Below are 72089 nucleotides of genomic sequence, written 5' to 3' on the forward strand. Positions count from 1 at the left end.
TTAAACTTTCGTTATTTGCAGATGATATGAATGTGTACATAAGCGACCCCCAAAACTCCACCAAAGAACTTATACAGCTGATAAACAGCTTTAGTAATGTGGCAGGATACAAGATCAACTCCAAAAAATCAGTCGCCCTCTTATACACAAAAGATATGGGAGCAGAGAGGGAAATCAGAGAAGCTTCACCATTCACGATAGCCACAAACAGCATAAAATATCTTGGGGTAAATCTAACCAAGGAAGTGAAAGATCTATTTGACAAGAACTTTAAGGCATTGAAGAAAGAAATTGAAGAGGATACCAAAAAATGGATGGATCTCCCTTGCTCTTGGATTGGGAGGATCAACATAGTAAAAATGGCATTTCTACCTAAGGCAAATTATAGATTCAATGCAATCCCGATCAAGATCCCATCAAAATTCTTCACAGATCTGGAGAAGACAATAATCAACTTTATATGGAAAAACAAAAAACCCAGGATAGCCAAAACAATCCTATACAATAAAGGATCTTCTGGAGGCATTACCATCCCTGACTTCAAACTCTATTACAGAGCTACAGTAATGAAAACAGTGTGGTACTGGCATAAAAACAGAGAAGTTGACCAATGGAATCGTATAGAAGACCCGGATTTTATCCCACAAACCTATGAACACCTCATTTTCGATAAAGGAGCTAAAAGTATACAATGGAAGAAAGAAAGCATCTTCAACAAATCGTGGTGGCACAACTGGATGTCAACCTGTAGAAGAATGAAAATAGACCCATATCTCTCACCGTGCACAAAACTCAAGTCCAAATGGATTAAAGACCTCAATATCAGCCCGAACACACTGAACCTGATAGAAGAGAAAGTGGGAAATACCCTACAACAGATGGGCACAGGAGATCGCTTCCTATGTATAACCCCAGAAGCACAGACATTAAGGGCAACATTGAATAAATGGGACCTACTTAAACTGAGAAGCTTCTGTAAAGCAAAGGACATGGTCACTAAGACACAAAGGCAACCTAATGACTGGGAGAAGGTCTTCACCAACCCCGCAACATACAAAGGTCTGATCTCCAAAATATATAGAGAACTCAAGAAACTAGACTTTAAAATGCTAATTAACCCAATTAAAAAATGGGGCACTGACTGAACAGAGAATTCTCAACAGAAGAAGTTCAAATGGCCAAAAGACACTTAAGGTCGTGCTCAACTTCCTTAGCAATCAGGGAAATGCAAATCAAAACAACTTTGAGATATCATCTTACACCTGTCAGAATGGCTAAACTCAAAAACACCAAGGATAACCTTTGCTGGAGAGGCTGTGGAGGAACGGGTACCCTCATCCATTGCTGGTGGGAATGCAATCTTGTGCAACCACTGTGGAAGTCAGTGTTTCGGTTTCTCAGGAAATTCGGGATCAACTTACCCCTGGACCCAGCAATACCACTCTTGGGAATATACCCAAGAGATGCTCTATCAAATGACAAAAGCATTTGTTCAACTATGTTCATAGCAGTATTATTTGTAATAGCCAGAACCTGGAAACAACCTAGATGCCCTTCAATGGAAGAATGGATGAAGAAAGTATGGAATATATACACGCCAGAGTACTACGCTGCGGTAAAAAACAATGACTTCACGAATTTTGCATGCAAATGGATGGGAATAGAAAACACTATCCTGAGTGAGGTGTCCCAGACCCAAAAAGATGAATATGGGATATACTCACTCATAATTGGTTTCTAGCCATAAATAAGGACCACGGAGTCTACAATAGGTGAACCTAAAGAAGCTAAGTAAGAAGGTGAACCCAAGGAAAAACATATAGATGTCCTCTTGGCTAAGGGAAGTAGACCAAATTTCCGGGGAGAAAATGGGATCTTGGGGGTGGGATGGGACGGGGGTAAGGGGAGATGGGGAGAGAAAAGGGAGAAGGGAAGGAGCGGGGACCTGGGGAAACAGGAGAATTGGGATAAAGGAAAGGTGGATAGGGGAGCACGGAAACACAATTCTTAGTTAAGGGAGCCACATTAGGGTGGGCAAGGGACTTGACCCTAGAGGGGCTCCCTAGTGCCCAAGATGAGGTTCCCAGTTAGTTCCTTGGACAGCTGAGGATTGGGAACCTCAAATGACCCTATCCTAGAGCAATACTGACGAATATCTTGCATATCATCATAGAATCTTCATCTGGTGATGGATAGAGATAGAGACAGAGACCCACACAGGAGCACTGGACTGAGCTCCCAAGGTCCCAAGGAGGAGCAGAAGGAGGGAGAACATGAGCAAAGAATTCGGGACCAGGAGGCGTGCATCCACCCACTGAGACAGTGGAGCTGATCTAAGGGGAGCTCACCAAGGCCAGCTGGACTGTGACCGAAAAAAGCATGGGATAAAACCGGACTCTCTGAACATGGCGAACAATGAGGGCTGATGAGAAGCCAAGGACAATGGCAGGGGGTTTTGATCCTACTTAATGTGCTGGCTTTGTGGGAGCCTAGCCAGTTTGGATGTTCACCTTCCTAGATATGGACGTAGGGGGGAGGACCTAGGACTTAACACAGGGCAGGGAACCCGGACTGCTCTGTGGACTGGAGAGGGAGGGGGAGAGGAGTGGGGGGAGGGGGAGAAAGGTGGGAGGAGGGGGAGAAGGGTGGGAGGAGGGAGAGAAGGGTGGGAGGAGGGGAAGGGAAATGGGAGGCTGGGAGGAGGTGGAAACTTGTTTTTTGTTTATGTTTTTTTTTCTTCTTTTCACAATAAAAAAAAAAAGAAATTGCTGCTCTTGCAAATGATCTAGTTTGACTCCCCACAACTATATCATAACACTGCATTTGGCAACTCTATTTCAAGAGAATATATATTTATCTTCTATTCTTTGTGGGCGCATAAACTCATACTCATATGCCCCTATACATACACATACTGTTGGACACTAGAGTCCAATCACCGAGGAGGAGTCGCACCGCAGAGACCATCTCTTACCACTACAGCTGATGTAAAAGCATGAAGATTTTATTAATTTTGTCATGACAGAGTCTTCCAGCATTAGGGAGGATAGAAAGACCGTGAATGGCTGGTACAGACTATTTTTAAAGGGAAAAACCACAGAAAGAAGGGGTGTCTGGGGGTTGTTCATTAACTATTATGATTGGCTTATTCAAAAGGGCTGTTACCAATAATTGGCTGGAGAGTGGCTGCCAGATCAGATGAGGTAAGGGAAAACATCTGAGGGTCATTTTGCCCCTTTCCCAGGGCCTAAGTCCAAACATCAGTCACTGAGTCAACACCTAAGGGTTATCTTGCCCCTCTTCAATAACTGAGTTCTATATGGAGAACATTCACAAGGACTCAGGGAGATGACGGAAAGTTCCCAACATTTCAGTACATGTGTGGGCAATTCTTAGGTCCTTGGTTCCTAGGGGGGAAGGGGGAAGCATTACTACTGAGACCGAGAGGGCTCAGAATTGTCATAAATGGCTTCAGAATTGACTTAAAGTTTTACAATGCAAATAAAATATATAATAAAACTAAATCTTTAAGCAATTATTTACTAACTTTGTTCTATTATGGGTCTCAATCTTTATATTACTTTGAATTTAAAATGTTTTGTAAACAATAATTTATTAACTTTACAGAACACGTGAAACTTGGAAATTATTCAGTTTATCTAAACTTTGACAGTTAGAGTAAGTTATTTTGCAAACCCAAGAATATGCATTTCTATATCCTATTTTCTGTATTTTGTAAATATTTTATAATTGTGTGGTAATTTCAAAGTAAATTGTGATAAATTATAAAACATCATTTCAAAGATAAAAGATCTATTTCAGTTATTGATATTTTAGGTTATTAATCCTTTTTAGCCTAAATTTTACTCATTTATCTGTCTTCACATATTTTAGAATATCTGACGTTAAACGTCCCACTCCCTCTGATGAAAATACAATATTGTGAAGAAAATGTACACTTAAAAGAAGGAAAACTGTTTAATGACCTCCAATTTTGTGAAGATACTACAGAAATTAGGGTGATAGTAAAAATTCTTCAAGAAGTAAAAGGACCAGCTTTAGCCTTTCTCTCTTAACCTTATTAACTGAGCACATGTGGAAAATATGAGAAAAAGGAAGAGTAGAAACACTGGGCAGTGTCACAGACAGTCGAGGAGCAAGAGACCATGTTCCTTAATCTCTACATGTGGAGTAGAGATTGTAAGGGATAATAAACTCAGTTTTAGGTAGATGCTTTTGTAGAATGTAATGATCTTTAAATGTTCCCATCTGGGTAGACAGTTCAATTGGTACAGCTTGGACGTCAGGAACTATGAAATCTTATCTTTGAACTAATTATTTGGATAGCAGAAGCTACATTTTATAGTTTTAATAGTAACCTATACCTCATTAAATCTATATATGATATTATAGCCATGAGATAGCTTAATATTTTTTATTTGTTTTATCATATTATGAAATGTGTTTAGTATAACTGTATAATAGAAGCAGTTAATACACAGACACACATCCACTGCAATATTATATTTTAGATTTAATATATAGAGTAAAAGTTAAAAGAGTGTTGGGTTAAACCAAATCAAATGTCCTCTTTTTGGGAAAAGGGTGTTTAAAATTATGTGGATTTCTGATTCTCTCTTGACTATCCATGCACCACATCTGTAACCACAATACCTCTCAACCATGGTGTTCTCTGCCATATGATCTTTTAGTCAAAAAATAAATTTTATTTCTAAACTGATAAAATATATTAGAAATTGGTATATTGGTTAATGACCTCATTGTTAGTCATTTAAATTAGATTCCAGGGAACAGAAGTCTCCAAGATTCAATTTCAAGAAATTGCTTCTTCATCTAAGATTCCTTCTGAGGCATTCCATTGTGGCCCTGTGTAAGCTCTCAGGCATTTTTGCAAAACATAATTTTGGAGATGACTATCTGGGGTTTAAATCAAGAAAATATCTTATTTCTTTCCAAAACGAAAAAAAAAAAAAACATTTGTTATGCAGTCACTGGTCCTCGATATATTTTCTGTATTATTTGTATTCATAAAGAGGAGATTAATGGTCTTCCTTAGTTTGCAGATATATTTCAAACTGTAGATTTCATTCAAAATTTTATTTATGTGAAACCAAGAATAATTAGTGACAATTGTAGTTACTGAAATTTAGGTCTCTCCATGATAATGTAGAGAAAATAAAAATGTATATCTTTTGAGAAGTATATTTCTGCTCTCTTGTAATTTATTTAAAACATCCAGACTTACATTTTATTTAGCATATAGATAAAACACAGTACATTCCTTGTTATATAGTTTGTTTGTTCTGTGTGCATGAATGTCAGTGATGATAAAAACTTTATTGTTCAGGCTATAATATGTTGGCTTTCCCTCTCACATTAGGTATAAGTGACTGTTCTGTTGTCACCCTATACACTCATGCCAAGGTTGTTTGGCATTTATTCAGTTTTAATTTACCCATATAAAATATTAAAGGTTTAAAAAAAAACCTATCATATAAAATTTGGGTAATACAAAATCTCAGAAGGAAAAAAATCTAGGAAAATGTACAGGAATCAGAGACCCACTAATTAACACATTCAAGAATTCCACAAAAAAAACTAAACTGGAAGTGGTAATATCAGTACAGAAATCCTGGAATAGACTCATAAAGGTCCTGTGCACACTGCTTCAGTTTCTGTGCTCTGTGCATTCATATGAGCTTTGCGCATGTGTCTATAGAAGATCATTTTTTTATTGGTGTCATTTTTCTCCTCTGACTTTAAGGTTTTTCTGCCTCTCTCAAATGGTTCCCTGAGTCTAATAGGAAGGATTTGGTGGAAACATCCCATTTAGAACTTTTTGTTTCAAGGTAGCCCACTCTCTGTGTAATGTCTGGCTGTAGGTCTGTAGATTTGTCCTCAACTACTGCAAGACAAAGCTTCTCTGGTGATAGCTGAATGAAGAGTTATAGTTTGTTGGAGTTCTTTTTTTATATTTTTTTTATATTTTTTCTTTTTCTCTTTGGTTGTGGTGTTGTGGGATTTTCTTCTGTATGCTGCGAATATGTTTTATTATCATTGGTTAATAAAGAAGCTGCTTTGACCTATGGCAGGGAAGACTATATGTAGGCGGGAAAAACTAAACTGACTTCAGGGGGAAAAGTAGGTAGAATCAGAGAGACACAATATAGCTGCCATAGCGGAAAAATGCCAGAACCTTACTGTTAGGCCACAGCATCATGGTGATACACAGATTTTTAGAAATGAGTTAATTTAAAATGTAAGAGCTAGGTAGAATTATGCCCGAGCCATTGACCAATCAGTGTTGTAATTAATATAGTTTCTTTATGATCATTTTAGTGTGGGTGGCTAGGAAAAGAAATGTGCAGACTCCGCTTACAGTGTGTTCTTATTTTTCTTGGGGGTTTTGTTATGTTGGGTTTTTCTTTGTTATTAAAGAAAAATAGAAAGGTAGAGATGAAAGGGAGATCTGGAAGCACTGGGATTGGGGAAGAATCAGATTAAATACCTTGAAATTCATAGAATATTCTAAATAAAACAAAAAAAAATAAGAAAAACTTAGTTAAGTCAGATTTTCTTTTTCCTTTTGTACAAAATAGATTATTTTAGCAGATAATATATTCTGATTATGGTTCCAATCTCTCTACTTCTCGCATTTCTTCTCTATCTCACTCCTATCAGGATCTATTCTCTTTATGTTTCTCATTAGTAAATAACAGGTTTGTAACAGATAATAGCAAAATATAACAAAACAAATAAAATAAGATAAAGAACTATTGCACATTGTCTTATAGGGACTTGTACCCCATCATCCTAGGCTTTTATAATTTTTCTTCTCCTTCTTTCTTAGGGTTTGCTGAGTTTTTGTGGGGAGAGACTTGATGTCAACATCCTGTTTATTGATAAGTATCCCAAGGTTTCTGACTCTCTGGATAATATGTGGATATAAATCTCTGTATTTGTTACCATATGCTTCAGGAAGAAACTTCGCTGACTTCTTTGAGCCTCTTCTTGCCAGGCTTCTTGAGCTGCCATACTCCCCTAGTTGTTACTAGGCCTTCTTATTCCCCAGGGAAAGGTGAGTGTTCTGTCGGCCTATTCCCACAGCCCTATGATGCAGGAGAATCAGAAGTGATAAGGAGGCAAGTCAAGCAGGAACTCACTTTTTTACTGTGAGCGTCAGCCTATATAATTAAGTGACATCGTGTGATATAGGTGTACCTCTATCCAATGAGAGGCAGTCAAACTCACCCTCTGGCTGGAAGGGCATCTACCTAATTTTTGCTGTCTCATACTCACTCAAACTCGAAAAGGCTTTTCTCTGTCTTAGAGTCCTCAAAGTACTCTCTAGCCAGTTTTTTTTCTTTTCCTGTCCTATAGGCCTCAAAGTACAGGCCCTGAGATAATTTTGGCCCACAAGTAAGACATTATATCAGAATGTCATTAGGAGATATTTAAACACAATATCTTTTTTTTTTTTTAAATAGTACTTTGTTTTACCATAGTTTTCTGAGTCATCTAGTCCTCTGTTCTTAGTCATTGGTCAGGGTATGGTTTGGGATTCATATCACAGAGTGGACTTTAAGTCAAATTAGATATGGTTGGTTATTCCAACAGATTTGTGTCCGCATTGCTCTAGTATATCCTTCATGCAGGAGAACATTTAAATAAAAGAGTTTGTAGTTGGGTTGGTGTTTACATTTCCCTTACGGTAGATTTCAGATTACCTTCCTGTATCAAAGATGATAAATATAGGCGTGAAAGCTCTATGTAGGAATCAGTTTGAATTCTTCACCTTATGTGAGTTGTGTAGGTATTATCTCCAGCAATGGGCTTTGTTGAAAGTTTATGGAGAACAAACTAGTTGTCTTTGTAGCAGGATTCTTTGTTTGGAAATTTCCATATGACCCCTTTGATCAACACACTAATTTCATGTAACCAAATCCTGGTCCTGGAAGCATCATTTGGTGACTGGAGAAGACAATTTGGGACTATATCTTCTCAATTATTTTATGATTTTATTCAGTTTACCTTTAGATATATATTTATTAAAGCAAGAATAATACATTCTAAATGTTTTCTACTACACTATATTTCTATACTACTGTTCAATTGACCTTAATTTTAGCTGTAACCTCCCATGATATCTCATCTTCTTTAGGCCTCCCCCTATGCATCTGATCTTTATTTAATATCATTTTAATCATTCCCATTTATTCATAATTATTAATTATATTTCTTTTTCCTAACTAGTTCTATCTGTACCCTATGGCCTGTACTATATACCTATCTTCTTTGGTTGAGGAATTATAGCTTGATTATCATTGACATAATAACTAATAGACACTTACCAGGGAATACATCCATGTTTGCCTTACTGGATCTTGGATACTTCACTAAATATGATTGTTTTTTCTAATTCCATCTATTTACCTGAAAATTCATCATGCCATTTTCTAATGGCTAAGTAATACTCTATTGTGTAAATGTACTAATTTTCTATTACTCTTTTTTCTTAAGGGATATCTAGATTGTTGCCAATTTCTGGCTTTTATAGATATAGCAGTAATGAACATGGTTGAGTAAGTGACTTTTCAATAAGATGAAACATCTTTTTGGGTATATGATTAAGTGTTGCAACTGGATATGCATTAATTCCTATCTTCTTGAGCAACCACCATAATAATTTCCATGTTGACTTTACACATTTGCATTCTTCCCAGCTTTCATCAATGTTCTTCTCATTCTAAACTCTGGCCATCATGAGTTGTCACCTGTTTCATTGATCTCAGCTCTTCTTACAGGTGTAGGATGAAATCTCAAAGTATCAAAGTAGTTTTATTTTCATTTTACTGATAGCTAATTACTAATGGTGAACTCTAACTTTCACTGGACAAAGACTTTTCAGTTCATTTAATATCTGTTCAGTACACACAAACACACACACACACAAATAAACAAATAAAACAAACATAAACACAAACTCCATATAAGCTATAGATTCTCTCAAATTAAATAAATTTTTGTCCATGAATTTTTAGGCAGCCAATATGTGCACACATAGTACATTTTCCTCAGAAGTATTATATAGTGAGTTTGAATAGAAGCAAATAAATTGTATACTTATCTCCTAGTAACTCAATTGTATTCTCTCAATTTCTTCTTATATTTGCTTATATGAATGTAAATCCTGATAAGAAGCTGCTATTTAACAATTATGAGGAATTTCCCTCTTTACTTTTAAAGTAAACTTTAAACTAATTTTTAGTTAAGTTATCAGTAGTTGGGTGAGAACATTGAGCAACATATTGGAAATTAACATAATTATATCAAGAGTACCCTAGTGGTCAGAAACATTAGTATACAAATTGCTTTATGAATATGCATCTCAAGTATTTTGGTTTAGGTCATTTGTAACTAATACATGAAAATTCAAGTCAGTATAATCTTCTAAAATTTTGAAAGTTTCAGAAGACTAGTGATAAAATTAAAGAAAAACTAAGGTATGACAATTTATTACCCAAACAAACATAATCCATTTATTTTATGATTAATCATATTTTTGTAGTAACTATTTGTTTCTCTTTGTACTCTCTTTGTTTCAAATATTGTAGTTTTAAGTAATGGAAGTGTATTGTCTAAACAATCATTTTTCAACATTTTTCTGAATTAAAGCAAATATTTTGGGGTCCAGAATCAAGCTCATATTCTGTTTGTTAATCTAGTGCGTGTTTATTCTTTTACAATGAAAAGATCACTGCTTTTCAAAAGCAAATTCATATCATTACTTCATTAATTTTCAACTTGTATATCAGACATTCAGCTTGCAGCTGGGTTTTTATAGCGTGCAAGCAGTAGTCAAGTACACAACATTTGGGCAAATCCTAAGTACAGAAATGGTATTGCTAGACGCTTACTGCAGGCCAAGACAAACAGGTGCAGCTCAGGGAGTCAGTAGTATAGTCTAACTACAATAAATATCAAGCCCCTGTTTGATACATACTAAGCAATTTTATGAATTGATTCCTTTGATAAGTAACATATGAGAAATAAAAAATAATAGAGATGATATTTTAATTTAAATTTTAAAATAAAAACAGATGAAGAAAAATATTTGACCTGTATAGCATAATAATTATATTAAGTATATAGTGTTAAAATTCATTTACAGAATGGTTAAAAGGAAGTATATTTTGATGAAGTGCTTAGTGCCATTTGGCAAAGGAAAAATAGCATGAGCAACTTAAAAAAATATTCTTATTATTACAAAGAGGTCCAAATATTTTAAAACAAAGATCATTGTTCCTATTCCCAAAATTTTACCTCAGATCTAGTTTTCGAACTATTCTTTATTTTCACTAATACCCACTGTGGTGACGATGTCTTTACCCTTTAAATTTTTGGTAACTTTCTATGGAAATTTTGTTTTCAATATGTTGTCTTCTATCTTAGAAAATCTATTGGGATGTTTTCAGAATAATATCTCTTTTTGATCATTTTGTTCAAATCGACTCTCCCAACTCTTTTATGTAGTTATCTATTTTATATTCCTCTGTTTGTTTATCTTCACTCAAACTTTACAGGCTACTATTATCTTCCTTATTTGTTCAACCATCATCCTTCATTTGTTGGGTAAGTAACTCTTATAACACATTAACATGTACTTTGTAACGTGCATTTACATTTCGTCTTTCAAAATAATGACATGCACTCCATGAAAGTTTTTAAATGAGTATATACATATGTAAAATAGGTTCCAAATATTCGGAAAAGGAAAGCTACAAACACTTTATGGATTTGATGACATTTAATCCACCTTTTTAGGATGAAATTAACATTACCAGATGAAGGAAAAGGATTCAAAACTTACATAACTAGCAGCAAAACTATCATTTAGTGAAAGTTCATATGTTTTCCAATAATGTACACAGATTTTGATTATTTACTATATTAAAAATACAAATATATCATTGAAATCCAAGCAATTCATGGCTATTGGAAAAGAGAATATTATGTATCAAGTTTAATAGTTGTGATGGGATTTATCTCTGTATGCTGTGAATACCATTGGTTAATAAACTGTCTTAGGCCTGCACAGGGCAGAACTTAGAAAGGCAGGGCAAACTAAACTCAGTGCTGGGAGAGAGAAGGCAGAGTCAGTGAGATGTCATAAAGCCCCTCTGGAGACAGACACCAGAGCTTTACCTAGTAAGCCACAGCCACATGGCAATACACAAATTAATGGAGATGGGTTCATTTAAGATATGAGTTAGCCAGAAATACGCTGAAGCTATTAGCTAAATGATATTGCAAAAATATGGTTTTTATGTGATTAATTCAGAGCTGAGCAGCAAGGAACAAACAAGTGGCCACCTTCAACAAATTGCCCACCCCCCAGCATAAACTCTGGGCCTTTCAGGAAGTCAACCATTTAAATGGGGTTTGTGGGCAGCATATCGCAAATTACTTGGTGATAGCATGGGCCAACCGGTTATCAGAGTAGAGGTGGTGAACGTGGCTGCCACCCAGCAGTTGGAGAGGCAATGAATGGACTTCTGTCATGTTGCACTGGATAGAGTAAGCAGGCAAGGCGGTATTTGCCCCAGGAATGCTGTCACTTCAGTTTTAAGAAGGACTTAGCATTTTAAGAAGTCATCCTGATCAGAAAAGGGTTATAGATATGCAATTAGGACAGATTCAGACATAAAAGACCTCTAAATGAGACACAGTGTGTTTAAAAATGTACATAGGCTTGGAAGAGAGAAGAAAAGAGTAAAGAAACAGTAAATGTAATGTAAAAAGAGTATAGACAGTCATAGATAAAAGGAGTAAAGATAATAAAATATTAAACTCGTAAAAAAATAAAAGGGATAAAGAAAACCAACTGTGTAAGATGAAATATACACAGAGAGTCTGGATTATGTATGTTATTGTTGTTTCTTTGAAATTTTTGAATGTGAAGGTGCTAAGTAACCAGCATATATACTTTAAAGGTATCTTGTCTTTAAAATTTGGGTCTAAGGATATGTTGCTTTGGAAAAAGGTTCTTCTTTTGTTTCCACAGAGGAAGAGAACTTGTGGAATCCTTCCAGATTAATGTAATCTGATGGACCAACACCCCCTGAAAGGTCTCCATGAACACACCAAAAATTACTTCACCCAACAAAAAGCAGGAAGCAGATTGGAGAGAACTATGCCCAAATTCCATAGATGATTGTTTATAAATATGTTTACATTTAGAGAGGGATATGCTGTGGAGATTCGCTTTGGTATGGATTTTGCTTTATTGATATAAATTTAAGGACAATTTTGTTATATGTATATTACTGCTGTTGATTAAGATATTGTATTTGAGCATCTCATTTAAAAATGTACCGTATAATTAAGAAATACAGGTAAATAGAGAAACATGTATAATAGTCAAGCTTGTAGTCATGTTATTTAGATTTTCTAGATATACAGAGGAATATTTCAGATGGATAGTTATTCTTCAAATCTTTCAAGGATGATAGAATTTGGCATTTAAAATGTTTCTAGAAATTAGGACTTTTCAGGACAATGAGACACATCTGGTCCTGGCAGCATCAGTCTACTTCAAGAGGATGATGAACATTGAAGAGACACCTTACAGAATTGATTAGCCGTTTGGGCAAGAAACTGCTCTTAACTGGACTGTTTGATGTTATGCTGTATAAAGTGGACAAGTAGGACCCACAGAGAAATGACTGCTGAACTCACCTAAAGGAGAGACAATCTTTTGGGATTTCTGCTTCATGAAAGAGTCTGCCAAATATTCTACAGAATGCTGAAAAATGTGACTGACAAACTTTTAATATAAGTGGAAATGTCTTTGAAATTTCCTGCTTTGCAGAAAAGTCTTTTGGATAGTATGGACCTGTAGGCTGAAGATGGATGCCCCGAAGATACAGAGGAATTTTGTTTGACTGTCTAGGCAGTGAGATGTCTCTGTCATTTCTAGAGTTTTGGAAGTTGCTTACATGGCAATTCCTGTTTACTTAGGTAATATTATATCCTTCTGGATTCTTTAATGGAGTTGAAGAATAGATAGTTATAGTTTTTCTTAGTTATGATAAAAGATGAAAAAATATATTAACTGTAATTCTTGCGTGTATGTAATTTTGCTGCGTTAATGTTAAAACCTTCTTTTATATTTAAATAAAATAGGGAGGTAATGTAGGATGGCCCTCTGCGAATATCATTGGTTAATAAACTGTCTTAGGCCTGCGCAGAGCAGAACTAGGATAGGTGGGGAAACTAAACTCTATGCCAGGAGAAAGAAGGTAGTGTCAGTGAGAAGCCATGAAGTCCCTCTGGAGACAGAAGCCAGAACTTTATCCTGCAAGCCACAGCCATGTGGCAATACACAAATTAATGGAGAATAGTATTGCAAATAGTATGCTTTCTATGTGATTATTTTACAGCTGAGCATCCGGGAGCAAACAAGTGTCCTTCTACAACGTAGTTGTGTTTATTATTTAAGGTCTTTAAAAAATAAACTTCTTAAGCCGGGCGATGGTGGCGCATGCCTTTAATCCCAGCACTTGGGAGGCAGAGGCAGGCGGATCTCTGTGAGTTCGAGACCAGCCTGGTCTACAGAGCGAGTTCCAGGACAGGCTCCAAAGCCACAGAGAAACCCTGTCTCGAAAAACCAAAAAAAAAAAAAAAAAATAAATAAACTTCTTTTCCTGTGCTTTTTTTTTTCTGCCAGGATTAAATTGTCATTCTCAGGGTGATATGATGTACTGAAGCAATTTCCTTGGTGATGATTACCCCCTGTGACATTATTCTTTATGGGAAGTTAAAAACTCTTTAATGAGTGTTGCTTTTGTTCTCTTTTCTATTTTATTGTCTTCATATAGATTGGGTGGAAAATGTCATTAGGTTTTCTTCCCAAACTTAATTATTAGCAGGGAGTATAAATCAGGTTAAATAATCAACGTAACTTTTACTTGGAATGCCTAATATCTATCCTAATGAATTATAATGGTTTAGGAGAGTATTAGTATTGCTTTTAGCTCTATGAAACTTGACCTTTCTAGGGAAAAGTAACTGGCTAGATTTTTAGTGCATGCATAATTAACCTCTTGTTTAACAGGCATAATGTCAAGTTAGACGGTGGTTCTGGCTTGTTACTCCCAAAATGGGATTGTCACAAGTGCTTGTTTAGATATATCTTGACTTGTTTGTCTCTGTTGTGGTTCATAGTTGTCCCAGCAGGATAGCACTATGAACATGAACTACAGTAACCTGGCGAAGAGGGAATCCCAGTGAAGAATTGCCTAGATTAGTTTGGGCTGTGGGTGTATTTTGGGACATTGCATTGTTTTAACATGGGAGGGCACAGCTGACTCTGCATAGCAGTGCCATAAGCAGGCACACCTGAGCTGGTTAAGAAAATCATCTGAGCATGGGCCAGAAAGCAAGCCAGGAAGGTGCCAAGGATAAGTTTTCCCCTGTGTTCTAGGTCCCTGCAATGAGATCTTTATCTGACTTCCCTCAGTGGTGGCTTATCAAAATTTAAGACAAATCATTTTCTCCCTAAGTTGTTTTCAGTCAGTATTATGTGACAGCATGAGCATGCCACTATAACATACTGATTATTTCAAAAGGCATATAGGGTGTATGTGCATTGAAGCACATATCTTAAGTGGGTGCAGCTTTATAAAAACTGACATGTTAAGAAGGCTAATAGAATGAAAAAATATATTTTATTTTGTTTGAGTTAGATAAAATTCAGGTGATTTATCTCTAAGGAGATGGATAGGTAAGTAGATGAATAGATAGATAAATAGATAGATAGATATTTCTTATTTTAGGTGATTAAAAAATAAGATATAGTTTAAGTATTACAATGTCAATTTTCCTTAAAATATCCTGATATAAGTCATTCTTTTAAAAAAGTGCACACATAGGAGAGTAATGTACTTTTTTGAGTCTGTAGAATACATGGATATGTGTACTATAAAGACAATGAGAACCTGAAAAAAAAAAAAACACTTTTGAGAAGGAATAGGTTGTTAGCAGAAGTTAAGATAACATGACTGACCATTTTCATCTCTGATGATGATCACTAAAGTTCTACTAATGTTAGACGGAACAAATAAATGAGTCATGAAATATGCATTAAACCTTGAAAAATGAGCCAGAGAGCAGCACAAGAGGCCAGGTAACATTCCCCACTGCTTCCAACCACAGGGAACAATATATGTCTTTTAAGAAGCTCCTTGGGCAGCTGAGGATAGGGAACCTGAAATGACCCTATCCTATAGCCATACTGATGAATATCTTGCATATCACCATAGAACCTTCATCTGGCGATGGATGGAGATAGAGACAGAGACCCACACTGGAGCATCGGACTGAGCTCCCAAGGTCCCAATGAAGAGCAGAAGGAGAGAGAACATGAGCAAGGAAGTCGGGACCACGAGGGGTGCACCCACCCACTGAGACAGTGGGGCTGATCTATTGGGAGCTCACCAAGGCCAGCTGGACTGTGACTGAAAAAGCATGGGATAAATCCGGACTCTCTGAACATGGCGAACAATGAGGGCTGATGAGAAGCCAAGGACAATGGCACGGGGTTTTGATCCTACTTCATGTTCTGGCTTTGTGGGAGCCTAGCCAGTTTGGATGTTCACCTTCCTAGACATGGACGGAGGTGGGGAAGACCTTGGACTTTCCACAGGGCAGGGAACCCTGACTGCTCTTTGGACTGGAGAGGGAGAGGGAGAGGAGTGGGGGGAGGGGAGGAAGGGTGGGAGGAGGGGGAGGGAAATGGGAGGCTGGGAGGAGGCGGGAATTTTTTTTTTCTTTCAATAAAAAAAAACAATGGTTTTGAAATTTAAAAAAAAAAGAAATGTGTTTTAAATTTAGAAATTTCTACCACAATTGAGCAATTAGATGATCCCATAGTGAGACCCTCTTTACCCTGCATGCCTGGTTATAATTACCCCTAATTCCCTTAACTTCTTGTTTAGTTACATATGTAAAAATCAATGTCAGTTCCTTAACTGGTTATATTGTACAGAAATGTCATAAATAGTCTTTGTTAGAAAAAGTCAAAGAATAATTGCAAGGTCTGTATTTGTAAACATACTAAGAGCAAAGTATTTCAAATACATTGGGTAAAATTGAACTGATTTAAGGCTCTTGACTGTAACATAAGATGAATGATTTGGGAGTAGCTACTGAAAATGTTGTATGCATAATTTTTAGGAGAAAGACAAACAATAACATGTTTTTATTGTAATAAATCTGGAATCAATATTCATGTTTTCTTCACTTATTGATTTTTGTTTATGATGCCACAGAATAAAAGATTTGGTGCTTAAAAGAATGACCATTACAATACATTTTAATTCCCTAACAGGCTTAATAAAGTAGGAACAGATGGTAAACAAAAATCTTAATTAGAAAACTGGCATTATGAGAAATAAGTGAATAAAAATTGTGTTAAATACACTTAGAAATTAAAGTGAACATATCCCTTTTGAAATTTCAGTATAAAAGGATGCCTTTAAAATTTCTGCCTTTGCTTGAACTTTAATGGATAATTATTTTTAGAGAGAGAAGTTGGCAACTAAGAAATAAGATAAGTACAGTGTCCTAAAGATAGGGATTTAACGATAATATCCCCAACTCATTAAATTGAATTCTACTTTAAAATAATTCCTGTTGCCTAAAGGTAATAACGAAATTATTTCTTCTCACTGCCATTTATCTGACAAGATTGCAGATATCATTATGGAATTGTTTCACTGGTAAGAAACTTTTGAACACAAGAGCAAAAATTGGAACCTTCTTCCATGTCTTCAGACTTCTGCAAGTCAGACTGGCACTCTTGCCTGGTTTTGCAGACTCACCATGCTCAGCTCGAAGTGATGATGATGTATTACACAGAAAAACACAGCCTGGAGGGTGAGACACATCCTTGTATCTTATAGCACCAGGCAGATGGGCCCTATAGGAGTGATCAGAAATGACAAAGGAGCTAACTCCTTGACCAGCTGCAGCACATGGAAAAGTGAGCCCTGCCCTTTCATTTGGGCAGTACAGCAACGCTGAGCCTGTTGACAAATGTCCAGATGTGCCAACCCTGTGATCATGAGTGTGAGAAACCTAACTCCACTCCTCATCTGCTATGTGATAGCATTATCTAGGGAGAGATGCCCTTACCCAGCACCCACCTAACAACGGCTAAATCAGGTGGCTCTCTACCTTTTGCCTGTGAGCTTTTACTTTTTTCTTCTGTATATCTTATTTTCACTCGTACTCAATGGGAGGCTGTGTTATGTGGAATTCTCCTCTGTATGCTGTTAATGCCAATGAATAATAAAGAAACTGTCTTGAGCCCGTGATAGGGTAGAATAGAGCTAGTTGGGGAGAACTAAACTGAATGCAGGGAGAAAGAAGGCAGATTCAGAGAGAAGCCATGGGGCCGGAGCCAGAGACAGACACGATGAAACCTTACCAGTAAGCTACGGGCCTCGTGGTAAAATATAAAATAATGCAGATGGGTTAATTCTAGATGTTAGAGCGAGCTAGCAATACACTTAAGTATTTGGCCAAGCAGTGATTTAATTAATATAGTTTATGTGTAGTTATTTCAGGAGTCTGGGCAGTCAGGAAACGAACAGAGTGTGACCGGGAACACGCTAATAGCCTCTTACTAAGGCTGTGTTTCTGGATGGTTGGCCCCTTGCATTCATCTTTCCTTATTTTTGTTTCTTGATCTAAGATACCATATGGCATATGGCATCATGGTCATAAGAGAGATGGCTTCCCCGCGACTCCCTGAACATCAATATCTGGGACAGGTGGAAGAGCTGGGAAAGCTGTGGCCCTGACCCTCACCAGCTGCAGCACTTGGGACAGTGACCTGGTACTTTGCAGGGGTAACATAAAAGAGCTGGCCCTGATGTAACTGTGGTAGAGAAGACTCTGAGATCATAAAAGCAGGAGAACTGGCTCCATCCTTCCTTCATTCCAGTAAGAGGTGAATTAGCCAGAGCTTCCCCTGGTGGTGAAGACAAGGGAGAACTGTTGTAGGCTGTGGGAATTGCAGCAGGTAACAACTTCTATTCAGATGTCAACCCATAAGAGAAATCATCCTCTGATGGAGGACAATTCCGACCAGGAAAAGCTTATGGAACCATCAACTCTGAAAACTGTTGCTCCTCTTTGTAATTTCAAAATTATAGAGATGTAATTCTGTAATTCTGCACATGTAAATGTGTAAAAGCAGCTATAGTGACTGCAGAATACCTGCACTATAGTTTGTAATTTCATGTGATTTATATATGTATTCTCATGTTTGCATCTCAATCATGTGGGCACATTTATCAGAGGTGGTCTTGAAGATAACTGCATTAAGTTGTATAATTTTGATATATACAAAAATACTAGGATGTGATTCATAACTAAATCTATTGTCCCGTGAGGACTATAAGACACTTAAAAGCTTGCTCTATTCCTCTTCCTTAAACTAATACAAGAAAACAATTTCTCATCAGTATAAAACAGGCTACACACAACTCATTTTTACTGAAGAGCAAGTTCAAACTAGACTGAATGTGTCAGATAATGAATCATAAGTTAAAAACCTTACAGATATTGTAAGGTCAGAGTTGCCGATATCTAACCAAGGTTATTAATACAAAGCAACCAAAAAAATGCAAATTCTTCACTTGCCAATTTGGTTGATAAAACCTGTGTCTCACAGCTTGTCTTGCTGGATACTCTGCCCCTGGCCTCTGGTCACAGTTTTACACTTGAAACCTTGTGTTGCCATGGTAAATTTCTCTATCCTTATCATTTACCCGAGGAATGTGCTATGACCAATGAGGTGGAACTCTTGTAAATGTTTTTTCTTATTGTCTCAAGCTTCCTCTAAAAAGTATATTTAAGCTAGGTGAACAAAGAAGAAAAGGAGAATTTCAACTAAGAGAACTGGAATTAAGACCTTAAACAGAAGTGAACAAGAAAAACTAAAACTTAGAAGAAAATTGAAGACAGAATGTAAACAGAAAAACGATGGAACATGAAAAGAAAAGCACGTGTCTGAATTTATTCTGTACCCCTCAGATAGAAAAACCTTAAGTTCAGTTTTACTATGCTGCAGAGTTTTTCTTCAACCCTAGAGGTAGCCTTGAGAGCAGGTCTTTCAGGGATACTAATAGAGAACTGGCAGGCAGACAGCTCTGAAGCAGCCCAGGTCCAGAATCAAGGTTATGATTTCACCTGGCCCAAAATCTACCCCATCTGTGATGTGCTCGCATCCATGAAAGGGCCTGACTGCAGATTCAAAGTTGCAGGACATCCATAACACTGGGCAACAGGATTGCCAAGAAGAGTCCCAGTGAGGGTCCAGCATCGATAGAGTAATAGTAACAAGAGGCTTCACACCAGACCAATGGCTCTCTGCAATGAACACTTGAAAGTAAAAATACGTGAAAAGGGAGCTTATGATGTTACTCACTGTGTCACAGTGCAACTTTCATGATGAGATTTTACTTAATTTCCCTCTTCTCTTTCTCTTCAATTTTGCTTTATTTTACGTGGTGGATGGTGTGCAGGACTGGAAGGCAGATGCTAAGAGACAAGATTTAAAAGGCACATAGAATAAGTAAAAGCAGAAAAAGCAAATAAAAATGGCTTACTTGTACTATTTTAGTGTTCATTTTCAATTTTTTTCTGTACATCTGTGCTGATCCTCTGTGTATGTGTGTTTGCATGTTTGGGAAACGTGTGTACGTATGTGTAAGTGGTGGCTCAAGCTGATACCAGGAAGCATGCCTCATTGCTCTTTTATGTTTTTTTTTTCACTAAATTCTGAGACTTTCCAGTATTCTCATTAATCAGTTTAGTCTGAGAATTCTTCTGAGACTAAAATTACATGTGGGACACCATGTTCTTCTAGCCCTTCTGGTGTTTTCTGGGGTTCTGAATTGAGGTACTCACTCATGTGAAAGAAACATTTAGAACATTGAACTACTTTCCAAGTCAAAAATATTCCATCTCTAAATGCATAAAAGGGTTTATAAGTAGGAAGGTATTTTTGCCTTCAGAATAGAGATGTATGTCCTATTAGCATGTAGTTTGTTATTTAATAAAGAAACTCAAACTCTAAGGTCCTTATAGTTTCTAAATAATTTATATTATGACAGTTTATTTTGAAAACATAAGCAAAAATACTCATATATAGTTAGATTTTGAATTTTATTGTTTTCAGAATCTATTCTCCCCCAGCTTGATAATTCGTGTTTATTCACATTTCCCCAATGTAGATAAACTGCAAGGCTTCATCAATTGCTTTAAGTAACTTAAGCCTACCTGTAGAGTTTGCAGTGCTGTAGAGACAAGGGGGGGGGGGGGGGAGCAGGTCAAAAGGCTGTTGGATTGGTTAATTTTCAGCTATTAAATATATAAGAGTTTATAAATGAATTGGGGAATCAGAGAGATTACAATTTCAATGGAAGCTAGTCTCAGATTCCGAGCAATGTGTGCATTAAATTATGCTTGTTATTGCCAACGGTGTTGTATCTGAAGTGGAATTTTAGCAATTTCTCAGAAGTGACAGTTAACTTATAATCTCAGCATGTTCAGCATGCTTAATGAACTCCTTGGGGAGACCAGAATATCTGTAACACAATTAACTTCCCATTCTTATTTAAATGAGGAGTTTCAGAGTCCCTGATGGAAGCCTGCTTTTTGGCTACAGTTAGCAAATGTATGCTATTAAATGACACATGGAGCCTTAAGCTGAAATTTAGACTTCACTAATTTGTGCTGTGACATGTGCAAAGTGCTTAGGAGAAAATGTGAAACCCAGTTGTTTAAATGTAGTTGATGAAATAGGGATTATCACCCTTGGCTAAACTGTCATCATCAGCTTGATTGCTCTCGCTATTTTCTACTTTTACAGAGGAGAACTTGACAAGCTTTTCCCCTGCAATATTTGCTTTAATACTACCATTTTCTCATTAAATAATAGGCTATTTATCTCACATAAAACAAATACAATGAAATAATATTCTCCTCCAAAGGAAATAATCATAAAGCCAATATTTAGTAAGTAAAGGACACCATAGTCTTTAAGGAATTAGTTTGTACTTAGATACTGAAAAGTAACATATGTGGATATAAGGACTATTGAGCTGAAAAATACGCAATTAGTGGCATACATATTTTACTGATAACTAAAACCTTCGGCAATTAGACTTAAGAAAGAGTCAGCAAAAGGTTAATTTTGCCTGCTATTGGAAATCTGGTCAACTACCAGAGGGATGGTGAAGTCAAGAATTTGAGAGAACATACAGCCACCAATTTACTAAGCCAGCATAATCCCTAAATACCCTCTAAATATTTGTCTTTATACCAAAAGGTAAGTGTAGTCCTCACCCTCACCAAAGAAACTTCATTTTACAACAGATGAACACTATTACAGAAAACAACAATTAATCAAAATGCACAGCTGTGGAGCACTGTATCGATGCATACATCTACAGAAGCCTCCCACACCTAAGGCTCACATAGCATTTTTTATTTTATTTTTTTTTAGTTGTTGCAAAAAAAAATTTCCATTTCCCTCCCCCTTCTCGCACACATCTCCCCTTCCCCTCACTCCCTTCCCCCTCTCCCCCCCCTCCCCACTCCATTCCCCCTCCCTCTCGAGAATGAAGAGCAGTCCTGATTCCCTGCCCTGCGGGAAGTTCACGGTCCTCCCACTTCTATCCAGGACCAGGAAGGTGAGCATCCAAACAGGCTAGGCTCCCACAAAGCCAGTTCATGTATTAGGATCGAAACCTAGTGCCATTGTCCTTGACTTCTTATCAGCCTTCATTTTCCTCCACATTCAGAAAATCCGGTTTCATCCCATGCTTATTCAGTCCCAGTCCTGCTGGCCTTGGTGAGCTCCCAATAGATCAGTTCCACTGTCACAGTGGGTGGGTGCACCCCTCGTGGTCCTGACTTCCTTGCTCATGTTCTCCCTCCTGCTCCTCATTTGGATCTTAAAAGAGCTCAGTCCGGTGCTCCAATTTGGGTCTCTGTCTCTATCTCGATCCATCGCCAGATGAGGGTTCTAAGGTGATATGCAAGATATTCATCAGTATGGCTATAGGATAGGGTCATTTCAGGTTCCCTCTCCTCAGTTGCTCAAGGTACTAGCTGGGGACATCTCCCAGGACACCTGCGAGCCCCTCTAGAGTCCAGTCTCTTGCCAACCCTAAGATGGCTCTCTTAATTAGGATATATATTTCTCTGCTCCCGTGTCCACCCTTCCTTTATCCCAACCATCCCATTCCCCCAAGCTCCCCCCGTTCTCCCCTTCTCACGTTTCTCACCCCACTCACCCTTAGCCCCATGTCACCTCATCCCCAAGTTCCCAGGTTTTGCCCTGGAATCCTGTCTACTTCCCATATCCAGGCGATTGACTATATGTTTTTCTTTGGGTTCATCTTATTTAGCTTCTCATTGGTTTCTAGCCATAAATAAAGGACATTGAGCATATAATTTGTGATCCTAGAGAAAATCACATAGCATTTTGAAAGAGGGTGCAGAAAGACTAAGAGTCCAATAATAAGGGAATATTAAAAAAAAAAACTGTTTCTCCTAGTAATTCCCGAATCTACACCTATAATTTCTAAAACTAACACTGAGCTGAACTCAGACAATACAAACATAAAAGTAGATGAGGCAGAGACAAAGAGGCCTCAGCCCCAAACAAAAATATAAAACAAAAGCTACAGACAGCTAAATAATGAGAGTGAAAGTAGCAGTCCTCTCCAGGAAATAGTACATCAATTTGTTATTTAACACCAAAAGGTCAGTCCTGAAAACATAAGCAATTACCACTATAAAGAAAGAGCAGCTCACATTTAAAAATAAACATTTGTATAGACACAGATACATAAAATAAAATTAATTATAAAAATTTCCATGTGTTTTTAAAAGAACAAACAGTGATATATGGGAGGGTTTGGGAAAAGGAAAGTGTAGAGAGGAATGTTGTAATTATAATATACTTTCAAAAATAAAAGAAAAAAATAAAAATAATATATTTGCTATTATTTTAAATTTCAGTTCAATTTTAATATATATTTATCTAATTTTTATTGAGTATACAGTCTGGGCAAGTTTTTAAATATATGCTTGTGGAAACAAAATGAAACAAAAAAATCTTGAAAGTAGGGGACAGCTTGTGGGTACAGATAAATGCAATAACTTTTATAGTAAGAATTTATTTTTCAGGAAATATTGTAACCAGTTACCAAATAATAGGTCTAAATCTACTAAACTGAAGATTCTGTACAGTCAACAAACAAGTAATTGTAAAGAGAGATTAGCTATTTTTCATAATGTCAGGAATAAAATAATGTGTATAGTTCTGAGCAATATCTTCATTTTCAGCATTTTACTATAATTATGGGTAAATATATAATGTATATGTATCTAAATGGTTGATTTTAATTTCTGATATGACAAATGTTGGGTGATAAAAGTTACCTTAACAAAATTTCCTAATCCTGTTAATATTGTAGACAATTTTTGGCATATTTGAGGTGGCAACATTTGATAAATATTATTCATGATCAGAAATGAAGAACACACAGCAGTACTCTTGAATCAATACTAAGAGACCCTATTCTTTATTTGTCCTTTAGGTTATTTTGTCACATAACATTACAATGTCCCCTTCATTATAAATGATGACAAAATCTCTTCTCTTTCTTTATGTATTTAACAAGACATTTCTGAAGATATGAAAAGATATCTGATCATTTTAAATCTGAAGCTTTATTAAATTACAGAGAAAATGTTTTTTGATCTTGTTTGAGTTGACCATTGAACAATTAACTCTATACTTTTATACTCTATAGTATGAGGATAAAAGAATCTGGGGAGGAAGACAGCCACATTTTACTCATCCTTGAAACACACTCTCCACTGAAAAATAAGAAGGACGTATAAGGCTAACAGAAATAAATCCACATGCACTGGTTGCATTTCACAAAGACATAGTATGAATAAACTGTAGCAAACAAGGGAGAAACATTAAACAAAAGGACGGTTTTAGAAACTGACTCTGCAAAATGAGGAGAAAAGGAAAGAAAGGAAAGAAACAACAATAATTTAAAAAATTAGAATTAAGGAAAATACATAATTACTTATTTGCTAGTTGATAATTATTACTTTTTGAATATGATATTGTTTGTGAAATAAGAGTATTTCTCCTTAGCATATACTAACTATAAACTCTAGATAAAATGAGGGAAGAAAAAGAATCAGTTTAGAATACAATTGAATTAAATATATCTGTAGCATAATAACTGATGAGGACCTTGAAATCTATTATGCTGTGTTATACTTTTAATATCCTTGAAATTCATCATAATAAACATGTAAAGCAAAAATTGATAAAATGCAGAAATTCTGCAATGTTTACCATGACTCTTCAGACCTTTTAATAGATGGGCTTGCTATAGAGTTAATTCAATTACATTCTTAATAACTTTAAGAAAAACCTACTGACTTTTCTTGAGTAAGATATGTGAGATGTATTATTGTATTCACTCAAGGACACAGTGCAGTATTTATCAATTTAGTAAAACGCTAATCTCTTCATCGTACTCAGAAGTCTAAGGTAAACATGAATAAGATAATGATAGTTTCCAAACTAGTAATGTGAGGCCACATTTCTGTGTTGCAACAGTTTTAGCAAGTCATTCTCATTCTTGTCAAAAACAGAAGAGGTTGTTGTTCAATACCAATAGTTGAGAATACAGACTAGAGAGTAGCTGCAAATACATTTGACTAATCTTGAAGCACTGGATAGCCAATAAAATGAAATTATTTTAATAAATACAAGCCATATGTTATAAAAATATAATGAAATATTTTTAATATTTAAGCAGGCATGTATGAAATTATCTAAGTTGGAATCAATTCTGTCATAATGAATTTAAGTGTATAATATCATGGGTGATGTGGGAATCCCCTCTGTATGCTTTGATTAACATTAATGAATAAAGAAATTGCTTTGGACCTATAGCAAGGCAGAATTTAGGAAGGCAGGAAAAGCTAGGCTGAATGATGGGAAAAAGAAGGGTGAAGTCAGCGAGAAGCCATAGAATTGCAGGAGATGGTGCAACTTTTAGCCAGTATGCCACTGTCACATGTAGATACAAAGATTAATGGAAATGGGTTAAATTAATGTGTGTTATCCAATAAGAAGATAGAGCTGATGGGCCAAGCAGTGATTTAATTAATACAGTTTCTGTGTGATTATTTTGGGGCTAAATTGCTGAGAACTAACAAGTGGTGCCCTCCTCCAACACACACACACACACACACACACACACATATATATATATATATGTTTTATATATCAAAGAAGCTTTTGATTACTCAACCTGCCTAACATTGTGACCTGATTGTTCCAGTTATTTTAGTAAATAAATGGGTCAAGAATATTCCAAAGAATTTTTAGTAAGTAATGGATACACAAGAACTGTCTCTCTATGGTACTATTTATCTTCAATAACACAGAACAATGAAGAGGAATCTTTAATTTTTGAAGTAGGCAATACTGAGTTTACAATGAAGTTCAAAGGTAAATATCACTATAATGCTGTGTGGATTTGAATGACATTGGCCCCACAGGCTACTACAATTTCATTTTAATGTTTAGTTCTCAGGTGATGAACAATCAGGGAAGGATTAGGACATATAAACTTGGAGGACAAGTGTTCTTAGGTATGGGCTTAGAGGTTTCAAAAGCTGAAGTCATGTGGAGTCTTCTCCCTGACTCTCGATTTTTCTCTGTCTCTCTCTGTCTCTGTCTCTCTCTGTCTCTGTCTCTCTCTCTCTCTAACTCTCTGTCAGTCTCTCTGTCTCTCTTCTTGCTTCCTGAGGACCAGAGTGTAAAATACTCAGCTACTTCACCTGGACCTTCCCTATTTTTTACTGACATTTTCCTTCCATGATAATATTGGAAAATCCAGTGGAACTGTAAACAAGATTCAATTTTTTATGAGAGTTTCCATGGTTATAATGTCTCTTCATAACACACTAATTAAGACACACACACATAGCATTTAGAATTATTGAAACCTTTGCTTCAGAAATCTGGGTCAGTCATAGGAACATGGTTTCACACTCAATTCACACCTTTGGCTTCATTTTCAGTAACTTTAGTTTCAAACCAAGGATTTGTATATTCCAATGTTGAGACAAAAAATAATTTATTTGGAGGCCCTGCTTCTGCTTTTTAAAAGAAAAGACCTTTTAATTATTTTGTTTTATTGGTTTCAAGCAACTTTTCTAGAGAGCTGCCTTCAATATATTTAAATACATGAGTACAACTTATTGGCAAATCTCTATCTACAAACACTGTATAGTTCAACAATTTAAAGTCCTTTGAAAATCTTTGTGATCCTGGTATTCAGTCAGATACAGCAAACCCATACTGAGCTCATAATATTTTGCTCACAAGTTGCTTGAAAGGGAATTCCATAATTTTATTAGGAATGTAACATTTGCTCATTTATATCCCCGAACATGCAGTCATTTCTGACTTTCATATGGTCATTTCAGAGGTAATAAGGCTGATATTGCATTACATCAAGCTCTGCTTTCTTTTACATTAGTCTATTTGCCTAATTTCAGAACACAACTTACTTTTCCATATGCACATTTGCCAGTCATGGCAAGATATTAAAAACAAGCTAAACTATCAGAATTTCCAATCTTTCTTTATTGCTGCAGATAAAATAGTCTCAACATCCACTTTTCCTGTTGAACAGTATGTTCCAAACATCTTTTACTTTCAGCATCCTTTCATTTTATATGATATTGTTTTCTCCTTGGAGGCAGAGGATGCAATATCATGAAACCAAAATGTACACAAACATAGGCTAAAAGTCAAAGTTGGTAAAAGAATTGTTTATTGAAAAGATTTTCTTCAGTATTTGTAGTAGTTATTAGTCAATATGAAGACAGATTCCACATGAAGTGAAAAAATATTCTTACATTTCAACTTAAAGATGTACATAGAAATTATTTAGCCACTAAAATGATTGCCTACAAAACAGTAAATGATTTTAATAATGGTTCAATCCAGTCTTTCTTAGAATGCACACATCTAAAAAGGATGGAACTGAGGTAGAACAAGTATATGACTCTGATGCTGGCTAGACTGCACAGATCATAATGGATGTTTTTGTCACGGAAGGAAAAGGTCAAACAGCATAATCTTTAAGCTATTAAGTTTAAAGAGTCATATAACTGTGCTTTAATTTGTTGGATAAATGATGTATAAGAACATAGCAGACAGTTAGGACTACTGAGAAGAAAAGAACAATGGCACTGGGCTTTGATCCTACTGCATGTACTGGCTTTGTGGGAGCCTAGGCAGTTTGGATGCTCACCTTACTAGACCTGGATGGAGGTGGGTGGTCCTTGGACTTCCCACAGGGCAGGGAACCCTGACTGCTCTTAGGGCTGATGAGGGAGGGGGAGTTGATTGGGAGAGGGGGAGGGAAATGGGAGGCGGTGGCGGGGAGGAGGCAGAAATATTAAATAAATAAACACATGAAGAATGGTAGGGAAAATGATTTTCACGTTATATTGCTACAGAAAAGAGGATGTTCCAACGTTATCTTGTTTACTAAAGGAAGCTAAAGGGAATTACTAAATGATCACTCTTGCTTCCTCTCGGAAATGAGCAACATTTAAGTCAGTGCTCTTTAACTAAAGTATTTTTAAACCTAAATAAATTTTCTAAAAGTCTTCAATTACTAAGAGAAGCCTGAAGCTCTGGAGGCTTCTCTGCTGGGCAAGCACTGAGGGGGATCTGGGTTATTTCTTAGGTATTTACACAATTTCTGACTAGTAAAGAGTAATCCTAGATAAAGGCTGCCTAGAGATTAGCAGTAGGGTCTTGCTGTTATTGCTGTTGTTATTTTTCCTGCTGAGTAAAATCATCTTCCGAGGTTAGAAATAGCTCCCAGCCATGAAGTGCACAATCTTTCTTAGGTGTACTTACAAAATTTTATAGATGATTTTTTATAAGTTAAAATATTGTATTCAATAAAATAATCTCTTCTACATGAATAATCTATTTAGAGAGTCTTTAAATATAGCCCTTCTTAAACTGAAAAGTTCTGTCAATGGAATCTGAGTTTGTTTATGTCTGGAAATCAAAGTTTATGTCTCCTAAAGAATATAGTGATTTGAAATTATGGATATATCCATTAACTATATAATTATAATTTTTAGATCACTGTACAAATAATGGCTACATTTAATTTTAATTTTTCTTTTTTTTATGGTACTGAAGACTAAACACAAACACAGTTATTTGAACTGATTAGGAATCCAGTCTGCTAAATCAGGAACATTGAGTGACAGGTTTTAAAAGAAATGATTCTAAATTTTATTTTTATATCTTTCTTTTTAAATAAAGTATTATTATTATTATAGAATTGTAAACTGCAATTAATGAAAAGATCTGTAACATCAAACAGTTTCTATAACAAATAAAGTATATAAGCACAGAAGATATCACATGAAGTAGGAAGGCACCACTAATGTGTGGAGAAAGAAAAAGACAAGCAAGCAATAAGCAACTATCTCTGGGTTTCTGCTGCACCGATTGTGCTCTTAAATGAGAGCTGTTCACTAGGAAACTCTCTAAAAATTATATTCAATTCAACAGATTATTCACCTATAGCAGAGTAACCTGTGAGGTCTAGATTTTAATCCTCATTAAAAACTGTATAGAGGAACAAGTGAAATAATATAAAAGTAAAATAAAGGTAAAAACAAAGAGTAAACGAAGAACTCAGTGAATCAAATATAAAACTGAGTTGCAGCATTCTCAATAGACTATGGAGTGTACAATTTATATTAATTATGAAGGACAACTCAGAGGAAATAATACATTAATTTACCAGAAAAATCATAACATGAATACACTTTGCAAAAATTCTTGGCTATAAGAATCCCAAATTTGTAATCTGTGTGAAGGAAAATTGAACTATAACTACAGATATAGAAAATCCAGTAAACAATATTTTAGCAGTCGATTTACTGAACACACAATTAGAAATAGAATTTAAATCATAACCGATACTTAAAATTCCAAATATACTTGACAGAGACAGTTTACTTCATGATATCTTATAATCAAGAGTCAAAGTGTACAAAATAAAGTAGTAATACTTAATTCTGCAGAAAAAAAATCATTCACAAAGATAGTACAAATCAGAATAACATATCTCTACACTCCTTGAAACTCATAATTATAGACTAATATACTTCAAATCCTTAAAGTAAATAACATCAACCAAGATTGCTATTTTCAGCAGTCAACTTCTGAAACTGATGCATAAATAAAGGCATTAAAAAGGAGTATCTACTGAAACTGTTCCTGACTGTCAAGACAGCACTGCAGAAAAATCTGAAGGAACAATGAATACAGATTTAGAATAGTGACAGTATCAAGCACAAGAGCCCTGGAAAAATGTGAACTTCATAATAACAACGAAAGTCACACTAGAAAACAGTAAAGGAGAGAAATAAACATGTACAACTCAGCAAAACAACAAGCCCATTATAAATAGGGTGAATTGTTGGAGAAAAGTTAAGAATATAATCAACAATAGTCAAGGGAATACACAAAACTTCCTCAAAACCAACTCTACTTCATGTTCTGGCTTTTATGGGAGCCTAGCCAGTTTGAATGTTCACCTTCCTAGACATGGATGGAGGGGGGAGGACCTTGGACTTTCCACAGGGCAGGGAACCCTGACTGCTCTTTGGACTGGAGAGGGAGGGGGAGAGGAGTGGGAGGAAGGGGAAAAGGGTGGGAGGAGGGGGAGGGAAATAGGAGGCTGGGAGGAGGTGGAAACGATTTTTTCTCAATAAAAAAAAAAAAGAAAAAAAACTCTAAATGTTCCCGGTTTATAACTAAATCAATAGGACTATTAATAAAACCCTAATACTTTGTCTCTAAGAATCCATCTTATTGCAAATGTCACAAAGTGAATAAGAGATAAGTGATAACTACCAGGAAAATGGAAAGCCCAAACAAATATGATATGAAATACATCTTAGTCATAATTAGATAAAAGTGGTAAAGACATCCACTATAGCACAATGATGTGAACAACCCAACAAGAATATGTAGCATTTGAACATATGTAAAAATGGACATTGGAACTTTTATCTCCTAAAATAAACCATAATGGAAATAAAAGGATAAGTGGATATTTACAAAAATACAATTGCATGGCTTCAATAACACTCATTTTGTCTAAGATGGATTATCCAGTTAAGAAGGAATAAAGGTAATTCAGAGTTCATCTGCAGCATAAATTAAAGGGACTCAATTAATAAGACAATACATTCAAAAGCTACACAACATGGATTCATTACAGAAGATCAAGATATGCTAGAAAAATTTGTATAATTTTAGACAGTAAATAATTCTTATTAAGAAAAGAATTGAATTAATTCTTGTATATTTCAAGCAATACTGTAAACAGCCCTGCAAAATAATAATAAAAAAAAAACTTCTCATCATTGAAGAAACCAAAGAAGGAATGTAAACATTAATATCAAGTAAGCATGGAAATATATAGTTTAGTAAATATTCAGGATATAGGAAAGACACTTTGTAAAAAATGATACTGTTAATTTAATAAACAAAGGAATTTTATATAATATAATGCTCTACTTCTAGTTTTTATAAAAACAAAAAAAAAACAAACCCCAATGCATAAGTTAGAATATAATAATTCAAATCAGAGTAGCTATCAATGAAATAGATTCTAGAAGAAGAAAAAAAAAGAAGCAGTGATATAAAAAAGGGTTACTCAAAAATAATAAACAAGGTTGATAGATATTCAAAAAACTAACCAAATGAAAAAATGGTTACAAAGAAATAAAAAGGTTAGTGCTAGTAAAAGTATATGACTGTAAAACATATACTTGTTAAATCCAGGTATAATTTTGGGTTACTTTTAAAAATTGTTCTTCAAAACATTAGAAAAATCTATAAGAAAATGATACAATTTAAGAAATGTAAAATTTGCCATAATTAAATCTAGAAGATATGAATTATAAGAAACATCTTAAGGGATCAAAGAGAGATTAATGACAATGAGTACAAAACAATAAACACAGGATTGACTTTGTTTACTGATTGATAATAAAACATTTTGTTCTACAACTTCCTTATGCCAGTGTTTCCTTTTTTATAAAATGTTATTTTTCATTAATTTTTTCAATATTCTTTTTTGTAATATTTATTTAATTATTTATTTATTTATTATGTATACAATACTCTGTCTGTATGCCTGAAGGCCAGAATAGGGTGCCAGACCTCTTTACAGATGGTTGTGTGCCACCATGTGGTTGCTGGGAATTGAACTCAGGACCTTTGGAAGAGCAGGCAATGCTCTTAACCACTGAGCCATCTCTCCAGCCCCTCAATATTCTTAACATACATAAAATATATTTTCTTTATATTCTTCCTCACTCCATCCTCTAAATCCTTACAAATTTGCTATCTCACAGCTTCATATTAGAAAAAGGTAGGAAAGAAAACTTACTGCCTTAGCCAAGAGGATAACTATATGTTTTTCCTTGGGTTCACCTTCTTACTTAGCTTCTTTAGGTTCACCTATTGTAGACTCCATGGCCCTTATTTATGGCTAGAAACCAATTATGAGCGAGTACATCCCATGTTCATCTTTTTGGGTCTGGGATACCTCACTCAGGATAGTGTTTTCTATTTCGATCCATTTGCATGCAAAATTCGAGAAGTCATTGTTTTTTACCGCAGCATAGTACTCTAGCGTGTATATATTCCATAATTTCTTCATCCATTCTTCCATTGAAGGGCATCTCGGAGGGGGGAGGACCTAGGACTTAAAACAGGGCAGGGAACCCGGACTGCTCTGTGGACTGGAGAGGGAGGGGGAGAGGAGTGGGGGGAGGGGGAGAAAGGTGGGAGGAGTGGGAGAAGGGCGGGAGGATGGGGAGGGAAATGGGAGGGTGGGAGGAGGTGGAAACTTGGTTTTTGTTTATGTTTTTTTTCTTCTTTTCTCAATAAAAAAAAAAAGAAAGAGAAAAAAGAAAACTTACTGCCTGATGCTTACTCTGCTCCAGATTCATCATGAAAAGTTAACCCCAAAATTCCTCAAACCATATCATAAAATTACAAAGAATGGAATCCTTCTCATTTTGAGCATGTAGTATTATGCTTACAGAAAAATCATATTAGAGTTTATCAAATTCCTTATTAACATAGATATGAAAATATCTTGCAAAATATCATCTATAAATCCATCTTTGAATTATTTGAATAAATATGTAAGATGTATTTCTTCTCTTACTTTTTTAATCTGTGAAGGTTTTTTTTTTTAAATCTGGGAAGGGAAGGGTATTTCAGAATAAAATAATTTAATTTATCCATTTAATTATTCATCAGTTTCATTTTTTGGGTTGAATATTATCCAGTTTGAATATCACATGTTATTATAAGAGCAACACTAGTGCATTCTATCTAGTACATTAAGAGTAACTTGATCAAATTCAAAAAGGAGTATGTTCATTTTAAACATAATGAATATGTTTATACATAATCGATATAGTGATATCATAGTGTTTCAAAATAAAAATTGAAGCAAAATTATTTGACTAAATATTGGAAAACTATTAATTCCAACAGTAAAATAATAAATACAATTTTAAAATAACATGTTCTCTACACTGGAGTGGTCTAAACAATTATTTCCAACAGTACAAAAGTAAATACAATTATAAAATCTCATGTGCTCTACACTGAGGAGGTCTACTTCTCTCACTTTCCCCTTTTCTCAATTTCAGTAGTTCTCTGTGAATAGTTGAGGCCTGGGGACTTCTCCCCATGTAGTTTGACATCTTCATTGGTATCACCCGTTGCTTAGTTATATGCATAAGGCTAATATAAAACACACACACACACACACACACACACACATATATATATATATATATATATATATATATATATATTCCGTGTTTTTTAACATATCAGAAATTTATTTCCTAGTTGTAGTCTATTAAGTAAAGATATTTTTTTTGTAAAATTTACCTTTTCCCTGGCAGACAAAAAATATCTAAGTGTCTACCTTATGTGTTTCCATGAGTTCTTTTCATACAAGTACATGCTATACAATATTTAAGTTTCAATATAAACATATAATCCAATATTTATTATTAGTCTATGGTGATGAAATTTAAACTCTTTACTGTAGCTTTTAGGATATTATAATACATCATCATCTGTAGCTGTGCTGCTGTGTAACAGCACACAGCAACCTTGAAAGCTGTGCTCATCATTCAATATTATTGCTATCTGCCTGCATCCTAACATTATCCTGAAACACACATAGGTAATATTCTACTGGAAATATGTCAGAACAAGTTTTCATAATCCACACAGCACTGAGATCTCATGATATTGACAATTCTTCATCTTGATTCATGCAATAAACTCCATTTCTATATATACATTGTTAATAGCATCTCAAGATCATGCATAGGTACCACTTTTTATTACTAATACTAGGCTGGACACATAGATTGGATCTATAACTTAGTTGTTATTCATGTTATTACAGTATTTATTGGTAAGATAATATTTTATTTGGTGTCTACATTTCTTCTGACATAGACTGTAGGAAAACTTCTGAATCATATGGTAATTTTATGTCCACTCTTTTGAAAAATCTTAACTTTGTTTTTCACAAATGTTGTTTTAATAAATTGGTCTGAGCTTTTCTGTCCTCCAGACCCTCAATCTTTCTTATTCATGTTATAAACATCTATTCTCAACATGGTTTCAATTTGTATTTATGTGGTGATTAGTGAAAAGAGTAATTTTGCATTATTTTTGGCTATTAGCATGTCTTCTACTGGGGAATATTTATTTTTAGGTTTATTCTTCATTTATGGAGTGAGTTACTGAAAGGCTTTTCTGTTGATTTGAAAATTTTGGAGTCTTCTGTAGTCTTGATATTAGGTCATTTTCTGATATAAAATCAACAAATATTTTCTTTCCATTCTGTAAAGTGTATTTACACAATATTGTTTTCTTCACTAGAAACAATGATGTTTTTGATAGGATAGAAGTCTAAGTACACACACACACACACACACACACACACACACACCCCACACAAGGTATTACATCTAACCCAGAGGCTCTATTTACCTTGATCTTATAATAAAGAGCTTCAAGAAATCTTTAGTATTGTTTCTTTAATCTGATATTGAATTACATAGCAATGTCCTGTGTTTAGTATCTTATCAATAGCAAATGGAGATTTTTCTTTTTAGTATCTTGCTAAATTAGGAGTAGTATTGCTCAAGTTCACAAAAGCTGATCGCTTTTGAATATCGGAGATAATGTGGTCTACAGAGGGACTCAATGGATCAATGTCTTGTCTGGCTGAACTGAACATAACAAATGTATTCATTCTAGTGTGTTGCAGGTCTCCATTTCCTTGGTGGTAGGTCCTGCTAAGGTGACTGTTTGAACACTGACCTTTGAGTGAAAAGTTTAAGGTTATTGCTATTGTTCCTTGTTTATCAAGGAATATGTTATGTTAGTCAAATCCAAGTGAACCAAATTTAGGAACCTCTATATTCCTTTTAAAAAGGTCTAAACAATTATCACATGTACTAACTTATAAGTGGTTTCTAAATGTAAAGCAAAGGAAACCAGCCTATAAATCACAGTCCCAGAGAACTTAGATAACAATGAGAACACCAAGAGAGATTACATAGAAATAATATACATGGGAAGGAGAAAAAGACAAAAACTCCTGAGTAAATTGGGAGCATGTGGACCTGTGGGAGGGTTGAAGGGTAGGGGAAAGGCAGGAAGGAGAGCAGAGAAAAAATGTAGATCTCCATTCTCTGTAAATCAATAAAAAAGGTCTAAACTTCATAAGCCCACTTCAAGACTGTAACTTATGATGGTGACAGGAGCATTATTCTGCCTAACTCTATGTCTTTCACCGGGAGATTTCTAGGACTTTCTACTGTGTACTCTGATCTGTTCATTGCACTTTTGTGTGTTAGCATGGAGAAACAATGTGGCAAAGACTCCTCTGAGATTCAAGACTAAGATCCTTGTTTACCTTTCTGATATGCCATCCAGTCAATAGTCTCCTCTATTTTAAGTTATCATGGGTTGAAGAATTGTAGGCAGAAGGGATCACATAACCACGTAGTTGAGTTTGTTCTAATGACCCAGTAATTATTACACGGTGTAATACTTTGATTCCTCATGGTAAGCTCAGTACTATATTTCATTGGTAAAGCCTATATTTAGTACCTTCTTGTTCCATTAAGTGTAGCACATCCAAGGTTTTAGGATTTAAGGAGGCATAATATGTGAAATTTTTATATCCTTGTCTTTTTTAAGTGTCTGTTCTTATTACAAAATGGTCCTTTACCAGCCCCTTTAGTTCTTGCAAATCAATTTGCTATGTGACTATTCATTCAAGATGATGTCTGTTTGTGAATATGTTGACGGAGATACCAATCATCTTCTTGTTGAGCCATTTTCTGACTCTAAATCATTGTTATAAAAATTCAGCTCTATCAGTAGGTGCGAAGAGGTTAAGTATTTGTGGTCTGGTAGTGGTATTCCTTAGATTATATTCTTTCCTATTGTTATTTTTATATATAATATATTTAAGAATCCACATTGCTAAAATAACTCCTTTTCTATGTACAATCTAAAATATTTACCTTCTCCCTTTATAGCCAACTTGTACTAAAGTCAACTAAAAAATAAATATTTGCCTGAAACTCCAGGCTTGACAACTATAAATGTAGTGTCTACTTAGTAAAACCTCAAGGCTATTTCTTAACTCAGCACTTTAAACTTCACTTGAGCAATTTCTCTCAGTTCTATAAGATGAAAAACTGAACTCCCCAAGATTTGGCCCACAGTAGAAAATCCTTAAGTTGCAAGCAGACAATTTCCTTACAGCTCCCGAAATGTAATGACACTTTGAATCAATAAAGATACATGAGAAGTGAGTCTCTAAAAATAGCGCTCCAATAACTCTAAACCAAGGTTCTTAAATCTCTCCTCAAGGACAGGATTTCTTCAGTGTCTGGTGTCTTTTGTCAAGGGCTTTTTAATAAGAGTGAAGGAGCTTGTATCAATGATACAGTTTTACCTCCCTACTAAAAATAGAAAGACCATCAGTCCAGGGGACATGCTTTCCTGTGGCACTCAAATAATGATTTTTTTTTAAATTAGAAGATTGGAATACCACTCCTATGAATGGCTTTGTCATTTGTAGAAGAAAAACATATGCCACTACTGAATCAAATGATGTGGATATTTTTAGTGCTTACCGTTTTTCTTTTCAGGAAGGAGGTTTCATTTCATAGGCTATCTTTATCCAAAAATCTGTTTCCTATTTCACTGCCTTCATATTTTAAAATGTATTATGTTATACCTTACAATATTAATAGTATTGAGTCTGTCTTTTAAAATCTTATTAGAATAAAATCTAGCTTCAGATGTGTATGTTCAGCAGTAACAGCAAACACTATTTTCATATTTCATAACAAGCATAGCTTTATTTTTTGAACACACAGAATCCTTTCCAGTTTTGTTTGGCTTGTTTTTTAAAAAAAATATACTGCCTATTAAGGATTGCTTAGACCTTTAAACATAAAACCTCTCTTTTATTTCTTACGAATAAATTACTAAACCAGGACAAGAATGATTTAAGAAATTTTCTTTATCTACAATAGAAAGTAATGAATAAAATGTTTGGAATTTGATTCCAGATTTATCCTCCTCACCATAAAGCAGTGTGATCTGTGATAGGCTTCCCCAAGTCACTGTCCATCCATTTATAGATCTGGAAACTGGAGATAATAATGCTAGCCTCATGGGGTGTTTTTTGAAGGATTTAGTACAATAACACATCTTGTTCAACTGTCCAACCTGGTGATAATAAAAGATTAATCTTTGTCAAATTCAGCTAGAGATAGACAAATACACAGAAATGAAACCATCATTCTTATCTTATTATTTTTTATTTAACTTAGTAATGATAAAAAAATGAAGGTATTTTGAAACAGAATTCAAACATTGGAATGTTAAAAGACACTGAGGTTAATTTTCATGTTGATTAATAATTATTTTTTTTTAATAATTTTTTTTATTAAGAAAAGAAGAAAAAAAAACATAAACAAAAAACAAGTTTCCACCTCCTCCCAGCCTCCCATTTCCCTCCCCCTCCTCCCACCCTTCTCCCCCTCCTCCCACCCTTCTACCCCTCCCCCCACTCCTCTCCCCCTCCCTCTCCAGTCCACAGAGCAGTCCAGGTTCCCTGCCCTGTGGTAAGTCCTAGGTCCTCCCCCCTCCGTCCATATCTAGGAAGGTGAACATCCAAACTGGCTAGGCTTCCACAAAGCCAGCACATTAAGTAGGATCAAAACCCAGTGTTTCGGTTTCTCAGGAAATTCGGGATCAAATTACCCCTGGACCCAGCAATACCACTCCTGGGAATATACCCAAGAGATGCTCTATCATATGACAAAAGCATTTGTTCAACTATGTTCATAGCAGTATTATTTGTAATAGCCAGAACCTGGAAACAACCTAGATGCCCTTCAATGGAAGAATGGATGAAGAAAGTATGGAATATAATAATTATTTTTTAATAAAATATTATTTGTCATTTTTTTTTTTTTTTTTGGTTTTTCGAGACAGGGTTTCTCTGTGGTTTTGGAGCCTGTCCTGGAACTAGGTCTTGTAGACCAGGCTAGCCTCGAACTCATAGGGATCCGCCTGCCTCTGCCTCCTAGTGCTGGGATTGAAGGGGTGTGCCAGCACACCTGGATCAATTCTTGATTGCTCCTGATACCATGTAACTTTCCTTATCTGCATATACTCAAATGAACATGGACCCATGGTGTATTTGCTATTAATCTGTTTAGATAGTGGGACAGAATGCCCAACTATACATTTAATTTACAAAATAGAATCGTTAAAAAACATAGGCAAATACCACCAAAGCTTTACAGTTGTAGTTCCAGCTCTTAAAACCTATGAATGCCAACAGGGAGCATGAGTCCCCTTTACAACTGAAGAACTGTGAAAAGACTTCCCGTTATTGGAGCTTGAAATGTGAATGCTGAGGATAAATTACCGAGGGCTTTTAAGCTGTGAGCTTGTTTGTCAGCATGTCTGCTCAGAAATAATGACAATGAAACTTCTTATTAATTATGAAAGCCTGGCATTAGCTTAGGTTTTTTTCCCAACTATGTCTTATAGCTTAATTAAACTATTTCTATTAATCTGCATTCCATCACAGAGCTTGGTAACGTTGCCTCTGTCTTGTATGCTGTTCTTGTTCCACATCACATTGGCATCTCTTACACAGTTAATTTCATCCCCTCTTACTTCCTTTCTCATTTCAGAAATCCAACTAAGCCAATGGGCTTAGCTATTGGCCATTGAGGGCTTTATTACACCAATCACAGCAGAGGATCTTCACAAGCAGTACAACTATCCAAGAACACATATAGATTGCAGAGGTTGTAGAAGAGAGACAAGCCTGTTTATGCAAGGACAATTTTATTTCATTTATTGCATTTCAAACACACCCCACAGTTATTATTGGGAATTACAAGAAGAACAAAGATGATAATGGGGTTGCCTTCACCTTTCCAGCAAAGTCTCCTCCAGGATGGACTCCACACAACACAACTCTGATACCTAATTTTGGGGGGCAAATTCACATAGCGCTTAAAGAAACTGAAATTTATAGCTAATACAAGAATTCCTTAAACGGTAAGTACATTTATGTTTATATTTGATTTTTGATAATTGAAGGGTAAAATCTGCTACTGTTTGATTTATACAACTTATTGGAATGAAAAGAAATTACAAAGGAAGACAAAAAATATGTAAAAAAGAAAAACACAGCAAGAACATAGTGGCACATGCCTTTAATCCCAATACTCTGGAGTCAGAGGCATATGGATTTTTGAGTTTTAGTCCTGCCCTGTCTACAGAGTAAATTCAGAAACTGCTAGACAAAACAAAGAAATCCTGTCTCAAAAACAACAACAACAACCAAAAACAAAACAAAACAAGAAAATGCAAATAAAAATATGGGTATTCGCATTATTTCATTTAAACTATGTCTAGATTGCATATATACAGTATATTAGACTATGATGTAAAATAATTATACTAAATTATGATCTCCTCAAATGCTTAAGGTACTTTTTTATTACAAAAAACAATAGAATATCTTATTGAGTCCAATGAGAGGATTCTTTATTTATGTTTTCTCATAAGCCTAATTACTAAACTTATGATGGTATTCAAACTTGCAGCTTCTGATACTTTGTTTTTTACCATGTATTTTTTTTTTTGAAACTGCCCTTTTTCTGTGTTCCCTTGAAGTTATTTCTTTGGGGATGTTATGTCACCAAATTCAGGACAATTACTGACACAGTGTGCTCACAGTTAGAAACATTTTACTATTCTGAGAATCCTTTTGCCATATGACCATTTTTATTCATCACATTGAGGTGCACATAACAAAATATATAACCCAGATTTAATTAGTTATCCTCTGTGTATATAAAAGAGAAGCCTATATTTTTTCAGCTGAAGCTAATACAGAAGACAGCAGTAAAAATATGAATGGGGCATACTTTAATTTTTGATCTTTTTTTAAGGAAAATGATATAGATTCTAATAGCTCAAATCTTTCAGGTGAGGCAATATACTGGGCATACAGGTGTTAGGAGACATAATTCCTTGAGATTTCAGGATAAAATGTATTTATTTTATAGATTCTGTCCCTTTAAACTTCCAGTCTTTAACACTACAAAATAGATGTTTACAAACTCACTTGATTCCAACGATGATATGAAAACCCACTTTTAACTGAGTTTGTGAGTTGAACACCACAAGGCTTTCAATTATTAATATTGTTAACTAACATTATTGTGGAGAAATCACAGCTAATTCTGTTTGGGTCCTGTTGATTCTAGCTGCACCTCATAAAATCCTCTATTGATTACATCAATGAGTATATAGTTGTTTAGAGCACATACTATTTTCAATTTTCCATTGTCTTGACTGTGTGGAATACAATGATAATCATATTTTTTAGAGACTTTGAAATTTATATCACTATAATTATATAGCAGAAATATGATTATCATTGTGATAAGCATGTCTAAATTCTCAGTACTTGATATGCCAATGCTGGGAAATCCAGAGTTCAGGGCATCTCAGGCAAAGCAGCATGATGGTGTCTCAAAAAAAAAAAAAAAGCAAACATAAAACCAAATAATTCAACTTTTAAAGTGAAAAGAAGGAAAGGGAATAGAGTTGGTGGGTACGAAGGGCATTGGATAGAATCTCTGAGAACTTGGAATGGGGAAACTATTATTAATATGTAGTGTACAGAAATTGTTATCTCAATATAAGAACAATTTGTTTCTAATGGCAAGCATTCACCATAAGATCTATATGTAATAAATTTAAGTGAACATTGCTAGTTTCTATTAAAATTTTAAGGTTCAGTTTTCTTGGTATCATAATAAGCAATACAAAGAAAGTAACTCAATATTTTCTCAAGAAAACAGAAACTGTGTTATATCAGTTTTTGAAACCAATAACCTAAGAGTCATGCTTTTGATTTGTTAACAAATTTGTTCTTTTTAATCAAACTTAGTGATCATTTCACTTTAAACCAGCAATCCTTCTTTTAAGTACTTTAATTGTTGCTACTTTGGCACAGGTGTTCAATATCTTTTGCTTGGGAAACTAATTCAAAGTGGTTTTCAGTCATTTTACTATCAACTTCACTTAGTATATTTTGCCGAGCGCGGGCAGCTGGAGATGGTGGAGTCCGTCATGCTGGCGGTGGGGTGCATATTCTGCCCAAGTACAGGGAATTTCCTCAGCTTACCCGGAAACAGGTGATCTATGGTGAGTTCTTAAGCTCACTCATGTGGTTCTGGATTCTCTGGCGCTTTTGGCATGACTCGGACGCTGTGCTGGGCCACTTTTCATATCCAGATCCTTCACAATGGACAGATGAAGAACTGGGGGTCCCTCCTGATGACGAGGACTGAAGGAGCAAGGTGAGAAGTTTCAAGAAATTACAGCCTTCATATTTAAAGTTGTAAATTAAAGTGGTTTGCCAAGAATGAAAAAAAGAAAAAGAAAAGATGTATCTTAATATTATTTTGAGGAAAAGATGAGAACCAGTTCGAAGTGAAACAGGAGTCTGGGTGAGGAATATCATCTAGGAAAAATACTTAGACATATACTGACACATAATTATGAAATTCCTATAGTAGAACTTACATATTGTATGCATTGTGCAATAGAATATAGAGTGCACAATCTTTACTTACAGTTTTCTACAGTGAAAGCCATTATAGTTTCCTTGAACATCTAGTAGTTTCCTTGTTCTGATCCTGTTTATCCATTTCTTTTATTCTGCACCTTGCTCACTCTAACCAGTAACAATAATCTCAGTTTTTCTTGAAATAAAATGCCCTCGGAAGCCTCTGTTTCAGATCTTGAATTTGCTTTGTTTGCTTCCCAAAAGTTGTTTTTGAGGCAACCTGGTGAATATCTTCACCAATACAATTACTACAATGGTCCCTCATCAGAAATGACACCCTCGGACACTGCCTTCCACAATTTCTCTACTACATTTTGACTTTAGTACTTATCAGTGTTAAAAGAAAAATATGAGAATATTTTTATAATAATAAAATGAAAGCCAGAAAACACTTAAATCCAGAGAATTACCAACTTCATATTTGAAGAGACTGCCAAAATATGTTTTATAAACCCAAATTACGTAAAGTGTGTGTTTTTAACTTTGCAAATCCTATGAAATCGCAAATGCATTGGGCAAATATTACTGCTGCTAATAATACTAAAAGAACCATACATAAAAATGTAGAAAACTATTAAAGACGGGGATAATATTAATTTTCTCTGAAAACAAGTCAATGCCTCCACATTAGGGTCTTGTTTTCGTTTTTCCTGTCAGCCTGGGTATGTATAACCTTGACTGAAACTATTATTCAATGGTGAAGTCCTTGAAATGTAATTGCAAAGGCAGGAACCCACAGGGAAATGGGGATCAAAAGCTCTCCTCACTCCAGATGCTACAAAGCCTTTCCTTCCAGATGCTGCCGATTTTGCTCCCCAGGTACTTTTAAATTAGGAATCTGTCTTAGCTGGTTCAGGAAGACAAGAGGTCAAGCTAAATAAGATGATTCACCTAAACCTATTTAAAAAGAAAATGACCTAGGAGTTTTGTTGCTAGTGTAAAGGATTATTTAGTGAATCAGATTGCTGAGTTTCTAAATATCTCAGCAGTTTGATGAAACTTGTTATCCTGACTAGATCAGGGCAGACACTGAAAATATAGAAACCTTTATCAGACTGTCTGAAATCTCAGTGCTTTGGAGAAATACTGAAGAATGCTTTCTGTGGAAGAAGGAGAAGTACCCTATGGCTAGAATGTCACCCACATTTTTTTTATTTCACTTCGTTGCATATAAAAGGTAACATAATTAGTCTTGCTCAGAGAGTAAGTGTTTATGAGAAATTTTGGAAGGTTTCTATATTTTTGTAAGTATTTTTTTTAAAAGAGTGACACAGTATTTTTAATTATCGATGCCATAAAAAAGATTTATCAGTAAACTCTTGTTCATAACATGGGACTTAAAAGGTAGAACACATATGAAAACTATGTACATTATAGCATTACTTCCTTACTCAGAAATGCATAATTATTGACAAATAATTATGTTTTGTGACTGTATTCCATATACCCTTGAGTACTCCGTGTTATTAAGACAAAACAGTAATATTAGATGAAACATTGGCAGCCCACATGATGAAAGAAGAGAGAAAGAGACAGAACCAGGAAAGAGATTGAGACAAATGTCTGTTAAAATCATGGTAGTTACTGAAGTCTAAGTGCAGAATACTATTCAGAGAATAATAATAAAATTTCCAGGAGAGTTCTAAATATGCACAGCCAAAACAAACTATGGATATTGGAACAGTTTGTAATGCTTTGTGCCTCTGTATTCTTATTATTAATCAATGAGAGCCAATGTGAGGTAATTAAATGATACAGAACTGAATCAATGCATTCACTGGAGTGCTATAAGCAAGAAAATAATGTTGAATATAACTTGGATTGTCATTATCCTATGAATTAATACGACTAAATATTTACAAACGGACTTATTGGAAAAACTAAATTAAATATAGCAATTTTGGAAAGACTAAATAAAGCATTCTAAAAGCAGTAAATCTACTCTTTATTCCATCTACACAGAAGGATGTCTTGTTGTTGTAAATGATGAAAACTTCCAGTTTTACTAATGCTGGAAGATATACAATGCCTATAGCTTCAGAAAACTATATGTACATGAATGAAGCGATGTACTCATTAATCTGGATTTTTACAAATATTTCAAGTACAGAAGATTTCTCTAAAGAATAAAGACATTCAAAACTTATAAAAATACAAATACAGAAATTTTCTTTGGAAATAAAGACTTCTTTCTTTATCTTTAAATTTTAAAGTAAGATACTTTGAGAAGGAGATAATATTTGATATAAATTTAATGCATACTTTTTCCATCGGGGGTAAATATTTAATAAGTTTAAGCCATTTGTAGTTTCTTTTTTTTTGCATTCATCCCATTTCATTTTTTTATTTATTAATGATTTCTGTCTCTTCCCCGCCACCGCCTCCCATTTCCCTCCCCCTCCCCCAATCAAGTTCCTCTCCCTCATCAGCCCAAAGAGCAATCAGGGTTCCCTGCCCTGTGGGAAGTCCAAGGACCACCCACCTCCATCCAGGTCTAGTAAGTTGAGCATCCAAACTGCCTAGGCTCGCACAAAGCCAGTGCCTGCAGTAGGATCAGAAAACCATTGCCATTGTTCTTGAGTTCTCAGTAGTCCTCATTGTCCGCTATGTTCAGAGAGTCCGGTTTTATCCCAGGCTTTTCCAGACCCAGGCCAGCTGGTCTTGGTGAGTTCCCAGTAGAACATCCCCATTGTCTCAGTGTGTGGGTGCACCCCTCGCGGTCCTGAGTTCCTTGCTCGTGCTCTCTCTCCTTCTGCTCCTGATTTGGACCTTGAGATTTCAGTCCTCTGCTCCAATGTGGGTCTCTGTCTCTGTCTCCTTTCCTCGCTTGCTGAAGGTTAATATTCAGGAGGATGCCTATATGTTTTTCTTTGGGTTCTCCTTATTTAGCTTCTCTAGGATCACTAATTATAGGCTCAATGTCCTTTGTTTATAGCTAGAAACCAAATATGTGTGGCGGTTTCTCAGGAAATTCGGGATCAACCTACCCCTGGACCCAGCAATACCACTCTTGGGAATATACCCAAGAGAGGCCTTATCATACAACAAAAGTACATGCTCTACTATGTTCATAGCAGCATTGTTTGTAATAGCCAGAACCTGGAAACAACCTAGATACCCTTCAATGGAAGAATGGATGAAGAAAGTATGGAATATATATATATATATATATATATATATATATATATATATATATTAGAGTACTACTCAGCAGTAAAAAACAAGGACTTCTTGAATTTTGCATGCAAATGGATGGAAATAGAAAACACTATCCTGAGTGAGGTAAGCCAGACCCAAAAAAAGGAACAAGGGATATACTCACTCATATTTGGTTTCTAGCCATTTGTAATTTCTTACATTCTTCTGTAATAGTGGAGATTAGACCTCAGGCCTGGCACTTATTAGAAAACTACATTGCAGAATATTTGCCACAATGTATCATTTGTTTATTTTTAAAGATATATTTAATTTTAATTCTGTATATGTTTTCTGTCTGCAAGTCCATGTGGTGTACACACATGTTCTCTACTACTTTTTCTTACAATAAAGCATTTCAGTTAGTGCGGAGATTTTTTAAGGCTAAGAGTTTTCCTGACCTGATGGAGCAAGGTCATTGGTTAATTAAAGAAACTGCTTGCCCTGATAAGTTAGATCATAGGTGGGTGGAGTAAACAGAACAGAATGCTGGGGGGAAGAGGAAGTGAGCTCAGAGATGCCATGCTCCCCTCTCCCGGGCAGACGCAATAGCTCTGCTCTCTGAGGCACATGCGATGAAGCTTCGACCCAGGATCGACATAGGCTAGAATCTTCCCATAAGCGCACCTTGGGATGCTACACACCTTATTAGAAATGGGCTAGTCCAGGTGCGAGAGTTAGCAGAGAAGAGGCTAGATATAATGGGCCAAGCAGTGTTTAAAAGAATACAATTTGTGTGTTGTTATTTCGGGGCATAAGCTAGCCAGGCGGCCTGGACACAGCCCCACCGCTCATATTACTACATTAGTAGAGTAAAATTTCGTGTCCTATAGAAAAACTTGTCAAAACATATAAAGTACCATCCTCTGCAGTATGGTGGCGGGTGTGAAGGAAAAATGCCCTACCCCTCAATACCCCTACTGCCTTGAACTATCCAGAGAGCTGACCATCTCCTTTACCAGCTGCAGCACTTGTGATAGTGAGTTCTGTGCCTCGTCTGTTCATCACAGTGGATCTGACCCAGTTTATGAAGACCCAGTGAGTGACCCCGAGAATATGAGCCTGAGAAATCTATTTATGCTCTTTATCTTCCACGTGACAGCATGGTCAGGGAAGGGATGTCATTGTACTCCCTGTCCTCCCCAGTGTTAGAGTTGGCATAGAGAGCTAGCTCTAAGTTCATAAGAGCTGAGAGCCGCTCCTGACCCACACCAGCTGCAACACTCAGGAATGAAGACCCTGTATCTTGCTTGCCTGGGTAGCAAAGAAGACCTGATCCTGTTGGAAGAAGTATCAGTGAGCCAGACCCAAATCTGAGAGGAAGGAAGAGCAGTCCTCGCTGAACCATGCAGTGGTCTAGGTGGGGGAGAGATGTCCCCCCCCCAAGGTGCTTACCTTCCCCCGTCCCCTTGTAGTGCTCAAGAAAGCAGGCTCTGCTTCCCAGCTGGGCAGAATACTAAAGCTGATCCTTTAGTTAGAGGCGCAGGTGATGTGGCTCTGAGTGTATGAGGGTGGGACTGGCCAAACTCTCATCTTCCATGTGGAGAGGGCAAGGGAAAGATGCCCTCCTCACTTGTCACTACCACCTGTGGAAGCAAGGATGCTAACCCTCTCCGTTACCCACTGTGGAAGCAAGGATGCTAACCCTCTCCGTTACCCACTGTTGCACTCAGAAAAACTGGCTTTGCATCCTCATCTGGGCAGCACAGCAGAACTGACCCGATTGGCAGGTTTATGGGTGAACAGGCCCCAAGACCATGAACATGGAAAGGTTAGCAGTGCCTCTCATCTGAGATATGGTGGTCTGGGTTGGGGAGAGACATGCTCTTCTGCTACCATGACACCTGTGGCAGGTGAGAGAGCTAATCCTGAGGTCATAAAGGCAGGAGAGCTCTCCCTGCCCTTCACCTGATGGCCTTGGTATGGGAGAGCTGACACTGAGGGCATACAAGCAGGAGAACTGGCCCCTCCTCTTGCTCACTGCTGTGCATTGCTGCAAGAAGTGACTAATGTAAGCAATGCTGAAGGGGTCACCTTGATGGTCAAGACATGGAGAGCTGGCAGGCTGACAAGTCTTGCAACTAATGAGGCATAGATTGAGGGTTCTGAGTTGGCTGATGCCAACGTCCACCCCAATTACACGATTATTATCTGTGGGAGCAGGTGAAGATGCTGGTCCAGCAGACCTAAAGTTGCAGTATCTCCATGAAACAGGGAAACAATAGGCTATCCAAGAGGATTCCTAGCAAGGTCCCCAAAATGGAAAAAAAAAAAAAAAAAAACAGACCAAAGACTTTTAACAACGAACACTTGCAAATAAAGTTATAGGGACAAAAGGAGATACTGCAGTGACTCACTGTGTCATGCTACAGCTTCCATGATGAAGAGATTAATATTTTTATTAGTTACAATGTTTTGCTATTTGAAATAAAGGTTTCCTTAGGGCCACATACAAACTCTGATTTGTCTGCCTTGCATTAGAAAATGGAAATGGTCGAAACTAGGTAGAGAGATGAGTTGGTACCGAGAACTAGTAAAAAAAAGGGGGGGGGGGGTAATTCCCTTGAAGTGTGTTCTGAGGTGTGCATAGGATATTGATATGAACTGAACAGATTGGTTCTAGATGCTTCTTCTTCTTATGTTTTCCATTATCACAAACTCAAAATCAAGGTGTATAAGGTACATGAACTAAACTGCTAAAATGAGTCTTTTTTTTCAGCTTAGGTATTTTGTCATAACAGCAGAACAAAGTAGAGCAATTAAGACCAACACTATTTTGGACCTTGAATGTATCTAAAAATAGAGGGCTTGCTTAGGATAGCAAAGACTATGAGTGTAATTCTCATGACTGAAAACAGGAATATTAAAGCAAAACTAGCTTTTAAATTTATTTATATTTTTAAATTGTTTCCATTGAAGATTATTTTTAATTAATAAGTTATTTAGATTTTGCATGAATATGCATATTTTAAATCCTCCTAGTATCTAATAAATATTACTAACAAGAAAAACTCAATGTGGTTAAAATAGATCAATTTATTTAATGTATTTTTACAGACCAGCTGAGATATGGTTGTTCCTTGTTTTGCATTTATTTTAGAGGTCAGCTAGTGGATTAGCTGAAATTTGTTCTGCCAAGTTTGAGTGGCCTTTCTAGTTTCTAAACATATGTCAATTTGATAGAAATTATGTTGATTAAACTGTGCTCCTTATATCTTACTCTCACTTGTCCTTGTTAAACTCTATTTCTGAACCCTTGCCACAGGCCCCTCTTCAAATTATAGTTCCTTGGTTTATTGTGCAGTTCTGGGGGCTGTGAATTATTTTAGAGCTGTAACTAACCATTTGAATATACGTTTTTACTAACAGGACCTTAGAATGTTAGAGCATGATCATTTTTCAGCTCTTGCACTTTCTGTTTTCTCATTAGTTGTGAGGAGTCTCTATCTTTTGATAAAGCCAACATGACATCCACCTTTTTTTTTCCCACCATGATGAATCATAACTATCTGAAATAGTCTCTTCCTCTCTTCAGTTGTTTCTTTAAGGCTTGTGATTCAGAAACAAACAATAGTAAAAGGAGAGACTTTAGGAAGGAAGGGATTTATCAGCATTGCATGGAAATAACACCATTTCACATAGTGTTGAAGAAGTTACAGAACACACACAGTGTTAATATGACAGTCTGCTGAACAAAATGTTCCACAGAACCAGTTTAGAAGAACTTTAAGACAAGAACAAGAAGCTGTCCATGAGGACAATGAGATAAATTACTGAGAAAAATCTAGGAAATGACATACAAAAAGGTTTGAATATAATATTTAAACCTGGCATTATCACATTTTTTAAAATATTGAATAAAAAACTATAAAGCATACATTAATTGGAAGATTAACTTTACATTTTGAATAAACCAAATAACAGTTTTTCATTCTTTCACTTGAATCAAAGCTTTATTTCAATCATAGATGCTAAGTGTTTTGAAATTAACTAATACTTCCAACATTAGGGAAACAGAGTTTGAAGTACCAGAATTTCAAGGACATTCGTATTTACTTATCAAGTTCAAATCAGCATAAGCGACATAAGACCTTGTCTCAAAAATAAAACTCTTTTGAGATTTATTCTTACACACATTTTACATCCTTTTTGGTATTTTATGATTAAACATGAATGTTTGACAATTAAAGAATTGCACCTTAATAACATATTAAAACTGCTGGCAGTCCTCTGTTTACCTTCAATTATAATTTGCATAATTCTTTATTAAACAAATATTTATTGAATCACTACATTTTGCTAGATAGCAGGAATTCATTATTAAGCATAATGTAATTCTCTTAACTGTGTGTTGACATAGGGAATTTAAATATATCTTTTAAACAAACACTTTTTGACTATAACAAAAGTTTCTTTTAAAATATTCTATTTTTAAGTGAGTTTTGATAGAGAAATTCCCTTTTCTTTTTAAGAGAATGTAGAATATACTTGTATTTTGCATGCATGAAAATAAAAAGTATATTAGGAAGAAAAACACTTTCTTCAAAAAGAAATTGGAAATAAAGATAAATGGTGTGAGTTTACATTGAAGATGACCTTGAGTCTAAAGTTACTGCCTAAATATTGGATTTTATTAAAAAATGAAGACATAATGCCAGTCTTCTGGATGAAAAAATATTTGCAATGATTCATTATTCTATAATTGAGGTCATTGGACTTGAAAATGTATTATGTCAAGATAAATTCAGTTCTGCAATGTTTAATGTCCTTTCATTGTGTAGAAGTTTAAATAACAATTTTCGAATTGAATAAAAATTCTTTTACTTATATCTTAGCATTAATCACCTAAAAATGAATGGTAGAAACTTTGGATGAGCCAAGATAGAATAAATAATACAGTAATTTTTCTAAATTTAACAAATATAAATGGACTGGACAATGTAAATGTTCTTTAAAATTGATAACTGTTCTTATCAGGCTACGAAGCTTTTAACTCCAACATAGTTAATAAAGCTAAACCTATGTTAGCATTAAAACCTTTCTTTTATTTAGACATAAAATGATAGAGGCAACAACTGGGTGAGCAGAATAACCATAGAGATATTGAAAAATGGAGGAAGTCTGATAGTGATGGGCAGGAAAAGAGAAGAGGAAATTTCTGAGCTGATATCTGCTACCAGTAGATGTAGAAAAACATGGCGAGAAGGTCAGCCAATTTACTATTCACTGTTCATTGGCTTTTTCAGACCTTAATATCAATTTTTGACAAAAAAATTTTTATTATATTAGAGCAATTTAGGTAAACATTACATAAACTTATACACATACACACACATAAACACACTACACACCACACAAACCCAAATCAAAGATTACACACACACACACACACACACACACATATATATATATATATATATATATATATATATATATATATATATACAGAGAGAGAGAGAAGTTTGGCAAATGTATGTCAATAAAAAAACAAATATTTTTTTAAAAATAGAGCAGTTATAAACAGATTTTATACCAAAAATTACAAGTACAGCTTTCATTGTTGCAAAATTGTCTGCTATGGGAAGGCAGAGAGAAAGTGAGAAAATGTTGGTTACCTTTCCTTTCAATCAGAATTTAGTTATGATAAAATTGCAGATTAGAGGCCATTTCTTGTATTAAAAGGAAGTTTGTTAAGGTCTTAAAACATTGTTCAAACTTTAGCTTAAATATTTATCTTATGCAGAAAAATAATCCTGATCATAGTTAAGTCTATTCAAATAGTCTGATTGTAATGGCAAAAATACAAATGCTGTGGATCCCCCAAGTGGTGCAGTGGCAGAAACGCTGCAGGTCCCCCAGTAGTAGCAGTGGTCAGTGGGCATGAGACCACAGCAGGCCACAAAGGCAGCAGGTCCCAGGAAGAGCTGCAGCCATGGCAGGTGTTAGACCTAGATGGATAGGTCTCACGCCATGCAGAGTGAGGTTGGATATTTATTTAGTGGCTTATGGAAGGGAAGAAGGGAGAAGAGCACACACAGAGAGAGAGAGAGAGAGAGAGAGAGAGAGAGAGAGAGAGAGAGAGAAGAGAGAGGAGCAGGTTGGAAGAGAGACAGAGAGACAAAAAGGGAAGAAACTCAGGCTGAAATCTGAAGAGCAGCTTGCTTCCATGGACAGGGAGAAAGTGGGTATGGCTTGTCTATTAAAGGGACATACAAACCAATACACATATTATCTTCATTTATTAGTATTTTCTACGTAACAAGGACACCTGGCGACTTTAATATGAAGGTACCTCACTCCCACTCAAAGACATGTTTATGCAATTGAACTTGTTTACAACCAGGGCACTTGAATTTAAAAGCCTTCCAGGTGGTGCCAGATGGTTGTGGCATACACCTTTAATCCCAGCACTTGAGAAGCAGCAGCAGGCAGATCTCTGTATGTTGTAGCCTGGTCTACAAGAGCCAGATCCAGGACAGGCTCCAAAGCTACAAAGAAACCCTATCTCAAATAATAATAATAATAATAATAATAATTTCATGTGATAACAAAATTTTGACAAGAGAGAAAAAGACTCATTTAACACATTCTCTCTTATAAATAACATGCATTTTGAGATATTTAAAATCTTTACCTATGATATATTTTAGTTTCGCTTCTGAGCACATCCATGGGCTTACCTTAAAATTATTAGTTAGTGATCATTAAATCCATGAGACCAGATAGATAAGTTTAACATACTTCCTGACTGATCCAGATAGATTACTATAATTTAAAAGCAGTTGATGGTGATAATCATTTCTCATAACTCATTATGTAATTATTGTGTGTTTGCTTTCTTTTTATTTCTTAAGAAATTAAACACATCAAAATTGTTACATTTACACTCATATCTATATAACAATGCTTCACGTAGAACTATGCTGTTTTTGTGTAGCATCTCCTAGTGGCAAGTTGTCTCCTGCATTATTAGTATTATATGCTTCTGTTAAAGCAAGCATAATATTCTCTCTTGTAATGCTTCCTAAGAAAGCATTGCTAGAGACCCCCAATTAGTGTTCTACTTAGGTATTGGTTTAATGACGGCAATTATCACTGATAATATTGTGACTGCTTTTTAGAAGCTAAAGTAAACAGTCTGTCATTGAAAAAGGAAAGGCAGAGCATAATGGTTCATATTATTAAAATAGCCTTATAATCTTGTCAGTTGAACTGTAACACATTTGGGACTATTAAGAATGTGTTCACTTGGATTTGTTCCTATTTACTTAACGAGATTTAATTTATGTCATGTAAATGTTTCACCCTGATTCAGAATGAGGTCATCTTTGGACATTCACAAAGTTCCAACAGAAGGCTCATGATATCCATGCTCTAAACTAGAACATGAAATGCTCTGCTAAATATCAAACAAGCACACACACACACACACACACACACACACACACACATACACACACACCATTTACATAATGGAAGTACTGAGAAGCATGTGAGTAACTGTAGTCAGAAAAATAAAAATATAACAAAATGAGATTACCATATTTCTTATAATAGTATTTATTTATTCTAAACAAGATGTGCAATTTTTGTTTTTTTCACAATCATACTATCAGATTTTAGCGTATGTCTTCCTGTTAATAGCCATTCCTGGAAGGCAGGGATAAAATATCCTTCTGAATTTCATGTGCATTTGCATGTTGATTCTTGATATTTTTTCCTTTCTTTTGTTTTATCAAACACTTTTTGAACATTTGCACTTCTTCTTTTTGAAGAAATGTTTATTAGAATAAATTATATACTTGAGTTAATTTTTTATTCTTCAATTTTTAATGTGCTTATTTATTCTTGATATTAATCTTTTATCTTGTGTGATCTTTTATTGCTTATGTTTTCTTTTCTCTCCTGATTGATTTCTTTGGTCTAAAGTAGCAATTGAGCTTGATACCATGCTATTGGTATATTTTGGTTTTGTTTCTCTTTAGATTTTGTCTAAAGTTTTCCTTATCTCATCTAATTACCCAAACCATCTCCTTTTATCTTCTTCTTCAAAGTATTATGTCTCACACTTAAATTTCTAAATAATTTTGATTTAATGTTTTAAACATTTGCACATAGATTTGTCATTTTCCCAACACAAATGGTTACCAATGTCTGACTTTTTTCTTAGTACCCTAGGATATTTGAATAATAATATTGTTTTTTAATTGCTTAATTTAAAATATACTGTCCTCTTCATTTTTGTAATACAGAGGTCAGTCAATTGTGAAGAAGATACAAATGATACTCTGACATAGAGTAGCAGTTCCACAAAGAACATAGGAAAAGACATTTCCTACATGATGCCATATAATGAAGACATCCTAAATATTCATAGAAAGTTGACAAGAAGAAACAGTGCAATTTTATCACGTTTGAATTGAGGTGGCAGGAAATTCCTACTGTTGATAGTATCTGGTCATGTGGCTACATCTTGTCCCAGCTGTCAAATCTGCTGGTTGTTCTGCTACTTTGGTAGTTGTGCTTAAAGATGCTTGATTTTTTATAGTCAGTTTGCTGTCCCACACATCCATGATTCTTTCCCAAAGTATCCAACTCAGCAGGCTTAATTGTAATACTAGAATTTGCTACTTGATTGCCATTCCGTTGAGCAAGGCAGCCAGAGGACCAAAAAAGCTTCTAACAAATAAAACTCAGACCATCAATAAAGCTGCTTGAATAAATTTCTGAGACCTTGTGAGAAAATTCCAAGTAAATAAAACAAGAGTTCTTTGTTCCTTCTATTTTTCCAAACCGTGTGATTTTTTTTCCATTGTTTTTTCTTGCCTTTCCCAGGTGAAATAAGAGGAATAGACTATGCTTTGGATTGTTCATCATTTTATCCATTATTATTTTCAGAATGGTGTTTCCTAGAACAAGTCTTCCTGAGTGTATACAGTCTAAACTCATGTGACCTTGCCCTTGTGGCTGTATGCAGCTTGAACTCAAATGAACTTTGCCTCAGATAATACCATCAGAATATAAGTAGCTGATGCTCGGCATAAAGTTGGTTATAAAGTGAAACTGAAGTCTTCCTCATTTTTGGCTCCATTCTTTCAGGTTTACTCCTAAATCCGAGTGGTAACATCTGACGTCTGCCAGTGTGGAATTCTGATTGGTATACAACCGGATACATTTTACTTATTTACACTAAAATAAACATCAAAAGAAATATGCACAAAGAGATCTTGTTATTCACATAAATAATATTTTTTTAAATATTTAAAAGTCCCTTAACAGTTCCCAATGTCTGATCAATAATTAAGGGAGTGTTCAGTTCTCTTCATTTTCCTCATATTAATATGTAATATTGTGCATCATAAAAGAACAATGTTCTAATCTTTCCACAAACCATCAGTTATCATATAGTCAAACACATATACTGCTCTTCATTGGTTTTGTAGCTCTCATCAGCTATATTTGCATTTCAGAGCAATATCCTGAAAACTAGATTCTAAGCAGTCCTTTCTTAGTACTAAATTTATAGTCATCACTGTTCTCTCATATTTCTCTTCTAAACACAACTGTATTAAGACTCATGGCTGTTCGTTATAATCTCTTGTGGGTGAGCAAATCTCAATACTATTAATGATAGCCTACTTTGCTGTATTTATTGAAAATAAGTTCACTTTTTGCTATTTATGTATTGTAAGTCATCATATACATCGACTGAAAAGCAAAGTCCTGAAATTCATATTGAATTATCTCATTTTATTTCTTGATTCTTGGCCTTTATAGAATCCTTAAAATTGTCTGTAGTATCATTCTATTTACATGCTCCACTCATCCTCCTATTTACGCTGGATAAGCATCCTATTTATTTATTGTCTCACTGCAAAACTGTATGTCCTCCATAATGCATATTAGTTGTTATTTCTTTTCACTGAAGACGTATAACTTTTTTGGAATAGAAAAAACCTGAATACACACACAGTATATAAATGTATTTCATGTTCTCTTATAAGAATTATCCATACATTTATGATTCTCATTCAAAGTAAAATGCTCTAGCCAGTTCCTTATAATTAAACTACTATAGTTGATTTCTAAATTATCAACATTTCCCAAAACATGGCTTTGTGGGAGCCTAGTTGGTTTGGATGCTCACCTTTCTAGACCTGGATGGAGTGGGGAGGACCTTGGACTTCCCACAGGGCAGGGAACCCTGACTGCTCTTTGGACTGGAAAGGGATGGGGAGGGGGAGGGTGAGAGGGAGAGGGAAATGGGAGGAGGGGAAAAGGTGGAAAAATTTAATTAAAAATAAATAAATCTTTAAACTAAGAAAATTAACAAAAGATATCTAAGTATTTGAAGAAATTGGCAACTTAAGCTACCCATGTAGCTTTCACAGCTGTTAGGATAAGTAAAGAATACAGAAAGCAATCAAGAGTGCATATTGCTCTTGCAAAGGACTGTTGTTCAGTTCCCAGAACCTTTTTGGGCAGCTCACAAACACCAGAAACTCTAGCGCAAAAGGGAACTGAAACCTCTGCCTTCCAAGGGCACCTATGCTCGTGTGTGGGTGTGCGTGTGCACAAAATACAAAAACAAAAACAAAAAACATGTGGCAATTTCACTGGCATAGATAACTGCAAAGTTTTTTTTACATAATAACAATACAATAGCAAAGCAAAAGCCACAAACTCTCTTGCTAAGTCTCAACTTTTTTTTTTAATCTCTTATAATTCTTTAATATAGAATAATAGTTCAGGGGCTGTGTATTCAAACACATGACCCTCTGGTGGATTATTTCTCTTTCAAACCATAATATACTTCTCGTCATGCACAGAGGTTTAGAGGTAAAATAAATATAGACCAATTTCAAAACATCCAACCTTATTAAAAAGGCCTACCATCAGCAACCAACTTACTGCAGCTAAGATTTCAAACCCATGTTTGAACCATTCTACAACATATTAAAGCACTAATGACAGTAGTGTCCCCAGATTTCCAGACATAAATCTATGAAGGTTCCATTCTAACCACAGTACCATTATCTCCACTCACCTAACCCAATAATGAGTTAGCATTTAAGTCCATTGTAGAATCCACTCCCTTATAGCTCTCACTCTATATTTTCTACAATAACAACTAACTAGAAAATACAGGCTAAATTCCCAGGAGTGGTATTGCTGGGTCCAGGGGTAAGTTGATCCCGAATTTCCTGAGAAACCGAAACACTGACTTCCACAGTGGTTGCACAAGATTGCATTCCCACCAGCAATGGATGAGGGTACCCGTTCCTCCACAGCCTCTCCAGCAACCTAGGTTATCCTTGGTGTTTTTGACTTTAGCCATTCTCACAGGTGTAAGATGATATCTCAAAGTTGTTTTGATTTGCATTTCCCTGATTGCTAAGGAAGTTGAGCATGACTTTAAGTGTCTTTTGGCCATTTGAACTTCCTCTGCTGAGAATTCTCTGTTCAGTTCAGTGCCCCATTTTTTAATTGGGTTAATTAGCATTTTAAAGTCTAGTTTCTTGAGTTCTCTATATATTTTGGAGATGAGACCTTTGTCTGTTGTGGGGTTGGTGAAGATCTTCTCCCAGTCAGTAGGTTGCCTTTGTGTCTTAGTGACTATGTCCTTTGCTTTATAGAAGCTTCTCAGTTTAAGTAGGTCCCATTTATTCAATGTTGCCCTTAATGTCTGTGCTTCTGGGGTTATACATAGGAAGCGATCTCCTGTGCCCATCTCCTGTAGGGTACTTCCCACTTTCTCTTCTATCAGGTTCAGTGTGTTCGGGCTGATATTGAGGTCTTTAATCCATTTGGACTTAAGTTTTGTGCACGGTGATAGATAAGGGTCTATTTTTATTCTTCTACAGGATGACATCCAGTTGATCCAGTTGTGCCAGCACCATTTGTTGAAGATGCTTTCTTTCTTCCATTGTATACTTTTAGCTCCTTTATCAAAAATGAGGTGTTCATAGGTTTGTGGGATAAAATCCGGGTCTTCTATACGATTCCATTGGTCGACTTCTCTGTTTTTATGCCAGTACCACACTGTTTTCATTACTGTAGCTCTGTAATAGAGTTTGAAGTCAGGGATGGTAATGCCTCCAGAAGATCCTTTATTGTATAGGATTGTTTTGGCTATCCTGGGTTTTTTGTTTTTCCATATAAAGTTATTTATTGTCCTCTCCAGATCTGTGAAGAATTTTGATGGGATCTTGATGGGGATTGCATTGAATCTATAAATTGCCTTTGGTAGAACTGACATTTTTACTATGTTGATCCTCCCAATCCAAGAGCAAGGGAGGTCCATCCATTTTTTGGTATCCTCTTCGATTTCTTTCTTCAATGCCTTAAAGTTCTTGTCAAATAGATCTTTCACTTCCTTGGTTAGATTTACCCCAAGATATTTTATGCTGTTTTTAAGAGATGCTCTATCATATGACAAAAGCATTTGTTCAACTATGTTCATAGCAGTATTATTTGTAATAGCCAGAACCTGGAAACAACATAGATGCCCTTCAATGGAAGAATGGATGAAGAAAGTATGGAATATATACACGCTAGAGTACTACGCTGCGGTAAAAAACAATGACTTCTCGAATTTTGCATGCAAATGGATGGAAATAGAAAACACTATCCTGAGTGAGGTGTCCCAGACCCAAAAAGATGAACATGGGATGTACTCACTCATAATTGGTTTCTAGCCATAAATAAGGGCCACGGAGTCTACAATAGGTGAACCTAAAGAAGCTAAGTAAGAAGGTGAACCCAAGGAAAAACATATAGTTATCCTCTTGGCTAAGGGAAGTAGACCAAATTGCCAGGGAGAAAATTAGGATCTTGGGGGTGGGGTGGGATGGGGGTAAGGGGAGATGGGGAGAGAAAAGGTAGAAGGGAAGGAGGGGGGACTTGGGGAATCAGGAGAATTGGGATAAAGGAAAGGTGGATAGGGGAGCACGGAACCACAATTCTTAGTTAAGGGAGCCACTTTAGGGTGGGCAAGAGATTTGACCCTAGAGGGGCTCCCAAGTGCCCAAGATGAGGTTCCCAGTTAGTTCCTTGGGCAGCTGAGGATTGGGAACCTGAATTGACCCTATCCTAGAGCAATACTGACGAATATCTTGCATATCATCATAGAACCTTCATCTGGTCATGATAGAGATAGAGACAGAGACCCACACATGAGCACTGGACTGAACTCACAAGGTCCCAATGAGGAGCAGAAGGAGGGAGAACATGAGCAAGGAAGTCAGGACCACGAGGCGTGCACCCACCCACTGAGACAGTGGAGCTGATCTACTGGGAGCTCACCAAGGCCAGCTGGACTGTGACCGAAAAAGCATGGGATAAAACTGGACTCTCTGAACATGGCAAACAATGAGGGCTGATGAGACGCCAAGGACAATGGCACGGGGTTTTGATCCTACTTAATGAGCTGGCTTTGTGGAAGCCTAGCCAGTTTGGATGTTCACCTTCCTAGATATGGACGGAGGGGGGAGGACCTAGGACTTACCACAGGGCAGGGAACCCTGACTGCTCTGTGGACTGGAGAGGGAGGGGGAGAGGAGTGGGGGGAGGGGGAGAAGGGTGTGAGGAGGGGGAGGGAAATGGGAGGCTGGGAGGAGGTGGAAACTTGTTTTTGTTTATGTTTTTTTTCTTCTTTTCTTAATAAAAAAAAAAGCCAAAAGCAAAAATAAAAGAAATAAAGGTTAAAATAAAGCTACATAAAGATGAAAAAAAAAATACAGGCTAAACTTCCATTGCCACTATACCTCACTTATCTTTGCTTACTATTTCATATTTTAGGGTTTCAAATCTCCCGAGTTTGTATGAACTCAGTGTTTGCATTTCTTCTCTCCTGTTTCTGCATTCTCTTCACGCATTATCTCATGTAGTTCAGTAAACATTAACATCATTTATATTTGATGGTGCATGTAGGAGTCAAAAGACAGCTTTGTGGACTCTATTTTTTATGAATTTGTCTCACTGAATTAACATCCTCACATTTTCAGGGTCTTTGTACCTGTGATGCTACATAGCTGACTTTGTTTATTTATTTATTTTCTAAATTTATTTATTTATTAAAGATTTCTGTCTCCTCCCCGCCACCGCCTTCCATTTCCCTCCCCCTCCCCCGATCAAGTCCCCCTCCCTCATCAGCCCGAAGAGTCTTTTAAACATTAGTTAAAAGAATTTTTATTTTTTTGGAATCATATAATTTATGTGGGTGAGAAATTATAATTAAATGTACTAAGCATATTTGTGACACTAAAATATGTTAAATATCGTTGGAAACTACTTTACTAATAGAACCTTTGCTTGGCATAATCATAGTCATGGATTTGATCCTCAGCATATAAAAGAAAAAATGTATTATAGCTCACAATCTTAAAATTAGATAGGAAGCAAGAAGACATGGCAGAAATGTTAGAAATTTTAGAGCAATGCTTTGGTATTAAAATAGAATAGACTAATAAAGGTAGGTTATGTTAATCAGTTTTCACTTATAAATTGCTGAGGACTGATAACCTGTTTAATATAGCCACTCATCTCTCATGAGGTCATTATGATAACGCTATTCAGTCATAAATATTATGGAGAAAATGTCCTGGAGATGATTTTCATGGACAATAATTTGTGACTTTAATTGTATAGTACAAGATAGTGAGTATATTTTTACAAATAAAAGCATACAAATATTTTAAGATATTTATAAACATCATTAATGTTTTATTTGATAATATTATTTTTGAATATCTAGTATTCCCTGGAAATTGGCATCTTGAACAACAAACAGAGTCAGAAATATTAAGTTTCACTGTTCTTTTGTAACTCAATGGAAATTAAAGTCCTTCTGTGTTGTAACACAGGTGTGTTTTAAAGGCTTTCACATATCCAGCTTTTTGCTTTAACTGCGTTTTTCTTTACATGAGAAAACCTCTGAGACACAAGAGGTTAAATGAATAATTAGAAGCAAGGTGTGTTTGAATAAGCATAATCTGAGTACAGAATGATACCACAAGACATCCCGTTAACACTTATTTATTATGACCTTTATACTGCTTGTATAAGCATGAATTTGTTGTATGCTCATTTGTCTGCATTATTTACTGAATTCTTTAAAACTTTATTCAACATTGAAGTTTTTCTTAAATGGAACTTAACTCCAATTAATATGTAGTATACAAAATAGCTTATAGCTTTAGACTCTGGTCTAGTCTACATTTCTGAAGAATTTTTTGTTTGCTGTATAATTGCCTTTGAAACCACTTTAAATAAAATCAAATTTTTACTTTTCCAAACTTTAAAATCAGTTCACGTGGAAATGTGTAAATAACTAATCAGTATTTTTAAATATTGAAAAGGGAAAAACAAGTGAGTTAAATCTTTTTGAATATGAGTAACTTTTAATTGCTTAAAATGAGTAATATTTGTCCTATCTTCATACAGTACTTAAACTCTCAATTCTTTCTAAATATATATTTTCCCCACCTTCTGCATTGTCAGCCTCTTTTTAACCTATCATGCTAACCATTTACTTTCTAGCATTTTGCTCCTGCAACCCTTTCATTTGAACAAAACTACTCCTTTTAATGATGTATAGAGCCATCATTATAGAAACTGTCATGAATTATGTGTGAGCTCTGAACATATTAATATCTATATGTGACTGAAAGTTTAATATTTTGGGGTATATTTAGTTGTGAAAAGATTATTTGTTTCCCATATGACCCATTTTATAAAACATGATCACCATTTCCATCTTCTTCATTAAATGATGCATTTTAACATTTAGTTACTATTACTATTAAAAATAATTTTGTTTTATGTAGAAGTCCTGATAACTTTCCATAAATTAAATTAATTTTAATTTTAAATTTCTACTTCATTTTTGATTGGATCTATATTGCATATATGTTATTTTGGAAAAATAAGACTTCGGATAATGTTGAAATAATGAACCCAAATTTATATTTGATTAAAACAAAAGGAGTAATTTTCAAGTTCTCACTCTTTTATTTTTTGAGTTTATTATATACTTACATCAACCTGCCTTTTCTTTTCCTCCCTCAAATTCTCTCACACAACCCTTTTTGCTCACTTTCAAACTCACTGCTTTTCTTTCCAGTTATTTTTGCTCCTTTCATATAAATGTGTACTTACACAAATCTAGCAGTACACACACACACACACACACACACACACACACACACTGCTCGATTTATATTTTACATATATATATATAGTATATATATACATATATATATATAGTAATTACATGCATGTTCTAAGGAATGAAGAGCCTCTATATTTTACACATAGATTTTTACCTCCTATTTAAGTTTTCAAATGTAGCAAATTATAATTTTTATGAAATACTTTTTGTCTTATATTGAGAAGATACCAATGTCAGACTGTATTTGTGATAAATAAACAGACAGTAATTTGTGTTTCCATTATTTAGTGTGCTGATTTGTTTTTCTTTAAGCAAAGAAACCTTGTTACTAACCTTTTACTGGTCCAGATGGTTTCTCAATCTTTTTGAATAATTTGAGTTTTTGTGTTTGTTTTTTGTTTTTCCTGATCTTCATATCAACCATGCTCACATATGGCCTGAATGTACAGTATTGGAATAAAAAAAAATTAATACTTTGTATTTAAACAGAATATAATTTTGTTGAAAGCTAGAAAAATTTTAAATATATATTTTGAAAACTCTAAGTAGTTAATTAAAAATGAAACAAAACCAATGAGTAACTGGAAATATTTTATACTCACATAAATCTATCTTTCTATCTTTTCATAACCAACACATTATATATGTATATGGATCATGATTATCAGCAATTTTTAATATATAAAGGAGTCAATTATGAGTTTTAATATTCTTTCATAAGATAATAATTTTGAAAATGCCAAATTCATTTCTTTCTGCATTTAGGAAGAAATGCATTTGATTACTAGTTCAGTCATGGTTACCATTAATATGTAATGCTTTTAGATTTAGGAGTTAGGTTTCTTGTTCTCCAATGATAACCTCATCTAGAAGTTTCAGCTAGACTTTTACCCTGAGAAGGGAATTAGAAGAATTTCTATTTTTTTTAAGACTTATTTATTATGTATATAATAATGTTCTGTCTGCACCTGCACAGAGCAGAAAAGGGTGCCAGATCTCATTACAGATGGTTGTAAGCCACCATGTGGTTGCTGTGAATTGAACTCTGGTCCTCTGAAATTCAACCAATGCTCTTAATCACTGAGCTGTCTCTCCATGAATTCTTTTAATATCTTCAATCAGAAGTATCTAGGAACACTTAGGTGCAGTGTTTTGTAGACAGAGAATCACTGGGCAAAGTGGACTCAGGGCTCCTGTAAGGCAGGAAAAGAGGAATATTTGTGATGGCATGGGAGAGATTGTGAAACTGCCGGTAGAGGAAAAGTTGATGCAAGATATCAAGAGGCTGTAAAAGAACTAAACTCAGGTTAGCCATTCCCATATGTGTCCTAGGGCCCCATTGTTTTAGGAGAATACATTATGGTTAGTGTAGGAGTGAAAGAAGTGAAAGGGCATGAGACCAATAATCAATGACGTAAAGTAACTTTACTAATGTAAGTAAATAAACTTCCATCTTTTACTTTATTTGTTCTCAAGTCTACTTATTTTCTTACTACTCATTATTTGTTCATTTTAAATGTCTAGGTGTATTTTGAAATTCTGGTAAGATGTGTACTCTCAATTCTAAGACAATCTTGGGGTATTTAGAAGAGCTATTAAATTCCAAAAGGAAAATTCAGTACACAATTACTTTTACATACCTGGTGATAATATTTAAATTATTATAATGGCATAGAGAAAAATAGGGGGAAGATATGTTTGAATACATTATTGCATAGTATTCTTCTGTCACTTTGACTGAATAATGATAATTATTATATATTTCCCTTGGTTTAAGACAAATATTGTATTATTATTCATGTAAAAATATCCTTACATAAAAAACATATAAATGACATCATAAACTTATAACCTAACAGTCACATTGATGAAATATAAGGGAGGAACCCCATCTTTTCAACATGCAATATACAAAATACACATGACACAGGCAACGTTTCTCTCTTCACCATCTTTAATTAGAAATATCCAGTTTGAAAATCACAAACTATTTTTTTTATTTTATTCTTTCTTTTTTATATTTGGTGTGTAAACCTGAGTTAATGGCTACGATTTTACCTATGAAAATCCAAACTGTGTCTTCCTGGATTAAAGTGTATCTCAAGGAGAATTGCGGTTTACTGACAGAACCAGGAGAAATCAAGAGGAAGAAAGTTTGTTACAGTTGTTTGTGGAGTCGATCAGTGATAGTTACATGATTTGATAAAAACATTAGATTTAGTATTTTACCAATTACTCTATATAAGGACTTTAAAAGCTGATTTTACATTTTTAATATTCATTCACCTTCATACATTCTAAGCAAGATACATGGAGTTCAATTATTTAGGAACTGAAAATTCATTAAAGTGAAAGTTATGGGGAAAACTTGAGAACTCCAGGACACAGTATGTTTGTGTATGAGTGTGTGTATACATATGTATGTGTATGAATGTGTGTGTGTGCATATGTGTGTGAGTGCATGAATGTGCATTGCTGTGTGCTTGTCAGCTTGTTTCAGGCCTTAGCATGTGTGCTTTTCAGACATTTCTGCTCCACAGTGTTAGCTTTGTACCGATGAAAGCAAACTGGTGCATTGTTATTTGTTTTACTAAAGTATCGTGGATATAGGAACTTCAACAGAGATTCTTTTTAAGAAATATAAAAAGAAGTGTGTTATTTGATGTATTTCAAGGGTAATAAAGTAAACAAAACTATGAGTCATATAGGAAATGATCATTTATTACTGTGTTGCAAATAATACACTAAACTTTAACAAAATTAGAATATTAGCTTTTTATCTAATCCTAGCTGAGAGAATATCAAGAATAATGACATTTTTATCTGTTTTATTTCACTGTTTCCATTGTTCTTTATATTCTAGGCTTTCTGCACAATTATAATATGGTTTTAGATTAATTATTAATGTTCATATGATCAATTCCCAATACTGGGAACATTTCACTGCCCTTGTCATGATGGTATTCTAGAATGATTAAAATATAGCTGACAGTTAATACTCTGGTGAGATTCTCTTTGAAGACCATCAGTTACTCATAAGACTATTAAAAGACTGTTTTAATATTATAATTACTAATATTATAGATTGTTTCTGAAACTCATGGAAATCTTATTTCCTGCGTTAGAAAATTAATATGATTATGGATCAGTTCATGCTATAGAATCTTGTATCTAGGTCTTCACTGTGAAATTAGCTGAAAAATTTGAAAACATGTGGGAAATGTTTGTATGATGTTTTTAAATGCTTACACTTTAAATAACAGTAAATTTATATTGTAACACAGTGGAAGGATATAAATAATTATCGAGGATATTATTTACATATTAAATTTCCAAATAAATGCTTCCTACTGGTGTATGCTAGTGTAAAGTATTGCCCTTCACCTTGTTGGTTTGTAAAGATCGATAACTATTAATAGTAATAAATTTTAAGATAATTATGATTTTCACATATAGGAAATATTTCTTAATATCTTTCATCACAAGAAATGAGAAATGTATTCACATTTGTATAATAACATCTTTTGATAATTATCTGTAGGTGTACTATTTATAAATGAAAGCAGATATGGAGAACATATTCTTAGAATTTACTCAACATTAGATGACTAAATTGAGTCCTGAGAAAGATAGTGTTATTTGAATTTTTTGTAAAAATGTAAGTTAATATATGCAAGCATTATGAACCTATAACATTTATGTTTCTAATTTGGCACACCTAAGGCAAAAAATTTACTCAGTTTTCTGAGTAAACTTTGATACTTACTCATATGATCCTGTTAAATGTATTTGCACAGTCAAAGTCTCTGTTCTTCCTTATTCATTCACCTTCTAATTCTCCAAATCTTTGGTTTTTAATAAGTCAAATACGTTTTTATTTCTCTTCATATAAATGAAGTAAGATTTCATACCATAACTTCTTGAGAACAATTTAAAGAAGAATTTTTATAATGATACCTAATTGTTATCTTTTTTTGTTTTCTACTGAAAGTGGTTTATTAAATTTTTATTATTATTATTGCTACAATTATTGTTATTATTTAGGGAAAGATTAGGTTGTTAATATTCATGTTTATCAACCTGCTATAAGGCAACCCTAACTGTATAATTCAAGACTAATATCCGAGAGGAGACATAAACTCTGATTTTAGATTGAGATTCACTCTTTATCTTCTTTTTTAAATATTTATTTATTTATTTATTTATTTATTATGCATACAATATTCTGTCTCTGTGTATGTCTGCTGGCCAGAAGAGGGCACCAGACCTCATTGCAGATGGTTGTGAGCCACCATGTGGTTGCCGGGAATTGAACTCAGGACCTTTGGAAGAGCAGGCAATGCTCTTAACCACTGAGCCATCTCTCCAGCCCCACTCTTTATCTTCTTTATTCATAAATATAAAAATAAAATAGAGACTTATCTGGATGCACCCTTGAGCAATATTTTCTCCTATGATCTTCACACCTAGATAACTGGCCACATTTAAAGAAACTTATGCCTTCTGATAGAAAGTGATAGTTCAATTTTTCTTTTGCCATATACATAACCAGAAAAGAATAAAGGTATCTGTCTAAGGTGATAATTTCACCATTTAAGTATTCTGAAAATTCAGAGAATAGATAACTTTTTTTCTAGCTAAAAGACATTGCAGCAAACATGTAGAATAACGATATTTATTAAGATACTTATGAATAAATGCTTTAATTTCCCATGTCCTAAAGCATTGTGTTCTTTATTACACAGTCTCGAGGTAGCAATATTTACTCATTACTAGATATTAGTGTAAAGGGAGCAAACACTCTATCATTTAATTCTCTTCCACCGGCAGACCTTAATGTAGCTGAGAACACATGTTGACCCTAATATTTTGTATTTCTGTATTGTTAATCTTATTATTTTATTTCTAAGCAATCACATTAATTTCTCTTTCATACTGACAGAATGATTCAAAAATGCTCAAAATCCCATAGAAAAAATTAATTTGTCTTTGCTAAATTATAGAAGTATGTTTACATGGGGGCAGTTTCTATTCCCTGAGGTACTTTAGCCTTTGGAAAGCTATTTGCTATAGAATGAATTAGTGGATCTATTTGTTATACTGATTGAGGAAATGATGCTTTTCAAAAATAATATCAAAATAAAATATAATAGTGTATTAGAGAAAGACACAATAAAGTATATTAAAGGCAACGTTTAACAGATGTGTTTATTATGGGCCATAAATTATTATTTAAAACTTTAACAAAATATTTACTCATTACTTTTGGAGTCTGTGCTATTTCAAAATCATGCTATTTTCTTCTCAGTTCTGCCTCTTGAAAAATTAATGGATGATACTAAGTGGACATGGGAAAAATTTATCCTCATTTTGTTATTAAACATTTAAGTAATGCAATTATTTACAGTGACAAAAGTTGCAGAAGAAAGCTGTTTAGAACTTCAGATTTATCTAGTTTCTCCATATTTTTTTCACCATTCATATTTATTGAAAAATTCTAATTTCCACTGAAGAACCTTGTCTTCCTCCTGATCTATGTCAGGCTCTATTGCTACTTTTATTTGTTTATTTTGGAGTTGTCTTTGTGGTCATTATTAATTTCACAGGAGAACAGAAGTGAGAATCATATAAAATCTGAGCCCAAGTCAATACCCTTAATATCTCAGTCTATTACACCATTCAGCATTAACAACGAACTGTTCTACAAAGATGTTTTAGGAACTAGATAACTGACAGTTATCAGAATAAACCAGTTTCTTCAGGTTTTATCCACTGTTGTTTTTGTAGTGCTCAGGGCATGACTAACAACTCAGAGAATGGGTAATGTGGCTGGATGTAATGGAGAAACTAGAAACCTACCTGGTGTGTGCAAATGAGAATCTTGCAAGACAAGCTGGCAGTATACAGGGTGGCATAAATACTGTGGGGACTTACTAGAGAATGCAAAAAGAAAGACTATATCTTGTCTCCAAGGATTCTTGGAAAATTCCGTCTGTTCATTCTGGAAGCACTTCCCTGTATCAGCAGTTCTTCAGGATGAAAAAAAACTCAGTCTGAACAGAAGGCAATGGATGCCTTCTATGACCAAAGTGAGAGGCATTTCCTGGAGAGCAAACAACCATCATGCTTTGCTACTGTTGTGGTAAATGGAAAGGAAGTGGGTATCAAAAACAGTAGGAGAGCCTGGAGTTTGTAGAGTAGGGCTTTGTATTATACGTGCGAAACCTTGAACTCCATCCCAGAATTGAATAAAACAGGGTATGTTGGTGGCGGTGTAGGTCTTTGAATCTACCCCTTGGGAGAACAAAACAAGAGAATCAGGAATTCTTGGCTATATTAGATATCAACCTGGTCTACTTGAGATCCTATCTCAACAAACTGGGTGTGCATTTGTGTGTGTGTGTAGGGGGGAGTGTAGTAATATGAGCAGCGGGGCTGTGTCCCCAGCACCCCGGCTGCCTCACTAGCTTCTGCCCCAAAATAACAACACACAAATTGTATTCATTTAAACACTGCTTGGCCCTTTAGCTCTAGCCCTTACTGGCTAATTCTGATATCCCGATCAACCCATCTCTAATAATCTGTGAGCACCGGTTTTACCGGGAAAGATTCTAGCCTACATCCATCCTGGGTCAGAGCTTCATCACGTGTGCCTCAGAGCACAGAGCTTTCGCGTCCACCCAGGAGAGGGGAGCATGGAGCTCACTTCATGTCTCTGAGCTCACTTCCTCTTCCTCCCAGCATTCTGTTCTGTTTACTCCTCCCACCTATGTTTTAACCTATGAGGGCCAAGCAGTTTCTTTATTGCTTAACCAATGAAATCAACAGATTGACATATGACATTCCCACATCAAGAGAGAAAGAGATTGAGAGATTGAGAGAGATCACAGTGGAGATACCAAGATGAGAACACTCTTCTCTAAGAGTTTTAGCACTCAAAAATGTAACAGGTAATGACCTACAGGATGTCTCAGAGGGTACATTTTTAAATCCTGCAATACTGACCTGAGTTTGACCTCCAAGATCTAAAACATGAGTTAAAGACTTCCGAATGTAGCATTCTCTCTCTCTCTCTCCCTCACACACACATGCATGCATGCAGGCACATACAACAGAGGAGTAATAAAAATAAAATTTTTCTATTGATAAGGTGTAAGAAAGAGAAATACGTATAGGAAAATATTTTTAAATGAGAAAGAATGGACTGCTAAAATCAGTAATAGACAATTTAAAGCAGGAAAGAAAATGAGGGAGAGGTTAGAGCATGAAACAGGCAGAAGGCAAAACGAGCCTCTCCAGAGCATCTGTGCAAACTAGCGTCAAGTCCCCAACCTGATTTGGCCAATCCACTTCAGAGAAGGGTCTTGATTTACCATAAAGAGCCATTACAGGCTGCATTCATTGTAAACGTGAAGAATTTGCCAATCACATTGGAGTCACAACCAGATTCCTAACTAGATAATATCCTGAGGCATTACTAAATAATTATCACTCTGGGTAGTTCATATCCTCTCAGAGTCATCTTTTTTCAAATTCAGTGATTATGCTACATGCTTAACTTCTTATCAAATGTAATTACATTAAGTTTATTTTATAGTTTGTTAAGCCAGCGCCATAATAACTTTTCATCCCTAGATTAATTTCTTTTACGCACAACAACAAGGCTTGCTCCAAGCAGCACAGCTTTTGAGACTGTTATTATGCATGCACAGATGCATCCTGCCTTTGCCAGTGTCTGTGATTATCCATTAAAGAATTCTGCATATACTCATTATCCACATGAGAGTGTTCTGCGGCTTTGCGCTGCTCAGAAGTGAGGCCTCCTGTAAATTACAATTTATATGTAAAAAGAGTTTATTTTAGGAATGATCATTTTTCAACATTAAGGGATCCATATCTCGGTGTAGCGCATGCATAACTTCCACAGTGTTAATGAGATCTCTGTGTGTACATCAATAGACAACCTTCGGTCACAGACAAAGTATCCAGCAGTGCGAAAGGCATATTCACTCTCTGATCTAGCAGTTATCAAAATCAGCATGAACTCTCCTTTCTCAGGTAAGAACGGCGAGATTGGAAATCCTATTCTGGCCCCTTAGGGAATGTAATAAGGAAGTCAACCAGGAGAGATCATAAAATATTTATGAAAAGCTCACATCTATATTGTGCCCTACTCTGTTCTACGATGCAAACAATGTAGACAACAGACCTCATTCATTTTACATGGCGTATAATATGAAGGAAGGGGGGGATATATACCCCTGCAATTGTACTTAAACTAACCAACAGAACAGGGCAGAAGGGTATTTAAAATCCCACTTATTATCAATTTTCTCCAAATATTACTCATTTAACTTCACATATATTTAAGCCTCTGAAACAATTAACAAGAAATAAAACAAAACAAATACATTATTTATGTTGAAAAACTAGTTTGAGAAAGATATCTAAAGGTTACGGGAAGCTATTTCATATGCAAAGTCCTTTAAGAGATAGAAAGAAAACTTGAATGATAAATCTTTTGTGGAGGACCTTTTCTGTTGTGAAACTATTATGTATTTATATTGAAGGAAAATGAGAGGTGTGAAACTGACCACTTAAGAATGTTTGTCAGGCTCAAAAATGAGATGTGAGGTGGATTACGAAGCTTTCTTTGAGAGACTTTTACACCCACTTAGATTTATTTTACATGATCACAGGGACAAACTGATGTGTTTTAGGCTTGATTTGAGAAGTGTCATCAGGACTCAGGAATGTGTGACTGAAATTTAATTAATAAGGTTTTTGTATATTGTGATTATTGTCTAGATGACTCTCAGTGAAAAAATCTAATAAAATCTAATTCATTATATATACCTAATAAAAATTACAAAAATTTGTTTCATGAAATAATTAGCAAATACCAATTATGGAGGATCCTATTCAGGCAAAAAGGTGCAGAATGATATTTTTCAAAATATGTTCAATGATCAAAACTCATTACAGAAAATTCTCAAAGAATTAATAACCAGAAATTGTCTCGCTACCTGTAATGCAAGCATTCAATAGGCAGAGGTAAGCTGATAATTTGAGATCAAAGTCAGCCTGCTATAAATAGTAAGTTTCAGGATAGTGTTGGTTACCTAGAGAAATGCAGTCTCAAAAAAACAAAATAGAATGAAAGAAAAATATTCTTTACAATGTCAAATTCTTCTTAAAAATAGCAATGTATACCATATTTGAATAACATATCTAATAATTCTTTAATTTCACATCTAAAATCTTTGATAAGGAGACAACTGGATAGATAAACATGAATTTTAAAATGTCTAGATAAAATATGGGAGATAGTTGATTCATCTTTCTTTCTTTTTTTATTTATTTATTTATTTATTAAATATTTCTGTCTCTTCCCAGCCACCGCCTCCCATTTCCCTCCCCCTCCCCTAATTAAGTCCCCCCCCCCAGCCCGAAAAGCAATCAGGGTTCCCTGTCCTATGGGAAGTCCAAGGAACCCCCCACCTCCATCCAGGTCTAGTAAGTTGAGCATCCAAACTGCCTAGGCTCCCACAAAGCCAGTACGTGCAATAGGATCAGAAACCCAGTGCCATTGTTCTTGAGTTCTCAGTAGTCCTCATTGTCCGTTATGTTCAGAGAGTCCGGTTTTATCCCAGGCTTTTCCAGACCCAGGCCAGCTGGTCTTGGTGAGTTCCCAGTAGAACATCCCCATTGTCTCAGTGTGTGGGTGCCATTGATTCATCTTTCTAAAACAAAATCTTTAGTAAACATCTGGCTAAAAATCATAGAATAATAAGAATTAATTAACTGTTAACAATTACAGAAAACAGCTGGGCAGTGGTGGTGTACACCTTTAATTCCAGCACTCAGGTGGTAGAGGCAGGCTCTGTGAGTTTGAGGCCCACCTGATCTACGAGAGCTAATTCCAGGACAGGCTTCATAGCTACAAAGAAACCCTGTCTTGATATATTACAGAAACTGTAACATAGCATAGCCCACAAGTAAAAGTCAAATTTTAATTAAAAAAAAACAATGAATATGAGACTCAGAGTAAATAAATTTGTTCAGAAATTGTCTGTTTTGATTCATAATCATTTTTCTTTTATTTTTAGATTACAGGTGAAAATGGCTTGTTTAAAGGAGAAACCACCTTCCACTAAATTAAGTAAACATTAGTATCTACTGAAAGGTTTCTAAAATTGTTATAAATGTCTTTGCGTCAAACATGTTTGTGTCAATGCAGAAGTGAAGAACAGGGCTCGCTTCTGATCCCCACATGAGTAGAAATGCAATGAGAGGTCTGAATTTGGTTCAAAAGCCACATAAAGGTGGTATGAGTCCTGGCTTTTCCAATAATATGATTGCATACCTTAATTATCTGCTGATTATACTAGTAATAAGCTTAAAAATTAAAAATAAAGCAATACATATAACATAGGTCTCAAAATACCTAGGTATCAAATCTGAAATAAATGAGAAATTAATGTCACTATACCGTTTCTAATATATTAAATTATATCTCTAGTACTTAAGAATCTAGTATTTCAAATTCTGGTTCATTAATTAATTCTTGCAACTAGCTAGGAATTAAGCTACATAAAATTTGTGTGCATGCTGTGATGCTGTCATAATTCATTTAAACTCCAAACATCATATTTATGCTTACCTGCAAAGAAATTATCTTTTCAAATTACTTCTCTTTTATTGAAAATAGATATTTCTTATACAATATATCCAGACTATAGTTCGACCTCCCTCCACTCCTCCTCGTTCCTCCCCACATCCTCTCCAGTAATGAGCCACAGCATTTCTCTCATTACAGAAAAATACAGGCTCTTAAGGGATAAAACCAAACATTACAAAATAAAATATTAAAAGCTAGAAAAAGACCCACTTCCCCAAGCCTGGGTAACATAACCAATAAAAGAAAAACAGCGAACTATAGGCTCGATGTCCTTTGTTTATGGTTCCCAAGGTCCAGTTGAAGAGCAGAAGGAGGGAAAAGATGAGCAAGGAAGTCAGGAATGCGAGGGGTTGGTCCACCCACGAAGACAGTGTGCCTGATCTAATGGGAGCTCAGCAAAGCCAGTTGGACTGGGACTGAGGGGGCATGTGATCAAACCGGACTCTCTGAATGTGGCTGACAATGGGGGCTGACTGAGAAGCCAATGATAATGGCACTGAGATTTCTCTCTACTCTATGTACTGGCTTT

The 72089-nt window shown here is 35.3% G+C and overlaps 1 protein-coding gene across 1 annotated transcript; it reads left to right on the forward strand.

Annotated features, from left to right (window-relative positions):
• The first annotated feature begins 14798 nt into the window (after nucleotides 1-14798).
• On the forward strand, nucleotides 14799-41313 carry LOC121458750 (NADH dehydrogenase [ubiquinone] 1 beta subcomplex subunit 2, mitochondrial-like). Its single transcript, XM_041668084.1, has 2 exons — nucleotides 14799-14806; nucleotides 40899-41313. Exons 1-2 carry the CDS (start codon nucleotides 14799-14801, stop codon nucleotides 41233-41235), a joined length of 345 nt encoding a protein of 114 aa, XP_041524018.1. The 3' UTR covers nucleotides 41236-41313.
• Nucleotides 41314-72089: the final 30776 nt, after the last annotated feature.

The sequence above is a fragment of the Microtus oregoni genome, unplaced genomic scaffold, assembly GCF_018167655.1.
Source record: "Microtus oregoni isolate MIOR12 unplaced genomic scaffold, Mior012 000001F_ref0000356, whole genome shotgun sequence".
NCBI lineage: Eukaryota > Metazoa > Chordata > Mammalia > Rodentia > Cricetidae > Microtus > Microtus oregoni.